We start from the raw sequence: 60948 nt of genomic DNA, 5'->3' as shown, positions 1-60948 counted from the left end.
TATTAGGTTACACACGCATACACCAAGTGTAAAAAAATAACCCTGCTGGCATTGCATAAATATGAGGGTAATAGTAAAATTTTGAAGTCTTGCACTTGACCTTTGACCCCTGACCTTTGACCCCATGAACCCTACATTCTCTAGATAATCACTTCCAGTCAGTACATGTATATACTATGTTCCATGAAGATACCTTGAACAATTTTCCAAGGTACGGAGAAAAAAAAGAAGTTTTAATATTTTTACTTGACCGTTTGAACTTTTGACCTTTGACCTTTGACCTCATGACCCAAACTTTCACCAGAGAATCTTAATTGGGTAATACATGTATACACTAAGTTTCAAGAAAATATCTTCAGGCATTCAATAGATATGGTGGAAATAGTGAAATTTTATGTATTTGACCCTGACCTTTTGACCTTTGACCTTTGACCTCATGACCCAAACTTTCACCAGAGAATCTTACTTGGGTAATACATGTATACACTAAGTTTCAAGAAAATCTCTTCAGGCATTCAATAGATATGTTGGAAATAGTGAAATTTTATGTATTTGACCCTGACCTTTTGACCTTTGACCTCATGACCCAAACTTTCACCAGAGAATCTTAATTGGGTAATACATGTATACACTAAGTTTCAAGAAAATATCTTCCGGCATTCAATAGATATGTTGGAAATAGTGAAATTTTATGTATTTGACCTTGACCTTTTGACCTTTGACCTTGAGCATGTGCACCCAAAAGTTGATAGGCACAACTTCACCACCTAATACACATACATGCCAAGTTTCATTAGGATACCTCTACAGGTTTCGATAGTTACCTTGTCCACAAAATTCATTACGGACGGACGGAAGGACGGACGGACAGATGGACGGACGGACAACCCGAAAACGTAATGCCTCCGGCACCACTTCGTGGCAGAGGCATAAAAAAAAAAAAAGGAAATGGAAGGGGACAGATGAGCCGAAGACCTGAGGACCTTTTTTTTTTTTTTTTTTTTTTTGCATGATACCCGGAAGTGGGTCCCCACACTTTTGAAAATGCTCCACTGGCCATGTATATTACCATACAACCAAGGACTTATTACAGGACCTACCAACATGTACCCCTAAAAAAAACGTCTTGGAATGGTCTTGCGAACCGAGGACGTCCTCGGTTCGCTAGGTGTCCTTGGTTTAAATGTAAAGTTTGTGTGTATGTCCTCGCTTTCCACCATGGGTAAGTGCACACACACACACACATATACTAGAGCATAAGGCCAAAAAAAAAAATTGGTTTGTTTGCCCTTCGCGACCGACCGAAAATCACGGAAATTTCGGGTCACATTTTTTTTTTTTTTGCCCTTTCAAGTTTATTTTTTTTTCCACAAATTTCATCTTCTATAAATTTGTTAATGGTTTTATACCCAAAATTATCCATTTTAAGCTAAAGAAAGAATGAAAAAAGTCTTTTTTTTGTTTTGTTTTTTTCATCTCATCGACCCATCGTAATTGTGTTCGGGCCACGCGGGGCCGCAGGCTAACTTAGCATGCATTGCATGCTAGCTACCTTTTTGGCTCACGTGCGTGCACGCATGCGCACAAAATCCAATCAATGCATGCATATATGAGCTTAGATAGTGCGCTAGCTAGCTACTGGCCGCGGCACAGCGCTCCAGCGCGACTGCCAATGGTTACTTTTGCAGCATCCGTTACCAGCTGTCATGGCACCAAAACTGTTTATAGTTCAGTTGCCAGCATCTCACTGGAAGGTACTTTTTTAGGAGCTGTTTGAAAAATTTAACAAGATGAACGTTATAAGTGTTTGTCAGTGAGTGTTTCTGTCTCGCCTACCGGGCCCTGGCAAGACGTAAATTTGAATGAATCCGTTGGAGTTTTGAGTGCATTGACATGGAAAAAAGGGTACCCTGTATTAAAAAAAAGAAAAACCCCAAAAAACAAAAACCAAAGAAAAAAAAAACAACAACAAAAAATGACCTACCGACCCTCTTGGGTTTTGACAATTAAGGGCAAACAAACAATTTATTTTTTTTTTTTTGGCCTAATGCTCACAGCCATAACACAGCCAATGGAACAGAGTGAAGATCAGACTCACACAAGACAGTAAAGGTTTTAAAGCCTGTATTCATAAATGGTATGTGTATTTCATTGTTGAGTGAATGAAGGACACATTGTGGATATGTGCGTGTGTGTGTGTAAAGAGAGAGAGAGAGATGATAAATGTACTGTACAGGGGAAACCTTATTATAAATGAGGACCTAAAAGAAAAAAACAACAACATACAATTGTATTATGTTCATGTTTTTCATTTGGGTTAGTGTACACAAACAAAGAAATGAGTTCGGACCTGCAAAAATCAACTGTTTATATTAGAGGGTTTTGCTATATTCAACCTATTTATAACAAGATCCCGCTGTATTTAGATATGGAGTCTGTAGCATAGATACTAGTAGGCACTGTCTGTACTATTGACACCCACCGAGGACTGTCCACAGACCTAGCAGTTCTTGTTACGCTGAAATTTATTTCCTTGTGAGTCTCATGGCAAAACTTGATTGTCTGTTCATTCCAAAGGTCATATCATCCTACAACAGTACACATGTTCATCATCTGGAGGTGGCTTAATTAAGATAGCGCTAACTCTGTGTAGGCAAGTGTAAAAAGTATGAGTCCCGTGAATGATGAATAACATGAGGCTTACTGTACATATCATTGATGTTAAAGGGTGTGTACAGTTCTGGTTGAGGCGAGGAGTTGGGTTTTAACATTTTACGAGATATTCAGAAATCACTCTGAGATGTCAAAGAGCATGCAATTCTAAGAGGTATCAAAAGTTTTTGATGAAAATCGGTTTTGAAATGGCTGATATCCAAAAACAAGGTGAAACAGAGATCCTAATAAAAGGCGTGGCTTGTCGCCTTTTCTTGTTACTTTTGTGGATATCTCGGCCAATTTTCATCAAATAAACTTTGAATCCTTCTTAAAATTACATGCTCATTTATATTTCATGAGAGGTTTCTCCTTATCTCACTTAGGAATGATATAAACCTGAATCCCCAACTCAACCAGTACTGTACAGTCCCTTTAACCACAAACTGACACAATAGGCTGGGCTCGTGGTAAACCTCATCTTGAGTAAATCGCTTTTTAAGTTTTAAGTATTTTTGGAATGCATATTCGAGTATTGGTTGAATTAAAAAGCACGTTTTTGGAATCTACAGAAACTATGCTGTTGAATGGTACATGTACATGTAAAATGTTTTACTGAGCTATCATAATCAATGTTGTCACACTCAGATTCCAAATTAAAGTGTCTGTTTGTGAAAACGTAAAGTCGTATTTCCTCTCCGGGAGCTACCACAAAATCACACATTAATTTGGAACCAGAGTTGATCATTGATTATGATTGCTCATTAAAACATGTAACATTCAAAACATAGGTTCTGTAGATTCCAATGTGCGTTTCAACAAATGACTACTCAATGTACCCAAATACGCATTCCAAAATACATAAAACTTTAAATGTGATTTATCCAAAATGAGGTTTATCGCGTGCGTGGGCTATTGTGTCAGTTCGTGGTAACATCAACGATATACATGTATGATACGTATCCCATCACTCCTATCATATTCATGTTTTCCTAGTAGATAAGAATATGTAACTCCTTCATGAAATATGAATTGAAGATACAATGTACACCACTCTTTACTCCAAGTTCCAATGTGCACGGATGCAAAACACAGTTAAAAATCACGCCTTGTAACTTTCATTAGTAAAAACCTATTTAATTCATGAAAATTTCTTTCAATTTTATCAATAAAACAGAAATAATGTAATTGAGAAAATCAAGAGAATAAATCATACCAAATGAAATCTCTAAACAAAATAAGCACAGTGTATTTCAAATTTAAGATTTCTCTAACTCGTATACCTTACATAGTAAAAAGTCGACCTGGTACCACTTACACTTACGTGTCTGAAAATGCCGGATTTGGTTGTAATACACCAACCACTAGAAATTTTACATACAATTACACTCATGTATGTGAGCTGTATGATCTGATTAGATGTAACATATACATAATTATGTTTAAATAAGGCACAATCACTACATATTTACAGTCATTTTGCAACATTACAGCCAAAGATCATGAACAGCTCACCCCATGTCAGACGCCTGTCAAAATCCATTTTTCCTTTCTTTTCCAACCAAACTATTACCACCCACTATTGCACCTTTCCGTAGCTTTCATTCTTCTCATTTCCCTACTTTTATTATTATTTTTTTTTTGCATGTAATTACTCCCATGCTGTATTTTTTTAAACCTGTAGATCACAGACACAGGTTTAAGATATTCTACATGTCTTGCTCACTCCCAGTACTTGACCAATGAACCTGTATGCAGACAGTTCTCGATGTGACAAAGTAAACTCAAATGACTGTTACAGTATTTCAAAGGCAAAGTGGACGTTCCAAATTTCTATGAATGACATATCAAGTGCACAATTACAAGCATAGAATAAAGTCATTTTTCACTACTAACAGACTGTCAAATTTGTCCCTTACATACCAATTATGATCTACAGTTTACTGAGGGAAAGGTTGCAAAACCTTGTGCCTTCGAGTGAGGTACCCTTGTTCCCCGTGGCTTTCGCTGATCAATATGTGAGCCGGCAGAATGCAATGTAAAGTTCATTGCCACCGCATGTGGGAAACACCTGCATGCATGCCACTGTACATGCGTGTAGACCTGCAGTGTGCTAGTAGAAACACATGTACAGTACCTACACTGGCATGTATATTAATGGAAAGATACGTTCTATGCACTTTGTGCATGTGGAAAGTATCATCCCCCCTAGAACTCCTCTGAAATTTTTCAAGTTCCAAACATGATTCTATACTTCAGAGTAATCTGTGTTTTCAGCTAATTCAAGAAGTATGTCACTGAACAGCAAAATATCTACTTTCAACCACAATATGTACTTTCAACAATATCTTAATCAATATCTTTAGCACTAAATCAATCACCTCTCAAACCTGACGTTTAACTTCCATTTATCTTTGAACTCTTTTGAACCAAGTTTACGCTATGTCCTTTAGAATCAAGACCCAGTATAAGTTTCTGTATGATGAGATAACATACGTGATATAAGTTTTGTTTAACCAAAGGATGCATTAGCACTAATCATCTATCTCTTCAGAGTACTGTCAAGCCAATCTACATGTAGCTAATACTTCATTATGTTCTGCGCGATAGATAATGGGATTACACAGATACAATTGTGCAAATGATTCGACCAGGTATGCAAAACCGAGTCTTTATGCCTAAAACTGAAAATAATAGCGGCTTGAATATATGTATACCTTAGTACCTGATAACACGTCGGTTGCGAGACATCGTCTATGTAGCTTTGATGTTGTAACTGCTATGCATACATGAACTATGGTTGACGAAAGCTGCCAGCATACAAACAAGCAAAAAAAAAAAAACCAATCTAAATCTGTTCAAGCTGCCACCATAATTGCTATGGTCAGTATTACAACTGTAATAGAATACATTACACACCTATGTGTCACCACTAAAGCCATTTTCTCCAGTCGGCCACGCACTTGCTCTGCCACACTAACAAATATGAACAAATGCTTGTCGCATTCATATACAAAAAATATATAAAGATAAAATGCTGTATGTATGTACAAGTACAATGGTAGAAGGCGAGATAACTTTGATTCTGCATATGTAAATGTTGATACACGCTACAAGCCTTTCTCTGTGTTCTACATTACCATCAGCGTCGCACTGGCAACTCTCTGCCAACATCAAAGCCGTCTTACATCAATGTGTAAACCTCATCACTCATCAGTCAATATCCTGTGACTGCAGTGGTACAATTTTCTTTGCGAGAGAATTTCTCTAGAATGATATAAAGCTTAGATTCAGAGCCATTTTTAACTGTTCTGAAACATTACTAATCTAAGAGGACTAAACTCTTTCAATGGAACTGGCCAGTTATTATACTTTATAGATAGGATGGCCACTAGTTCCTTTTAAAACACAAACCACATACTTAATGCCAAGAAAGCTAAGACATCCCAACCAATCTTACTTGCGATGTGACACATTTTCTATGAAATTTGGTAATTAATATACACATGGATAGCTGTTAAGTTACAACATAAACCCCAAAAGAGATGAACTTCACCTTGCGTCTGAGTGGATGTGATATATTTCATTATGTAATTACAATTCTTGAAACAAAACTTAGGCCATAATCATATTAAAAAAAGACATTGTTTTCTGCACAAAGACAGTAACTTTAAGCACTACGTATATGCATCCATGCTTTCATGTGAATTTGCTCATTGTGAATATAAGAACTCAAACAAAGCAGCAATTAATATATGTGAAAAAAACAAACAAACACACAATCTTTTATTTTGATTGTGAGCACACTCCCCATGGGAAAATCTAAAATTGTTCGCTTTATTTCCGTTCAACCTGAAATCTTATCGCACACATGTTCTCTGATGTCTCACCCACAGACATCAAAGTCAAAAGAGATACAAAGTAAATCAAACACAAAAGTGCAAAGACAAATGCATACAACAAAAGATGGATAGCAGAGAAACAATACCCCCTTTCCCTCGAATAACATAATACAGTGACAGGTTACAGCTAGCTACTTCATAAGTTGCTGACATGTTTATCTATCGGAGACACTTATCTCGAACAAAGGTGATATTACTGTGTACGCTGCTCTTCTGTCTCCTTGTTTGCCTATGACAAATTGAAAGGCCGCCAAAGAAGACACAGACAGTGAGTAGAGGCTTGCGTGGTGAGGATGTCTGGAGCATTCTCTGGGGTGGGAGGCGTGGCCTATTCTCTGACCGGCTTGGCGGCATCCTTGCACCAGAGCCTCAGTTCCAGCAGGGTCTTGTTGAGGGCGGTGGTCCACTCCACCCTGTCCTCTTTGGTGTCAGCCGAGAGGAGATGTCTGGAGGGGACAAGAAGATTACACTTGAGAGAACCTCTGCTCCTTTGCGCAGAATACTGTTTACGTGCAAATTTCCGCATTCTGGAAAATTGTTTGCATTTCGCATGACCAGAAGCTAGTGTGAAAATAAAAGCACATGATTACTTTTGCTTGTGATCTGTAACACTGTGTAATGTCTTAATTACATGAAATTAAAAGCAGCAGAACATTTTAGTTCACAGTCCTTGTACAGTAATAAGTCCTTTGGCCTTCTGTTCGAGACATGGGACATCATTTACAGCATTTGATATTAAGTTTCTTGAAGTGGCAGGCAAAAAACAAAAAACAAAAACATGATTCAATATTATTAGAAAATATGAAAGACAGGAGGTAATGGAGGATGCAGCCCTACTTACTTTGTGATGGTGTGTGAGTTGTTGTGTTTGGAGACCAGTGTGTCCCGGTCAGCGCGGCTGGCTGGACGGCTGGTCTGGAGCTCAAAGGTGTTTGGGCGGGCACAGTGGATGCGAGAGATGAGACGGACCTCCTGTGTGATGCACTCTTTTAGATTGACTGTGCCGATGGGAGGCTGTATGCCAAAGATATGGTAGAAAGATTAGAAAGATACAAGAAGTCTATACCATAAAGTCAATGTATACAACAGATGTGCAGAAGGTATATCAGGACAAATTCTGACAGATTTGAGTCCTATATCCATAATATCTGCCAAAATTGTTACTCAGAGTATGCATGTGACCATTATCATAGCTGTATAACATATCAAAGGGGACTATCGGCAAATATGTATTGCCCAAATACCCATGCCTTTGATGAAACAGTTATAACTAATTGCAGGCAAAAGGGAGAAAAATTTTTGTATTTTCGCGGGATCAAATATTCTGGAGGTTGAGGAAGAGGATGGAATGGGAAAACTGTGATACTCTACAAGACTCTTGCCATTTCCAGAGGTTCATATCGAACATTGGCAGACTTTTGTAAGCTTGGTGTCAGTACCTTTGGATAGTTCGATGGGGATGGGGGCAGTGGTGGCTGACTAAACGTAGGAACATTATTATGTTTGTTTGCTGTTGATGCCTGCTTTGGATAATGAATGAAATATTGACTGCTTATTTATGGTGACACAATACATACTGCTTTGCAAAGGCAGCCAGTGCTGTTTGAATAGTTCAACGTGGGGTGAGATATTGATCAGTTTCTTGAATGGAGAGACAATTCAGAACTTTCTAGAAATTCTGTCATTGTGGATGAAAGCAAACCAAAAACTGAGCACTACATGCTCCTTGAGCAAAGCCTACCTTGCGCTTCTCATCACCAGGGTATTTCCAGAAGGACAGGTTGCCTCCATGAAGCACACACCAGCGGCGGTGCCACATGCCCAGGCCGCTGCAGTCGTCAAACATGGTGAGGAAGCCCTCGGCGTGCGTCTGGCTGTCCGTGTGGCAAGACATCGTCAGGTGCACAGAGCCCTCTAGAGGCGACAAGAAGGGAACCTGCCACGGGGTGGAAGTACAAGGAACACATCATTGCAGGTGTGCGAACATTCACTCATCAAAATCAAGGAGGTTCCAAAAGCCGTCAAGGAGATACCAATGTTACATGCATCTCAGTTTGCAGTAATTATTCCCAAATCAGGGAGGCGGTAATATTCTTTGACATGAAGTTAAGAAATGATTCATATTGCAGGGAGCCTCCTGTACATTCAGGGAGACTTAAATAGCAGCTCTGCAATAGGAAGAGTAAATGAAGCAATGTTCCATATCTTGTGCAATTCATGTGAGCATCAGTACATAACAATTTTGGTATCAACTCACCGGCAACTTCACCTGTTGTTCATGTGATCACATCGCTGAGTATCATTTCCGAGTGATATATACCGACAGTTTGAAAGAACAAGGAGCTGCTTGCAACGTAGTATTCATCAAGCAATTGAAAAAATTGATGCCAGTGGCTCCTATAAAGCACATGTACATCATTATCTCTCCCCTTTCCCATGTATTTAGAAAGTAATGTAATACTTCCAAGCAGTGAATGGAAATCCTGAAGTGGTAAAATGGAACGATATCTGTTGATGGCTGAAGCCCATTTTATTACTAGCTGACAATTTTCTGTAGAACAGGAGTTGACCGCTATGGACAATGTGACCTACCTTGGACAGGGTGACCTTCTTGAGTTGGCAGCTGGCTAGAGAGAGACGCACGGAGCCCACCATGGCGAAGCTGTTCTGCCGGACAGAGCCCTGATGTGAGGGGGCTGGGGACTGGGGGTTGCGCCCGCCATGCTGCATGTCAGAAAAAAAATGTGATGAGTGTCAGGAAATACTGTTAGTAATGCCACAGGTTAATTAGCTCTTACCAAGGCCATACCTTCACTAAAACTTTGTGACCTGAAAAATACTCGAATCACATTTTACAGATTCAGCACAAATTTCATAATAGGAACATGTGGGATGGAAACTCTTCTCTACTCTATTTAACTTCTTTTACGATGATACATGTGGTGTGAATTTATGTTAGTTCTGTCGGGAATATTGTAGGTAAATCGTGTGAGTTTTGTAGAAATTTTAATTGAGTTTATAGTCAATGTTTTTTCTCAATTTTTGGATGAAAAAAAAAAAGTCCTTCACTGCGTGAACGCGTCCGGATAATATAGATTTCCGGATAAAAGGAGGCCGGATAATCGAGGTCGAACTGTATATATACTTTGAAGGCACAAATCCTATTTAGGTTTAAACATAGGTAACTTACACAAAGTAGGCAAGTTGAATCATATTTGTGGAAAAAATGTTAACAATTATAAATTCTTTATGAAAAAAAAAACATACTATATGTCACAAAGACATACTGGTTGACAACTCTGCTTATTTGATTTTTATCAGATAATGTAATACTTTCTATGAAATGTCAATTAAAAAAATACAGAATCATCTCAAGTGTTACGTGCACAAATGGCACAGCATGATAATTGGAAAGGTCGTAGAGCGAAGTCTGTGAAGATTATGTAAAAATCACTTTGTCTCTCATAATGAACCGTAATGAGGTCACATTTTAACCTACCCTCATTGTGGAACCTCCTGACTTTAATTTCTTTGGTGTCAGGCTCCAGCCGTGCTTTGAAGTTGCAGCCTTCTTGCTGTGAACCGCATCCAGGGTGGGGCATCTTCCCCTCATCTCATAAACCAGCACCTCAATGGTAAAATCACTGCCCAAGTCATTCCTGGAATCGTGGTAGAAAAAAATAAGTCACAAAACAAATAAGTCACCCAACACACACAAACACCGCTCATAAAAATAGACTATTGATTGATACAAGCTCATGATATTAACAGTTGTATTACTTTAATGCAGAATTGCTTTGTGGCAAGATACCTTACACCTTTGATTTTAAAATGACTGACTTTTGATAATCTGCAAAAGAACGATGTGATGCACTTAAGGTCGCCTCACAAAGTTGCCTCTCTGAGCTCAGTACACATGGTGGGTCAATATTGCTTGCACTACAAACCAAAGAAGAAAATTGTACCACAGATTTTCATCATAAGACAACAGCAGTATCCAAGATCATCCTCAAGCCCTGAATACAAGTGAGATGGACTTACAGGCAAACCATGTTGTTGAAGTGTATGCAGTCCCCGCTGACGTCGCGGGTGGAGAGAATCTGAGTGGCGATGACGTGCTCCTGGCATCGCACGATCACGAAGAAGCTGTGGTGGGCCTGGTCTATGTACGCAAAAAGGACAGACACAAACATTACAGCACGTCACTCCTGGAAATCTGGTCATCGATGGCATAGTTTTTACCTTTCACTGCCAATATATAATTAACGATCAAAGAAAATGGAAACAAAAGGAAACTCCTCATCACCCAAAATGGGGAAACAAGGTTATCGTTAATCCTAAAAAGACTGGGGGGGGGGGGGGCCTAAAAGGCCCCCCCTCGACATTTCGCGCGATTACTCTGCAACACGCAATGCTCTCGCCGCGATGCTCTATGACTTTTTTCTTTCAAGTTTCCCGCACATTTTGACACCAAATTTGTGACGCCCGGGGGTATGGTTCTGAAGTTACATAACATTTTGTACATGCATGTGAGGCCGAAAATGGCTCAAAAATGTGATTTTGTGTACAAAGTCAATGCAAATTGAGTTTTTTCACATGGTTCATATAAATATGCTTATTTTTGCTCTCAATGGCTAAAATTAATTTGTTTTAGGAGTATTATGCTTCAAAAAGTGTCTGCCACAAATTTTGTTAAGAAAACAACAAAAACAAAGGGTTGAAAAAACAAGGAAATACATAAGAAATTCATGAAACAATAAAATAAATAAGAAATTAATTTTGATACGGAATTTTTTTTCAAGTGCATTTGCTAAGAATGCCACAAAGAATAATTAGACCAAAAATGAGCACTTTTGGAGCTTTATTTACTGATTTAGATCAAAGAGTCTGATTTCTTGCATAAATTAGCATAATTAATCAAAATAAAATAAAAGAAGACTATTTTTGGAAAATTTAAATATACGATCTTGTAGATTACATCGCACACTACCATTGTGCAAATTTTCGCGGCGATCACGCGATCCATGGCCGAGATCTTAAGGGGGGGCCCTTTAGGCCCCCCCCCCAGTCTTTCGAGCTACCAAAATAGCCCAGTCTTTTTAGGGTTAAATCAAAGGCAAACTAGAAACATTTCAAAGAGTAACTGCAAATCATCTATGAAATGTATTGTAAGCAGGGAAGGAGGGGCATACAAGACATCAAGGCAATAGGAGAACAGATATGCACAGGGAAAATAAGTACCGAAATTATGTCTAAAGCACGGTGGGATTAAGCTGATAAGATGGTACCGAAATAAAACAGCATAACTTGACAAGACGTCGTGATTACTTTCAGAGGTTATCAATTTTCTGTGCAAAAAAATATGTATGTGCCATGCCAGCATCATATCCATCCCATGAGGAGGCACACTTTTCTAGCTTTCATTTTGGACATGCCTTGAAAAAAATTGAAATCACTTCTCATCATTATTTGCTCTTGTACAGAAGAATTACAATTTAGGAGTTAGAATTTACTCATCAAAGGGGGTATAACAATGTTTAAAAGAGATGTGAATTTGCAAGTTCGTGTACATTGAGACATCTGTTATAACAAGGAGACATGGTATCTCTTGCTGACACCTACCTCTGCCTGAGTCCAGGGCCATAAGATACTGGGTCTTCAGTGGCAGGCGGATGTCCCTGACGGTCACGGACCCTCGGCAGGGAACAATCTCTTCCCCGTCTTCCGTGACAATGGGCTTTGGCTTGGCGATGGGGTTCTTGAGGTACTGGATCTCCGACAGACAAGCCTGGCGACGCTGGGCTGCAGAGTGCAGCGAGCGATGAGGGACGACAGTTAGAAATAGAAAGTTACTTGAGGGCAAGGAGGAAATCCTATGAGGTTAGCATTACAAAATCATACAGAAATTGGAATAACATCCTTTTTATGGAGATAGAGGAAAGAGGTAGGGTGTATTTAGAGAGGAACATGATTTATTCATCAGGAGCATATTTGACGGCCGCAAGTTATGAATAAGCCAGAAAGTGCGGTAAAAAAATTGACTCACAGATATCAGTAGCTCAGAATGATATAACGTTCAACAGTCTATAAAACACACAGCCAATAAAACATCAATTGTTCAAGTACTGTAAAAGTGGAAATTTTTGCGGTGTTGAAATTTTTGCGCATTTCGCGCAACCAGAAACTAGAGCGAAAATAAAAGTGCAAAAATTTTTTTGCTTGCCATATGTTCCAGTAGTTGATGTCTTGGTTCCGCGGAATCAAAAACATGGGAAACTCATCTTACCCGGACGAGCGCGAAAAACGTACTAGTCGCGCGAATATATCCACTTTTACAGTATGTGAGTGTGTGTGTGGTGCCAGTGAGCATGCGTCTTACTTGCGACAACCAGGAGTCTCTCAGCCTCAATCTCCTCCTTGGTGCCCTGGTACTCCTCTGTAGCAGCAATCAGCTCCAGGGCCTGGCTGGTCTGATGGATGATGCTCTGTTGGGTGGATACTTCCTCCATTAGGGCCTAGACAAGAGATGAGGACCAAAAACAAACCATCACCAGTCATTGTGTGAGGTGCCTATACATTGCCAAATTCAATCATCAGATGCATTATTTGGGTCAATACCATGCAAAAATGTCTCAAAACTTTGCAGATTTCTGGTTAATGATGGAGTACCATTTTGTGACTTTGGAGGTTTATGAGTATTCAAGAGTGTCAAATGACTTTAACATTTTCCACATATGCACCTTAATGGTGTAGATGGACCTTATCACAGCCATGTGTCACTTCAAACTCATCACGGTGAGACTAGGAAAAAGAAGCTAGCACTGTACATGCAATGACCATTCCATTTTCATCCAAAACACTCCTGTTGTAATTGATTGGAGGTACAGAGAACATGTGATTTTCAAAAACCAAATTTTTGAAAAAGTGGAAGGTAAGGGGAAGTGAGAATGAAGAGCTCCACAAACCTGTATCTTGTCCCTGGGGTTAATTTTTCTGGCACTCCGTTTGCCATCCTTCCTCTGTCGATCCTTGGGACGCTGTCCACCATCCTTACTCCTTGAGGAAGATGATGGTGCGGAAGAGGTGGATGCAATGCTGGAGGCGGTGGACGGTTCCCTGACCACAGTCCTGGCCGCAGTCTCACGGGTCACCGTACGGTGGGTGACCGCTGCCGGGCTCTTGGTGACCTTCTGCTGGGAGCGGTAGCTCTCCAGGCTGTGTGGAGTCACGGTGGAAGAACAGGTAGAGCTGTCAGAAGAGCTCTTACGCCTGAGGCGGGGCGCTGGGACGGGCCCCTCACCATCCCCACTAGAGTTAGAGGTGTTGCTGGGTTTGGTAACACTTGCGTAGATTGGTTCCATCTGTAGAGAGATTTGCAGGGCACATATGTACATCAAAGAATAGCACAGGGACTGTGACACAGGGAAAACAGCAGGACTGATTTGTAATATACTGACATTAGCTGGATTGTAAATTGCCTGATTTCATGAAAGGATGTAGCAAGAGAAGTAAAATCAGTTTCAAATTTGTGTGAATGACGGATAATGGCACATCAGTAAATAATCTCTACTTGTGGAAATACATTTATGTGTCAGCCATCTGCTCTTGAGTCAACATGAGGAAAGAATCTATACTCCAATTCCTTGCATAAGCATGGGCAGGAAATAAAGACTTCTCCTAAAGCGATATATCAGAGTTCTCCACCTATCTAAGTGGGATTGTTGAAACTAAGTATGATACTTCATCTTTCACTCAAATGCATTGTATTCTCTTCATGAAACAGAGAAATCTGTCATCCACAGCATGGCCTGACAAGGGTTAGAATTAGGAATTGGTTGGGAAGTCTGTGATAGTGTTTCTACAATGACCTAAAGGGGTGCCCCAGTGGTACCTTGTCGATGTTATAGTCCCAGCCTGAGATGTCTGCCTGTGGGTTGGCTGTGGGGATGTCTCCCTCATCGGGGGACCGCTCGCTGTTGTCGCTCTGCTTGCTGGCTTGTTCAGCCTGCATGGCTTGCTCAGCCTCCACTATCAGCTCATCTATGTCACCAAGCACGTCGCTGATGTTCACCTCACTCTCATCCGCCCGCTGCTCCACATCCTGAAAAAGAGTGGAGGGTTCAAACTATGGTGAGAAGGTATCAACAAAAACCCTTCATACGACAGTCCCATTATATGAAGCTATCTTTGGTATCAGAAAACATGCACATTTAAAGTTAGGCTTAGATTTAAAAAAAAAACTTAAACCCAACAACAACATAGATAAAAAGGAATTTTTAATTAATTAAGACAATATTCTGTGGAATGCTTGCAGTACTAGTATCTTTCACTTGCTGTGATCAAAAAGGTCTTTTCTGAATTACCTTACGTAAGTTCATATTAGATTTGCAACTTGAATGAATGTGGCAAATGTTTACGACACCAGCAATTATTCTAACCACACTAAGCCCATGTGTGTTCAAGATGCAATGATGCTGTGGAAATGTCGGTTCTTAGCTGTACCACTAACATCCATTCCCAAAAAAAAAAAAAAAAAAGAGAAAAAAAGTACATATTTGTTTTAAATCATATGAGCATATTACAGAGCCTGCCAACTGCTAATTTTCATTACCCAGTAACACTCATGAAGTACCTACATGTTTACACACAATTCAGTGATACCTGTATGTGAATGCATTATGTTCACAATGTGCTCTTTCCCTGTAATAGATGTACACATAGTACGTGCCTTGTTTTCTTCACGCAAAGCATGTCATTTTTTTCTACCACACGTATCATGTCTTACTACTATCAATGGTAATCAATCAGTCTTATCACCATTCAAATGGCTTTGTTTTACATTCAGCAATCATACTTATCATCATGGCTCAAACTTCCTTACCAGGCGGTCTTCCTCTTGATTCGCAGGAATTGCCGATCGCTCTATCGTCATGGCAACGAAACCACTGTTCTCCTCAATGCTAGCCGTCTCTCTTGGGGCAGCAGTAGGGACTATCTCCTCCTCCTCCTCTTCTTCCTCATCTGCAGAATAGTTTACTTCACTTCCTGAAGAGCCACAAATTAGCATGTGACAGGAAAAAAACAAGACAACCAGATAAAAGCAAGAAATTGTACGGCATACACAAGTCTCAAACTTTGTGTCCATACTGACACAACGCTGTTTCATTCTATGTATGTGACTTTATTATGGTCTACTCTCAAGGTCTTGAGGTTCATTTCATGAAACATTTCATCATAATGCTGATAGTGTATCACTCATCTCTCAGATAAGGACAAAACAAACCACAGAAGCAGACACATTAACCCTAAAAGGGCCGTGGGGATTTCGACGTTTCGCGCTATAATTCTGTAACGCGAGAAGGCCTCGTTGCGAGGCTTCTTGACTTTGTTTGTTCAAGTCTCGCGCAACTTTTGAGACCAAATTTGCGACGTCCGCGCATACTTTTGTGAAGCCACGCCCATTTTTGTAACGGAATGTCGCCCCAAAACGGGCACAATTTTGTGATTTTGTGTGCATTTCCTATGGAAAACAGCACTTGCTCTGTCATGAAAGTCATAAAAACCTGATTATTTTTACAATTAATCACTTTCATTGATTAATTTTGTGCTAATTATGGTAGAAAGTTGGTCAGTGACAATTTCCAATAAAAAAACAAAGAAAAAGCAAAAGTTGAAAAACAAAGAAATACATAAGAAATTCTGAAAACAATAAAATACATAAGAATTGAAATGAGTTTTGAAAGTTTTTGTGATGTACAATTGTTGAATATGCCAAAACAGATTTACAGATCAAAATTTAGACTCTCAATGCTTTTAATTAGGCTAAAATATGATCTTGAGCTTAATTTGCATAATTAATTAATTAAAATTAATTATAAAAAAAAAATCAAAAAATCAAAAAAATCAAAAAATCAAAAAATCTAAAAATCTAATGACACAATATTGTAGATTATGACGTGGGTCTCACGCATGGCAAATTTCATCGCGATCCGATCACACCACCGATGGCCGAGATCTGGCCGAGATTGAACGTACTCAAACATTAAGTGGAATACAAAGGGCAATATTTCCTTCTAAAATGCATGATAGATATCTCCTAAAATGGGAAGGATTCAGAGCACACAAATAAAGCTAGTATTGATACAACCTATGTAACCTTAGACCATGGGACTTAAGTTCTTAAACACTTTTGTCAAAGGAGCAAATTTCTGTGAAAACAGAAATAAAACAGGTTAAGGAAACAAATCAATATTTTTCACATTTCCTATTTGTTATAAATTTGGTATGAAATATCTCTTTGCCATATATGTAGGCATAATACCACCAATCAAACATTAATATGAAGTAATTTCACTAACAGCTACAAGTGCATGAGTTGACGCCCGGATCCCTCCAATGCTGTTAGAACATCCAAGATGAAAGAATGGGAGACTGTTGCCATGCCAACCAGGCCACACACTCACCATCCTCCTCTGCCGTTCCCTCCTCCTCCATATCTTCCTCCTCTGTCTCCTGTCCTTGGTAATTCTCTTCTTCCTCCATCTCCTCCACATTGGGCTCTTCTTCAGGAGCTGGTTGTGGCTGGGTCTAATGTTGACGGCAGAAGACACAATCAATGCTCTTTTAATGACAATTTATTTTGAGAAAACCTTGTCAGAAATTGTTATGAATAAATTTGTTGACTGTTTAGATACCTATGTACTATACACCACCTTTTTTTTTTTTTTATTCTTACATTTTTCTTTAGTAGTACGCAACACAAAGTCTATTTGTTTTGTTTTCAAACAACTATGATTCACAGCAACTCATTGATAAATCAGTTGCAATGATTTTTCATTCATAAAAAAAAATTAATACAGAATTTCATTACTTTGAACTGAGATTCATACTTATCAGGAAACACTTGATCCAGGAAGCAAATAAATTGATAGCAGTAGGCATAATTTATTAGGACTTTAGATAGATTTCTCCCCCTCATCAATCAACATTATCATCATCAAAGTATTCTCATCCATGAGCATGCTTGTATTTAGAATTACGGTAAAAAACCTTTTTTGCATCTGTCAACAAACCATCAATAAAATCTTGCTGCTTGTGGGTAATCCCTCTGAACTGACACTGACTGTCAAAGAAGATAACAAGTACTCAGTGCACCGTATCCGGGCAATTACCCCCCGAGGGCAATTACCCCCCCGGCTAAATACTGATTAGTGGTAAGGTTAGAGTTAAGATTAGGGTTAGGGTTGGGTTTAGTGTTAGGAGTTTGGGTTATGGTTAGGATTAGTTTCAGGATTAGGATTAGGATTAGGGACAGGGGAAGGGTCCGGGGTAATTGCCCAGGGGGTAATTGCCCTAGACCCCTCAGTGCACATCAACACACGTCAAAGTGTAAGCATGTGGAACAAAGCGACCTCCCTACCTCCCTTATGCAAAATCATATGGGTCAAAGACTCACCTCTTTTGTCGGGCCCCTTGCATCTGCCTTAGGATTCTCCCATCGACCTCTTATGATGGCAAGTTCTTTCTGCCGCTCTTCCTGTCAGCGAGAAAACAAATTCAAATTTTTTCTAAAACTAGCCAAATACACACAGAGCTCTCCACATCTGCACAGAATGTTTCACTGCATGACTTATGAAAGAGAGAGAGAGAGAAAAAAAAAATACCTCAGATGATGGAAAAATACCATACCTTACTACAAACCAGCAAAAAGGGAGTAATTGGTAAGATCAACAACTTTAACTTCTATACTACAAGAGTTCTCTGCTGCTTTTTTGTAGCAAATCCTGATAATTTTGTAAATACGCATTCAGTGCTAAACATCTTTTTTTTTTTTTTTTTTAAATAAAACATTGATGAAAGAATCAAATGTCTGATTCATTTCTTAAGATCTGCCATCACATTGAAAAAAAAAAAGTTTCTCATACATTTTCCAGGCATGTATCACACTTTGACTTGTCATGTTTTGAAGTCTTGAATTTTCAGTACTATTATTGCTTTCATCATTTATATTTGCAAACTGGTAATCCAAACAAGAATGTATTTACTGGTCTAGGACAGGAAAGGGCACATGTACAACATTTCAGTTGATAACACATTGTAAGAATGACCAACAAAGCTGCTAACAGCTAATCAGAAAGTTTGGTATTTGTTACTGTCATTGATATGGCAGTTTTATGAAAAAGGTTAAAGGCCATGCTTACTCAGGAACAACTGTCTCACCTGAACTTTTTTGTTGATCTCATTCTTTTGCCAGCTGTCCTGATTCTCTCGCAGCCTGTCCTGGATACGCTGGGCAATGGCTCCAACCTTGGGCTGAGTCTTGACTGGACTGGCCTTCTGTCTGGACGATGCCCCGCCCCCACCACAGCCCTGCTGCAGCAGCACCATTGCGCGCACAAAGTTCTCTGAGGTGGCGCCCTTGCGCAGGGGAACGCCTCGCGGCTTGTCCGCCTGCTGCTTGACAGGGGAACTTTGGATCGTGGTCGATTGCCTTGGAATGGCTGATGCTTTCACTGCGGAATTCTCACGGAGAGATTGCTTGATGGGGGATGCTTTGATAGTGACCACCTTTTTGTGAGGCTCTTTTGCGAGAGACTGCTTTTTTGGTGACTGGATTTTAGGGGTAGCTGCAGTGCAGGCCTGCAGTGTGGGGCGTTTGATTGGCGAAGCACTGCTAATGTGAGTCTTGACTGGACTGCGGTGTGGAGCTGCTGTGGCCGATGTCTTCGCAGCTCTGGGTGCTGGTACGGGCTGCTCTGTGCTGGCGTCTGTTTCATCACCCGATGAGACGTCGGAGCGAGTCCCAACTGCAACGAAGAGGCGGCCAGAGAGGGGGGATTTAGGCTTCTTTATGGGACTCTGCTTGCGAGCTTCTATGGTGATGGTAGTGGTACTTGAGATAGATGGGACTTTTGATGAAATGGAACTAGAGGTGACAGACATGGGCTTAGTTGGGGAACGTACCGAGACGTGCCTATAGGGTTTGCTATGACCAGCTCCTGTGGAGGAATGGCGATGATATGGAATACTCTTGTAGGTGGCCTTACCTTTGCCGCTTGGTTCACGCTTTACGGTAGTCTCCACCGCCTCTTCATGCTTAACGCGTTTAGGGGGTGAGGGCTGGGTGGAGGCAGAGGTGCCTTCATGATTGGAGGAGAGGGGGGCAGAGCGTTTCGCTGGGACTGGAGTCTCCTCTTGGGTAGAGTCGGGCCTCTTTGGAGGCTGCCACTTTCTTGTGGCTGGCTTCTCCTGTTCATAACAATTCACATCAAAATGAGCATTAAAATGGGAATGTTTTGATAACAGATTCTTGACAATCACAGAGACTAAAACACACTTATGTAATGTCATGAAGTAATTCTTGCAATCCATAACACAGTGAGCCAGATGAGTTACAACTATATTTTATCTTTGAAATTATGCACTTCATAAGGGTTATTTATTCAGATATTTATGATTTGATTATGAAGGAATTAAACAAGATTGAATGGTAAATCAATAATCACTTAAATATTTCACCATTTCATGCTATCAAAAAACAAGAAATAAACAAACAAACAAACAAACAGAAAGAGCAGGAAGAAATGGAAGTAGAGCCCAAAGCTACAGGATGTAAAAACAAGGAAATGAATTCACAATTACGCTGTCATATGTCAAACCAGAAAAACAGAAAAACTAGAAAAGATCTTCTGCGCCAAACAGTCGTTCCTGCTGATTACACTGACCTTCTTGAACTCATGCCTGGGGTGGTGTGTGTCATCCTCCCAGCTGTTGATGGTGGCGGCGAGGGCGGCAAAGCGTGATCTGCTGGAGCTCAGGCTTGAGCTGGGAGCTTCTGCTGTGGTCTCCTCCCTGTTCTCCTCGTCCTCAAAGTCAGGCCGCTTTGGTGGGATCACGTTCTGGGGACTGTCGACCTCTGTTCCATCTGTGGGAACAAAAGGTAATGATGAGGATCAGGTGAAATATTTTTAAAGATGCTGTTGTCATGCAGATGTGCATGAGCAGCATTAACACACCAGATGATGGAAACAAAATCAAAATCAACTACTAGTACATAATGTTTTATGTTTCCCATCATAATAGGGATTGTTCCCAACTATCAGAAAGCCTGTCCTTTGGCGACCTCACAAAGGAACAGCTATTGCATGCAAACTGGATTCAACAAATTATTTAACTGCATTTGACATGAAGAGGTACTTTGAACAGTTTTAGCTCAATCCTTGAGAAAAAAAAAAAATGTCTTTACAATTGAAAACAGAAATGAATCAAACCAAGCATTTGGCTGGAATTGTTATCTAAAAGAATTTTGAAAAAAAAAAATGGATGCCCATACAAAATGGCCTTTTGTAAAATCACATCTTACAAAGAAGTGTTTTGGTGAGCAAAGATTGCATGAAAGGGCCGATAGGTAAAAATGAATGACAATAGTACGAATGTAGTTGCATACTTGTTGAATTCCACATCTTTCTTTGCTCAGCCAGACGCTGCATCCTCGATTTGACTGAAGGGATTGCTGGGGTGTCTGGTTTTACAGTGGGCTCAATTTGTCGCATCTTCTTGGGTGATACTGTTGGGGGCGGGGGAAGGAGAAAGGAGAGATGGAGGGGAAGTAGAAGTATTGAGGTTACATACATTCTAGAGTTACTGCTGTTAAAAAGGCATGGAAAGGTATATACTTGAACTAAAAGAACAGGAATACCTGGCAAGGTGTCACATGCTACAAGATTACATTCAACTGAAGATAAAGAAAATATGAAATTTTATACTTTTGCAGTCTTGTAAATTATTTCTTACATTATTGTTTGAGCTCGCACTCTTGTCATCAACTGCTCATCTACAGATGAAACTTGGAAGAAATCAGGCTTATAATTACATTCAGTGATGGTTCCTGTTGACTATCTAGCCTGAAACGAATGTAGACCTTTGTACATACACCCTTAGCACTGCAGAAATTCTCTTCAACATTACACAAGGAGATTGGAGTGTATGCCATACAAATGTATGTAGCAATGAGTATGGGAGCTCTTACCTGTAACAGAACTTCTGATGGGGATATCACGGTTGTGTTCTTGGTTGTCCCTCAATGGTGCACGAGCTGTGGCTGTAGTTGAAGTTGTCTTACGGGGCGACATGTTCGATTCTGCCATCTTACGTGCTAAAGTCTCTCGGCGAGCTCGAGCTCTCTCCAAGAGTTTCTGCAGTCATGGCAAATGAAGGCAAATCATACCTAAAGCATTGTGACATTACATAAGTTTAAACACTTTTATGCATTGTCTAGGTTCTATACACGTTGATAGCAATGCCACGAATGGAGTGATCATAGTCTAGTACTACTATGTTTCCCCACGACTAGATACAGACTGATCTTTCGGTCAATGCATGTTGATGCATGGCTTGAGCTTCACCAAAAGATCAGTCTGTATCTTGTCGCGGATATGTCTGCAGAGACTGCGTCTGGCTTCATGGAATATGTTAAAAAATAATTAAAAACTTCTCCGGACAGACAGATTTTTCTGTCTTAAAGGACAAGTTCACCTTCATTGACATAAGGATTGAGAGAATGTAGCAATATTAGTAGAACACACCATTGAAAGTTTGAGGAAAATCGGACAATCCGTTCAAAAGTTATGAAGTTTTGAAGTTTTTGTTCAGTTACAGCTGGATGAGAAGACTACTGCAGTGTATGATGTCACATGCGTACAACAATATAAGGAAAATATAAAGAGAATTTCATAAAATTTCATCTTTTGAAAAAAGTACACATTCCCTTGACTCGTTACTGACATAATGTTATGGGTAATATTATTCCCATCGCCTCTACAAAGAGGCAAATCAAGTGATCTTTTATTATACGAAAAAAGTGAAAATATGTTGAATTTTCTTTACATTTTCTTTATACTGTTGTACTCATATGACATCACGAGCCTTAGTAGTGTCCTCATCCAGCGGTTCCAACACAAAAATTTTAAAAATTCGTCACTTTTGCATCGATTGTCCAATTTTCCTCAAAACTTTCACTGATGTGTTCTACTAATATTGCTGCATTCTCTTAATCCTTATGTTTATGAAGGTGAACTTGTCCTTTAAATGCATGGCTACTGTAGCTGCATGCAGCCGGCTGCAGTCACATGCGTGTAGCTGTAGTATCAAGCTACTCAAGCCATTTGTCAGTCTGGGCTGAGAAACCTGCTCAAGAGGCCCTCGCCCTCAGACCAAGAAGCTAATGAGGGGGGCTGTTCACTTCTCATCCATCCTCACATCTGACATACAAATTGTCACAAATTAGAACAGTGATTTTTCGTTACACACACACACGTCCACTCTCCGGACCATGGTGAAAAGTAACTGAAGGAACGCCCGGGTTAGATGAAAAGAAGAAAAAATTCTGTCTGCACTTTTTTGACAAAGTCAACATGTGATCAAGTTAGTTAGACTTTCTAACGTTAGACAGAAAGGCACTAGTGTACTTTCTCACATGTATATCCTGTCTGTCAAGTGATCTCCAAACATGGAAGCACAAACTCACTCTAAATATCCAACAGCCTAAAAAATTTGCATCTGAGTGAGATTCAAGTCCAGTAGAAAAGGAATTTTTCACCGCTTTTGATATTTTTTACACTTGTCCGAATATGTCGATTGCAGCTAGTTTGCTCTGCGATAACTGCGTTGCACAGGAGCAGCTTGTATCGAGTCGCGGTAGTGACTGATTGAGGATTGGGGTTGTTAATTATATTATTGTGTGTGTGTGTGTGCACGCGCGTGTGTGTACATGTGTGAGGGTGTGCGTGTGTACATGAAAGAAGATTGTGAAAATTGTGGCTATAACTTTAAGACAAGGGTGAAAGAATTAAAGCCTTTAAAGAAAGGCCAGGAAAAGAAGGAAATGAAGGAAAAGATATTAAAAAACTGGAAAAAATGAAACAAAAGGTTTGCAAAATAGAGAGTTCACTAAAAGATAATGGAAGGAAAGAAAGAAGAGAAACTTGCATTAAAGGAAAGCAAGGGAGAGATGGATACATTATGTTAGATAAGAAAAGAGGATTTTAGCAAAGAGAAAAATATAGATTGAAAACAGAAATGCACTTGAGAGATGAATTAAAAGAGGATGAAAGCACATGAAAAGCACATTACAACTAGACCCGTTTAATTTCTAATGCGCACACCGCTGGGAACCGAGTTTACCCGCTTAGAGGCCAAGTTTACCCATAACTATGGTACAGGTTGAAAAGGAAATGAAGAAAAGGATTCATTATAACGACACTAAGAAAAAGATATTGGAGAGGATAGAAAGGAAAAACTCTTGTACTTGGGGGGAAAAACAACCCATTCAAAGGAAACAGAACAGTTAGGCAGAAAGTACAACATGTAAGTTACATTGTAGGATAGGAAAAAGATATGATTGATAGGAAGGAAAGGGAAATTTTGATATCAAGCTACACATTTGTAGATTCTACCTGAAAATGAAAGAAGAAAAGATAGAAAAGAAAGAGAAAGATAAAGTAGCGGCATATATATAACATTTACATCATAAAAAGCTTCTGTGTTTGTGGAAGAATCACAAGTATTATCATGCCATAAAACACCTGTTGTGTGTGTAATTTATAGTTAACAAATTTACAGCTATTTTTAGAAGCACTTCAAGGTCAAAGAGATAACATTTATGATCAAATTGACACTAAATCTGAAAGATGAGCAGAAATAGTTTAGCACCCTAATATGTCAAATATCACAGGGCTAGTGCTTTTCATCTTGAAAGCGTGGACATTTGAAATGTCCTCTAAACCCAATATGTGATATTACATGGGAATTTGGCCGTTAACGACCATTTTCGGTGGGGTAAATTTGCCATTGAACATTTCGGGAGCAAAATTTCTTTGGTAACCCAAGATAATATAGGTAAATGTCTATCAATATACAAAAATTGATGCTATTCCTAGGTGGGACAAAGGGTGATCTGTGACCTTGAATTTAGTATATTTTTCATTTTTGTCAACTTTGAGGGCGCTCTCCCCGTAAAAACGGTGATCATGAATGCGCCAATTTTTTTCAAAATTACTGAGCAAGTCAAAGCCTTCAACAGCATAATATTTTAGAACCTAAGGTGATGAAATGTGGAAGATATTAGCTTCTAAATATGCTTTCAAATTTTCAAAATTAACATTTACCACCATTTTTGGTGACCTCGTGCACGTTAACGAAAAGTCAATTTCACGTCACAGTCAGTTTTTCTTGCAAAGACTATAAAGTTCTCTCAATTTCCAGATAATGAACACTTTTGCATAAATATCCAAGCTAAAACAGTCAATCAAAAATGCCTAATTTTCTTTTAACTAATTTTTTGGAATGCGCTCCGGTTGCTATGTGAGGCTGTATCTTAGCAACCAATTGACCTTGGGGCAAAATATTTTGGGATTTTCCGTCAGACACTTTGGGGAACATTTGGTGCGATTTAAAAAAAAATCGGAGGGGGTCGGGTGACAACTTTTCTGAAAATTGGATGATTTGACGTAGATTGACCCAATAACAAATTTCAGCTTTGCAACGACATCATAGGCCTAGGCCTACTCCATAGCATAACAGAAAAAGCCGCTAGATGTCAGATGTCCCAACTTTCACACCAAAAATGATTGACCCTTTGGCTTTAATATGCACTGAATGTAAAGTATTCGTAGTCGTACCAATTGTATGTTAGACAGTGCTGAGAGAAAAATCTGTCTGTCCAGGGATATTTTCAAATCATTTTTAAAACTTTTAATAATGGTAATAATACGGCTCTCCTCCATATCAGTTCGGGAAACCCACTCACAAGGGGGGCCCCTCCTTGTAAGTAACCCGTCCCCCTTATAAGTAACCCCGTCCCCCTTGTATGTAACCCCCGGGGCACCCCTTATAAGGAGTCTCCACGCTTTTTTGCAATGTAACGCGAAAATGAAAGGACTGCGGCAATTCGCTTGATTATGTCCATAAAGCTTCACAAGTTTCCTAGTTACTCACGAAATTTGAGCAAAATCGGTTTGAGGCATCATATCTAAAATCATGGATTTAAATGCGATGTCAAACGACCCATGCGAATGCTGAAATGCGAGCGATTACTGGCGTGAGTGTCGCCAGGCGCGGTGGCGCGGCAATGCTTGAGTGCAGACATGGCGACTGAGTACGGAGGTCAGTCGCCACGTCTGCACTCAAACATTGCCGCGCCGCCGCGCCTGGCGACACTCACGCCAGTAATCGCTCGCATTTCAGCATTCGCACGGGTCGTTTGACATCGCATTTAAATCCATGAATTTAGATATGATGCCTCAAACCGATTTTGCTCAAATTTCGTGAGTAACTAGGAAACTTGTGAAGCTTTATGGACATAATCAAGCGAATTGCCGCAGTCCTTTCATTTTCGCATTGCATTGCAAAAAAGCGTGGAGACTCCTTATAAGGGGTGCCCCGGGGGTTACTTATAAGGGGGATGGGGTTACTTATAAGGGGGACGGGTTACTTATAAGGAGGGGCCCCCCTTGTGAGTGGGTTTCCCGAACTGATATGATTCCATGAACAAGATGAAGCCCGAGTGATGTAACGTTAAGCATAATTACGTCTCTCCACGCCCGTGCCCATCATTGTTTACAGCTAACGTAGTTAAAGAAGATAATTGTCGGGCAATTGAATAAACAGATAAAAATAAAGGCATACTCGTGAAATAAGCCCCACCACTGTGTGTCCGTACTAATACTACAGCGGCTCGCCTATTTATACTCGTGAATTCAGCCCCACCGTGTGGCGTTCATCGGTAGGTAAGCACGGCGGTGGGGCTTCCTTCCACAGTATAATACTCGTGAATGCGGCCCCACCAAATGGCGTTTACGCGAAATTGATACAGCGGTGGGGCCGATTTCCACAGCATAGCATCTTTCGTCCTCCCTTTCTTCTCGGAAGGACTCCCTAATGTCCCTCGACTAATTTAACGGCCAATTTAACCATAAATACAACCCTACCTAAACCCTACCCTTGCTTGCTAACGCACGGGTGCACGCGCACTGCGGTGGGGCCTATTTCACGATTTTGCCAAAATAAATAAGTTTTAGAATAGATAGATCTAAACAAACATGTTGCCCGTGATTCACTTAACATTCAATATAACACTTTATTAACAGTTAACGTTAACACATGACCAGCAGTGGAGTGCCAGCATGCAGTGGCCAGCAGTGTACTAAGCTAAGCAGTGAAGTGTTTTCATATCGATAGATCCCCTTACCATGCTTACTAGAATCCTGATTGAAAAGATTTCATTACCCCAGAATAACCAAAATTTTGAAAAGAATACTCACCTCAGTTAAAGGATCCATTCTGACTGGCCTCTTACGTATCGACACCCTCTGCTACAAACAATTTTATGAGCACAAACGTAACCCTAAAAAATGACAAGCACAGACTTCTGATCCGGATCCACCGCACTGCTACAACGTTGTTATTGTTCGGATTCTTTTGAATCTTATCAGGATATTGCATGTATGCACCACGCACGTTCGTTCGGACAGTAAACGTTCGTTCGTTGGGCAAATGCGATGGGCGATGATTTCAAATCTGCCGCTGACTTTCCCAGTCGGGAAAACAATGAGTAAGCATTTAATTCAATTTACAAAATAAAATTGTAATTTAGCTAACAAACAAAATAAAATTAACATTAAAATATTATATTTAGTAGATATAAGATTAAAATCATGATGAAAAAAAAATTCAAGACAACTAAATGAAACAATTTATTTGTAGATAGCGTCCGAGACTAGTTGTGTGCTGATAACATGTCTTCTCCATGTCAATGTATATCGCACCGCAACATTCAGAGGGCAGCGAGGCAGCGAAATCGCGCGGCCGAACTCTTTCCGTCACTTGGCGTCAGCGGGAAATTCTAAACTCTGCAAGGTTTGGAAACGCATTGTTTCTTCACTGTTACATCGCACAATCCTCATGTAGTCACTGACATTTACTTAAACATGAGTTTCTATTCAAGGCACACTATTCTAAGCTATGTTATCGTCCTGTTATTTGACGAAGAACAAGACGATGTGGTGTAGAATTATGTGTTACCAGTTACTAATGTATTGCTACTCCACAGTCCCATATATTTTTACATGTGCTGCTGTCACCCGATTGTATGCATACTGTATTCTGTAGAACATAGTGCCTAGACCCACCGAACTAAAACATAGTGGAATGCGTGTTCACCCAGGAAATGCGCAGCCACCAAAACTTGCTACCACCGCCATTTTGTTAGGTCAATTTTTCCTTAGTTATATGGAGTGCGGGCTGTGTCTCCGAAGCGTAAGCCATTGTCATCATGGTCATACCTCATATAAATTTACAAACGTGCATTGTTATGTCATAATCACTAGAAACTGTATGGTTGGGTGTTCATAATATCGGACACCTAACGTTTTTCTATCAATAGAAACGTGAAAAATCTCACAATTTGCCTGAAATTTTACTCACGTGTGGAGAAAATACTCCGGATTCACAAGCGCGCACTGAAAATGCGATCTGAGGTATGCGCTCTAGATGGCGGCTTCGAACGCGTGGGGTGTCATTTTTTCCGCACTCAGTTGCCGGGCTCATATCGACCGACCACCCCGCCCTCTATTGACAATACGTATAAAGCGTACTTAAACGCGTTTTTCGACAAGCTGCTGTTTTTTTTCTAGTCATAATTTTTCCCCCAATAATATTTGAATATATTTTGAATCCTTCGATATTACTTTTGAAGGACTGTTTGATGAATTTGACTTGATTTTTCATTAGGAAACTTTTCATCGTAATTGAAATAAATTAGATGAGTCGGTTTGTTTTTTCACATTCATTTCTCGTTTCTGCATCAACTCGTACGGTCGTAGCGGGCGACAAAATGTTTATGTCATGTGATATATGTGTAACGTGTGTGCGTGCACGATCGTACAAGCGGCGGTGACAATTTTGCGGTCAAAATCGTCAAATTTATTACGGAAAGATACTCTACATCTAACAACGAGTCAGCAAAGGTAGGCCTAGTTATATGTAGTTAGGCACCTACACGATAAACCTTAGGTCTATTCGTTTTTGCTAAATTTCGGTAATTTAGAGGGAATACTTAGTTGTTTTCGCCACATTTTACTCGGTAGCGTAGCCCAGTGAAGAATCGAACACCGTTGCGCGTAGTCCCATGCGTACATTTTCTTTCTGTACGCGCAATGCCATTATAATGCGCGGTCGGTCGTTATGGACCCGGCCGGTGGGTTGGACCCCTACCATACTAGCCACTGGACGGCGTACTCTTGCTTGCGCGCGTACCAGTGGCCCAGTCTGACCGCGCCTAAGCGTGCACTCCATGTAAGGAAAAATTGCCCTAAGAAGATGGCGACGCAACACGTTAATTTGGTTGCACGGTCTCGTGTATGTTGGGAATAGGGACACGCATTCCACTAGACCTATGTTTTAGTTCGGTGCCTAGACCCTGTCTATTGACCGATTCGGGTTCGTTGAGGGCAGCAGACATTTTATGGCACAGGGCGCAGCCATGAGCTCAAATTGCGGTGTCTCAGCTGACCCCCCCCTGCTCTCCCCCACCCCACAGGCAACATGTTTATCGCGCACTTGTAACAAAGGTTCGCGCACTAAGCAAGCATTCGCGCACTCCGGTCAGTACGAGACGCCCATTACCCCATTGGCTAAAGCAACCATGCTGCATGCATCAGTTTTTCATTCTGCGCGCGTGCTAATGTAGGGAGAGGGGTGGGGAGTGGGAAGGGGGGGTCGGCTGAGACACCGCGTAATGGCGCTGCCCATGCAAAAAATACACATAGCGCGTCACAGAATCGGTCAATAGGCATTTTTAGCTGTCAACCTTCAACTGACCTACGGCTTTTACGTCTGTATCTGTATCTGAAAATCTATGGTTTAGTCAGCAAAATGTCCAGGAAGACACATCCACGCTAACTTGTAGCATGTGTAGAGGAGCACTCTACGTGTGGACAGAGCGCGACTAGAGACTCTAGATCTATTGAATTGAAATTGCTTCAAAATTTGCTTGAACAGGGTCAGCTCAGGGCCAGGGACAATTATGATGGACATTGAACCACTGCGTTGGGGAGTTGGTTCCAGTCTTTAACAGTCGTTATGAAGAAGGAATCCCGGAAAACTGTAGCTCTGTGCCGTTGTTGGATAAATTTTTGATTGTTACCTCTCACTGGTGTAACGTGTGTTGGGTTGAACGTAACTTAGCCCGACCAGACGCTGTTAATACGCTACGCGAATACCGCTACGTATGTACAGCAGCGACTGGGCTGTGTATAGTTAAACGTAACTATACACAGCCCAGTCGCCGCTGTATTCGCGTAGCGTATTAACAGCGTCTGGTCGGGCTAGGTTGAACGTAATTAAAATTTATACAGGGCCAGGGACTGGACATTGACTAGATCTAGGCAACCTAGACCGTTTTTGTATGTGACTGGGTAGCTCAGTAGGGTATCTCACTGGAATATGCTACCAAAGTCAGCAGTGGAAGCAACTACTTAAATCATGACAATGTCAATTTTACAGATTCAAGTCAGAAGTTGATGCATGATCAGTGATGATGCATTCCTGTTAAGGAAGTAAATTTTAAAGTTAAATTGGCTTCTAACTAAATTTACAAAGTGGTCGGGGGGTGGGAGGGGGGGGGGGGGGGGGGGGCTGGTGCCAGCTCTCCCAATTCAATCTTTTGCTCAACCTACAAAATTCAGACGATGTATCCGTGTCAAGCAATTTGCAAACTGTGATACTGTATAGATATCCTAGATAGACAAGTGACTATTGACAAATAACAGTAAGTGCTTTAATCAGTTAAGAGCACAAACAACAATTCATGAACTCATTTTTTCCACGTTACTGTCATCCGAGTGGAACCACCTGAGTGACGCCACTATCAACTCGCCATCTATCGCCTCATTCAAAAAGGCCGCATCGATAGAACCTCTTAATTACCCCTGCACCCTCTCTCGTCCGATGCGTTACGCCATGCCCAGTAGTAGGGCCCTGCATCATACACATCCAGATCCAGATCCAGACAACAAGTTCCTAGGCTAGCATGGCTAGAGTAAAGTTATGTCAGTGCAGACAGTGGTCAGACCCCAAATGCAAGCCTGTAGATGTCTATAATTTACTAGACTCTGCAGAGAATTTAAAGAAGGTTCGATATTCTAGCTGTAGAAAATCTACTAGTTTCTAGAACTAGCAGGTAAAAGTTTTTGAATAAAATGTAGATCTGTACTCTTTGTGATTATAAATGTATTAGTTCAGTACAATTCCAAATTTGTATTAAGTAACATGCATTGTGAATTCATAGAGAAAAAGTTCAATTTTTATCAGAGACTCCAACCCCAAGCACCTTCTGATCTGGAGATTCTCCCGCCCGAAACCGCGAACCGCGAAGTTCCTATTAGGGTTCTAGATGTTCCCTGGTGCTATCTAAGGCTTATTTTTTCAACATACGATAGCAATAAGTAAGAAATCCTTTCCACCGGGAGACACAGAGCCAGGGCAGGAGAAATCAAATCTCAAGCGGGAGAACGGGAGATTTTGCAAAAATGGGCTTTCGGCAGGAGATCTCCCGTCGAAAACGGGAGAGTTGGAGTCTCTGTTTTATCCACTTTTTTTTTGAGAGCCCATTCCATCAATTGTTATTACCATATCCTATGACCCTGGACCCAACCCTCCCTGCTTGAGTTTTTACATTGGATTTTATTGTTGTTACTTTCATCTTTATAGGACCACAGAATCTTTATTTACATGATCAGGGGTCGCTTTCAGCAGCAGAAGGACTACCCGGCCCTGAACAACAAGTCAAAAGGATTTACAAGCCATGCAACAGTGGACCGAAGGCAAGATGATCCAAAAGACTAGACTGTGTGGAAATGACCAAAACAAGTTGAAATAGTGCTTATGAATGATATGTAAGTATTGTGCAAGCAGAGAAGCTTAAAGGTGTAGGGGGAAAAGGAAACTTACTCCATATAATTCACATAAAGGAGGAGAAGAAAGGGGACTTGCTGTAACTTATTTCTTTCTACACTGCAAAAGAAGTCGAGTCTTGCCCAACTCTAAGGACGATGGATCCCTCGGAGGTGGAGTTTTTAGCCGAGAAGGAGACTGTCACCGTTGTGCCCAATTTTTCACATGATGAAGTCTTCCTGATCGGGGGCAATGTGGGACCCTTCAACCCGAGTCTGCCAGTGGAGGTGCCCTTGTGGATGGCCATCAACCTGAAGCAAAGGCAAAAGTGCCACATCCAACCCCCAGCCTGGATGGACATTGGTGAGAGCATCCCTGAGCGAGTTGTTCTAAGTTGATATCTTTTTGTCCCCGCCGAACGAGTTCGAGCAGGGGACTATGAAACGGGCTCCGTACGTGTGTGTGTCCGTGTGTCCGTCCGTCCGTGTGTCCGTGTGTGCGTCCGTGTGTGATCAAAATGTTCAAAATGCTACATTTTCGCCATTTCTAACCCGATTTTGATTCTGTTTGCTTTATATGATAACACTACATGGGAGCTTTGAAACTTCTATACAGAATTTCAGTTGTGACCTTTGACCTTGACCTTTGACCTATATTGTACATTTTGCTTCAAAATGCTACTCCTTCGCCATTTCTAACCCGATTTTGATTCCGTTTGCTTTATATGATGGCACTAGGTGAGGGCTTCAAAATTTCTACACAGAATTTTGACCTTTGACTTCTTTGACCTTTGACCTTGATTTTTGACCTGTATTGTACATTGCCTACAAAATGCTACTCCTTCGCCATTTGTAACCCAATTACAATTCCGTTTGCTTTAAGTGATGGCACTAGGTGAGGGCTTCAAAACTTCTACACAGAATTTTGACCTTTGACTTCTTTGACCTTTGACCTTGATTTTTGACCTGTATTGTACATTTTCCTACCAAATGCTACTCCTTCGCCATTTATAACCCGATTTTGATTCCGTTTGCTTTATGTGATGGCACTAGGTGAGGGCTTCAAAACTTATACACAGAATTTTGACCTTTGACTTCTTTGACCTTTGACCTTGATTTTTTTACCTATATTGTACATTGGCTACAAAATGCTACTCCTTCGCCATTTCTAACCTGATTTCGATTCCATTTGCTTTATGTGATGGCACTAGGTGAGGGCTTCAAAACTTCTACATAGAATTTTGACCTTTGACTTCTTTGACCTTTGACCTTCATCTTTTTACCTATATTGTACATTTTGCTACTAAATGCTACTTCCGGCGGGGACATATATTACGCACCGCGTAATTTCTACTTTTCCTTGTTATCATTATTTTTCTGATTTGTATAAGTTGTGTTTTAAATCAGTACAATATCTTTTTAAAGTGTCATGTTCAGAATCTTTAGGTGATTTTCTAACCAACAGTTATGATAATTAGAGATATACCAGAAGAATGGCATTACCAGGAGACAAATATAAGTCAATTATTACCGCCATATGCAATGTATTTATTCATACTGCTGAAACATTGTGGGAATGATGATAGCTCATGCTGTATGCTGAACTGTGTGTTTAGACAATCATGTTAATCTACTCAAGGAATTTCTCAAGTACTTTGGGAGGTATTTGTTCAGTAGCACAAGAAATGATCACTTTGCTGCTACAGTGAAACCCCGTTATAACGAGTTCGGTTATAACGAGGAACCGCTTATAACGAGGACATTTTCGGCGCATCATGATAAAGAAAAACATAAGAAATTTGATCGGATATAACGAGGTACCATTTCTTGACTTGCCGCTTTTCAAACACGAGACAAATGAAACATTGAAAATCGAATTCACACTATCCATGTCTTTTTCCCGTTTTGCAGAGAACGGTTCCTTCCATGTTTTCTTCTAAACCACGCAAAAAAAAACCAACATATTGATACCATTCGATGTTCCTACTAAATTATTAAACATTATCACTCGATTTTCTTTTACGCGAGATCACACGCGTGCGTAATGTTTTGCAGACCACAGCGCAACAAGGGAAAAAAGATAACGCACTCAAAAACTTTTCATGTAGCGACAGTCGTGGCAAATATGGAAATTGGAATGCGTGTGCAACTCAACATTATATCCTTTCCATTTGTAGTCCCGACTTCCAGTTCTTTTGCTGGTTAGCAAATACGAGTGTATGATTATAGCCGAACTAATTAATGAAATCGCGATCTCGCCTGGTGACAGTAGCGTAAAAATAGTTGAATAACGCAATCCTGTCGCAATTTTTTAAGAATGGATGTATACAATGCGAAGGGATTTTCGGCAGATGATAAAGAACGCATCTTTAATCCTTTCGGGCAAAACGATAATACATTGTATGAGATTACAGCCGAAATGATTCATGAAATCATCGCATTCCCGCTGGGCACCAACAGCGTAAAATAACCTCGCAAGTTACGGTAAACGACGCACGAATGTTACTCTGAAATCATCGCGATCTCGCCGGATGATAGTAGCGTAAAAATAGTTGAATAACGCATGTTTAGCTACTTAATCGGTGTTCATAAGAAGAAACAAACGTATTTAATAATTTAAATAGATCTGGGTTTGTTCATTATCACAATTTTAACAACGCATTTCACAATGAAGATTTTTCTTTCTCTTTCAAAATGGTCTACGAGTAACAGATTTGGGTAAAAAGGATCACAACCTTCTAAATTCAATCCTGTCGCTTATTTTTCAAGCACTGATGTACAAAACGCGAAGAGATTTTCGGAAGAAAATGAACAACGCATCTTTAATCCCTTCGGGTGCAACAAACATACATTATATAAGATTACAGCCGAAATGATTCATGAAATCATCGCATTCCCGCTGGGCTGCAACAACGTAAAAATACCCCGCAAGTTACGCTAAACAACGCATGAATGTTACTCTGAAATCATCGCGATCTCGCCGGTTAACAGTAGCGAAAAAATAGTTGAATAACGCATGTTAAGCTACAGTCGGTGTTCAGAAAAAGAAACAAACGCATTTAACAATTTGAATAGATCTGGGTTTGTTCATTATCACAATTTTAACAACGCATTTCACAATGAAGATTTTCTTTCTTTCAGAATGGTCTATGAGGAACAGATCTGCGTAAAAAGGATCGCAACCTTCTAAATTCAATCCTGTCGCTTATTTTTCAAGAACGGATGTACAAAACGCAAAGAGATTTTCGGAAGAAAATAAACCGCATTTTAATCCTTTCGGGCGCAACGATCATACATTGTATAAGAATACAGCCGAAATGATTCATGAAATTATCGCATTCCCGCTTGACACCAACAGCGTAATAATACCTCGCAAGTTACGGTAAACAACGCATTTTATACAATTTTAATATAATATAGGCCTATTCTTCTCAAGAACATAACGTGCACTATTATGCGAAGAGATTTTCGGAAGAAAAATAAAGAATTATCCTTTTTCAACCCCGACATTTTCGCCTAATTCACAAATAATTTCCCTTTATTCTCTCGATAATAATGATCCATACTTGTGTAATAACAATGCAAAGGATGTTCTTAACTTTCATTGTTGGGTATATTATGACGTCGTGCTTATTTTTTTCTTTGTTTTTGATGCGTACGGTTATAACGAGGTACCGGTTATAACGAGGTAATATCGCCGGTCCCACGGACCTCGTTATAACGGGGTTTCACTGTATCAAAGAGAAACAGTACATGGCTCCCATGATGCATTTTCATCAGGAATTCCCTTGAATTTGTCTTGTGTAATTGGCAAGTCCATGTGTCATTATTACTGTATCTGAAAATCTGCAGAGAAGTTGGAGGAGGTGAAGAAGCAGGAGCAGGACTCGGCTGTCTTCCAGCCCATTGTCAATCCTCATTACATGGAGGTCACCAAACTACTTCTCAGCCAGTAAGTGCCTGTCAACCAGGGCCAAACAGACTGTACGCACAGTCTTGTTTCAAGTCTGATTGTGCCAGATGTCATGTTTTGATTTTTTTACAATTTTTTAAGAGTAACTGTATCACACTCTAAGCCGGCAAGGCAAGGACACTATTGTTGCTCCATTTATTTGAGTCCTGTTACCCATGCTTCCCCTTTTTTTCTCTTTCCACAGAAATCAAAGGGCAAAATCAAACCCCAACCCCACCTCCCACAAAAAAAGAAGAAGAAGAAACACACAGTGCAGTAACTAGTAAAGATGCCGAATGAAGAATGGGAAGATGAGGGATCCACCATTCTTATAATATTTGATAATTTGATTGTTTGAAGTGGTATGGCATATGACATGTAGTTCCTAAATTTTTGTTGTTGTTGTTGTTGTTTATTGACTGAGTGACTTTGTCCTTTGCTTCTGTTATGATGTAAGAGTGATATTCTGAGAACTTTAAAAATAGGGTATTTATTAATACAATTTAATGGAATATCATATAAAAACCTACAAGGCTTTAGGTTTGATAAGTTGTCACTCATCTGTCATATTGCAGTTAGCATCAGCCCAGCCTGTGCCAAATTTAGTGGAAATTCCTTTTCACTCTTCAGTTCGGATTTATTATGTTTTTTAGACCCCTTTCCTCTTCCATGAATGTATTATATTGCCTCCATTTGCCTTGTAGTATGTTATTGTACAACAAGCTTGTAACTGTTGCATTCTAACTACCAATGGAAGGGTAAATTGCACAATTGCCATTTTATGGTATGTCATTGAGGCATTTGAATGAGATTATATCCGAGACTGTCTCCTAATCTATGTTTATGATATACAGTGTATTAACTTACAAATGTAGTCAACTGCTCTAAGCCTAACATATCCACATTTATGTTTATTTGCTTGAATGCCCCAGTGCTACAGATGACATTCCCAATGCAGATGAAGTCTACACCCTAATCAAGGACATCTGGGACTTGCGCATGGCCAAGCTGCGACAGAGTATAGACAAATTTGTCAAGGACCAGGAGACACATGCTAGGGTGAGCATCACTGCCGCACAAGACATTGCACCTTTAATTGCAGGAAAACAATACTCGAGACACCATTTTTGGGGGATTGACCCCTCCATAGTTCATGTGGCAAACTTTCATTGGCATAGATGTGTCCTCTCTGTTGGGTTTGAATTGTAAATTCAACAATCACATAATGTGCTCTCCTACTCAAAAAAAAAAAAAATAATAATAATAAAAAAAATAAATAAATAAATAAATTATCAAAACACTATCCAAAATTTACCCAATCCATTGTCCAAAGTTTGGATTTCTTTTGTATTCAAATGCAACTCCAGCAATAAAGAGTGCAACCATCACATGGATGTGAATATAAAGTACAAAGGAGTATGATTATTATTATGATTGTTTGTTTAAACAAATTGTAATGATGCTAATCATTTTGCTGTAAAGATGTTTAGTTGCAAGTATTTTCCTTGTCTGCACACACCTGCCTTGATCTTACATAGTGTTGATATGACATATTTAGTGCATAAGAATGAGGCTCTGTAATAAAGCTCTTTTAGTCGGGTACCTAAGGGGGGGTCACCGTGCACCCCCCCCCAGGACTCCTCGAAACTTACATTTTCAGGATCCTCATGACATACCAAAACATAATCAAGATGTTAACAGGAACGAAAAGTGGCTGTTCTAGGTGAAATTTAATGTATTCTATTGTTTTTCATAATTTCTTATGTATTTCTTTGTTTTTCAACTTTTTCAACTTTTGTTTTTTCTTTGTTTTTCTATTGGAAATTGTCACTGATCACTTTTCTACCATAATTAGCACAAAACTAATCAATGAAAGTGATTAATTGTAAAAATAATCAGGTTTTCATGACTTTCATGACAGAGCACCGTTTTCCATAGGAAATGTACACAAAAGCACAAAATTGTGCCCGTTTTGGGACGACATTCCGTTACAAAAATGGGCGTGACTTCGCAAAAGTATGCGGGGAAGTTGCAAATTTGGTCTCAAAAGTTGCGTGAGACTTGAACAAAACAAAGTCAAGTAAGTTTTGAGGAGTCCTGGGGGTGCATGGTGACCCCCCCCCCCCCCCCCCTTAGGTACCCTACTATGTAGGCCCTACATGTAAGCACATATATATTACATACATACATAAGGACGGGAGGGGGGGATCCGCCACCCCCCCCCCCCTCAAAGTTTCGCGCTATAAATCTGTCGCGAGGCTTCTTGACTTTGTTTGGTCAAGTCTCGCACAACTTTTGAGACCAAATTTGCAACATCCGCGTATACTTTTGCGAAGTCACACCCATTATTGTAACGGTATGTTTCCCCAAAACGGGCAAAATTTTGTGATTTTGTGTACATTTCCTATGGAAAACAGGTGCTCTGTCATGAAGGTCATGACAACCTGATTATTTTTACAATTAATCACTTTCATTGATTAGTTTTGTGCTAATTATGGTAGAAAAGTGGTCAGTGACAATTTCCAATAGAAAAACAAAGAAAAAACAAAAGTTGAAAAAGTTGAAAAACAAAGAAATACATAAGAAATTATGAAAAACAATAGAATACATTAAATTTCACCCAGAACAGCCACTTTTCGTTCCTGTTAACATCTTGATTATGTTTTGGTATGTCATGAGGATCCTGAAAATGTAGTTTCGAGGAGTCCTGGGGGGGGGGGTGCACGGTGACCCCCCCTTAGGTACCCAAGTATTTCCTCAAGGCTTTCCAAAACTCTACATGTGTGAAGTGCAGAGTACAACAAGCGCTATCAGCATCTTTCATGCATTTCATACTTCCCAGTGCCATAAGAAAGAAAGTACCATGACCTCAAAGATGTGACATTTTATGAATGGTGACAGGCAGGTCTGATTTTTCTATTTGCTCTGAACAGCTTGACAACCTGTCGCTGATGGAGATCAACACAGTACGGCCGTTCCTCACAGAAGCCCTGGACCACATGCACACACTGCGGATGAACCTCCTCACTGCTGGACCTGGCCCCACCCAAGAATGAGAGACCTCATCTAGACAAGCTGACACTGTAAACAAGACTGTCATAGAAATGCTGGAATGACTCTGTGCTGGCGCTGCCCCATGTGCCTTCTTTATTGAGAGTAGCCATTGTGTTATCCTGGTGGTAACTGTGCTTTGGTTTGACCAACAGATCACCAGTTTTCAGCCAAGAAGACGGCGTCTGTGTGATTCCTGTCAGCAGTTTGGACTTGCATAATGGCTAACCTGACTCGAGCACAGCATTTTGTTAATGGCTCTTTTTTTGTGAATCAAATTCACCTCATGAACGTTATTATGTGAGTGGTGTCATCATGGTGTTGTAATTAGAGTATCATCGCTTCGTTCAATTCTTATCGGCCAAAATACTGCTGTCTCAAATGTGAGGAGGACCTGGGTATAACAAGAGAATCACAGCTATCTATTTTCCTCTCCGTTATGTGTATGTACTTCATAAAGAAGTAGTATTCTATAGTGATCTTGTAAGTTTCTGAGCATGTGCCTTAGTTTGCAAAATACAGCTGTGAGAGTGTCAAATTTTCATTACAGGCAACTCCCGTTGTAACACAGTCCTTGGGACTGCAGGTTTCTTTTGTTATGTCGAAATTTCATTATTGCTGAGTACATTATTGCTAAGTATATATATATATTGAAAATGATTTCAGGAACTGAATTTTTACTTTGCGTTTTTACATTGTAACAAGAGTTTTGGTATAACCATGCTCGTTAGAACAGGAGTGCACTGTACTACAGTCAACCTTGCCTCAGTCGAATCCACTTGGACTGAAGAAATAGCTTTGACTTAGTGAAGATTCGAATTATGAGGGGTTCAAATCAATAGAATATAAAGACAAGAGGACCTGAAAAGATCTTTGACTGAGGCGAATATTTGACTTATGCGACGTCAACTTAAGCAAGGCTGACTTATTTCTCACCACCACCACCCACCGTTTGAGTCCTGATTTTTATTTTAAAAAAAGTTTTTTTTTTAACATGGCCGCTGAGGAAGCAATGAAATGGGTATAAGCAAGCAACTACAGGACCGACTGAAGGACTAGGCAACAAGAATGTAGCACCTTGCCAAGGAGCACTTCCACGACCACTTACAGACTCAACCTTGGACCACGTGATTGGGAATCCGTAGTCTTGTCTAATTTACAAGAGCGGTGGGCAGTGAAAGATAGTACAGGCGAACCCTGTTACAGTGAGACACACTGGACCATGAGAATTTTCTCGTTAAAGCAAAATTTCATTCAAACGGATGCCAAGGTGTTGCTACATGAAATACATGCACATACATGCAGGATTACAGACAACTGTTATGCACTGTGCTTCACCTGCAGGTTAGAGAGTCATCCTGTTAGCATGTTTGTGTGAAAACAAAGTATTTTGAAAACTTAATGTCATAAACATAATGTATTTTTAAACATGTGAACTCACAGTGAAACCATTTATTTACTTGGCATAAATATCCGGTCTATTTATTGGTCCACGTGTGTAAAAATTGTGTGGAGAAAGGGGGGGGGGGGATGCGGAGTGTTCTATTGTTTCCAATTACATGCTCTCGCAATTCTATGGATTTATACCATCTACAAGATTGGAAGGGTCTGCTTATCATAGTCAAAGTAGTCGCTCACACCTGGTCCTACAATCATGTGCATAGATTGGTAGGTAGTACACTGTGTACATGGCATGCTACCCGACTTGAAACTTATGTACATTGTACAGCTTGTGCAACTTTTCTGCTTCAAAGGTAATGAAACAAAGTGAACACCCTGTGTGTGTGCTTATTATGTGTATAAGTTTTGCATGTGGTCCCATCCCTGAATGGTGCATTGGGAAGTTGAGCATTCCCCCCCTCCTCCTTTTTTTTCAATCTCACAACAGACGAGGCAAGTTTGGAAATTCATGAGTTTTATCCGTAAATTCTCCCCTACGAACAAATTCCTGTTAAGTCTTTCTGAAAGTAACTCACTATATTGAATCAGTTGTGCCATAGATGTGTGTATCGAAAAATCGTATTACTGTGAAAATCTTCACGCAATAAGGAAAATATTGTTGTGTTGGTGTTCGTTATAACAGGGTTTGCATGTACTTATTGAATTCCATATCTTAGAGAACTATGGGTCCATGATGCTTTACAACCTTGGACCATGGACATCTGACTACTTCCTTTAACCTGTTGAAGACGAGCTGATTTTGTCATAGCATGTATTTCCCATAGACACTGCCCGAGTATACTTGGGACTTGGGTAGTCTTTAATGGGTTCAGCTGCTGTCATTATGAGAACGATCATTGTGGAAATTTTCATAGCTGAAACCAATAAAATCTTGTCAAACAAGAACAGAGATTGAAAAAAAACCCTGCCATGTTGTTCCCATTATGTCAAGCATTCATCACTCACAAAACAGACTAGAGTGGAAACTTAGTATAACGAGATCTGTGGGACCAACGCAATTTGTTCTTTAAATCAGATATTTTGATATACAGTGTATAGCAGTAGTCAATAAACAATACAAAACAAAGGAAATGAATTCATTAGGACCGGAGAAATTCATTTGCTACATCAGTTATTTTGTCATAGCAGATCTCTTTATATTGAGTTTCCACTGTATGTGTACTTCCTTTCATATTACACCATTTTAGGGAGGGGCTCAGTCAGACAGAGGTACAGACAGACACACAGCTTATAAATGCAACACTGACATAGCGATACATTACCTGTAACTCCATCCAAATAATCTACAGCCATTGTTTACATAGTCCACCTCACAGACAGCCACCTGCTACAAGACAAATACAGTGTACCTATCAACATGTATGGATGTTACATGAAAATTAATTCCCCACTGTGTGTATTGATTTGAGATCTATTTGTGCATACATTGATATTGCCCACACATCCCTGCACTTTCTTGGGTCCAAAAATAGATGTGCCTATCATGAAGTTCACTACAGACCTGGGGGATGTTTCATAAAGTTGTTCTTAAAGTTACGAACGACTTACGAATGACTGGTGATCAGTTCTGATGTGCTTTACTTATCAGAATTTCAATAATTCAGCATAAGAACTGATCACAAGTCATTCTTAAGTCGTTTGTAACTTACTAAGAACAGCTTTATGAAACACCCCCCTGGGCCCCATTTCATAAACTTGTTATCAGCAATAAGTTACGATAGTTGTTATAAGCTACTGAAATCCTTGCACCTGATTGGCTCACAGCAAATTTGTGATAGAAATGTGACAGTTGTTACTGATAGCAGGTTTTATGAGATGGGACCCTCATGTTGCTGCAGTTGAATAATGTTACTGAACTGTGACTGAATGGCTTTGTCGGTAATTATACGGGATGCCCTCACCATCAATCCATCCTGACCACAAGATTAATTTTTTTATTTTGTGAGTGTGTGTGTGTGTGTGTGTGTGTGTGTGTGTAGGAGTGCCACACTAACTGTAAGTTCCTTTTGCCTTTTACATGGTCCCTAACTTAAAGTTAGAGACCTATGTGGTGCTGTTATTATCAAAGTTATCTAATCTTAACTGTTGACATAAGCCTTGGTTTAGTGAAATTATTTTGACATCTATCACAACCTTCATGTATCAGGATTGCAAAGCTCTCAATATTATGCCTGAAAATGATTTTGTCGTCAAGAGATTTACTTCAAAGTGTAATACAATGAAACAAAAATTTGACAACTGAAAGATAATGAGCAATTGTGAATTGTGATCAGATACTGTCAAATGACCAAAGCAGAGTGGCAAACAACTTGTGTGAATACTACATGATAAGCACAAGTAATTGAATGTGCCATGTATATTTCACGAGGATAATAAATCACAATTTGGGACCTGAATTACAATTTTGCTGTACTGTTAACTATTTTCATGATCGAGAACCATAAGGATGGAATACCGAGCAAGTCCATATTCTTCTTTTTCAGAAGGAAAGGTATTGATTCCCCTTGTACCTTGGAGACAATACTACACAGCTAATTTGTGTTTACCGGAGGTAATTTCACAAGTTAGGAATATTAGTCAACCTGTGAAATTCATTAAAATCAATAACACTGCAAAATATATACACTACATGTGCAGTAGTTTGTGGCAGATGCTTTATTGTCAAATCTGCAAGACATGGACCCTCATAGATGACCCAATCTGTTTACTACTGAACGCCATATTGTTAAAAAAAAAAAAAAAAAAATCAAGAAATTAATAAGTCAATGTGACAATACAGCACTCATAATGCACCTCATGTTGTCTTCTGCCACCAGTGAAATTTATGTTGGTTGATTGTTGTAAAATTAATGTTGGATGATTGTTGTGTAATTAATGTTGGATGATTGTTGTGATGTCACGTTTATTCTTTGGAACTATGACCTACTGTCCACACTCAACTCCCACTTTCAACTAATCAAATGACAACACTTGACAACTTGGTCTTACGAGTGATTGCAATTTTTATTCCTCAAGAGCTCATCTCTGGAATAAAAACGAATGAAGTTACACAAAGAAAGAAAGAATTTCTTACAAGCTACAATGCACTCAAAGCTCTCATTCTGAGAGAAAAAAAGACAAACAAAACTAGATTAAAAAAAAAGAAAGAAAAAACATCACAGTTTTCTTCTAAGTTTGTCAAAGAACACAAAGATTGGAATAAATAACATTCTGCATCCAAAGAGCACCTCTGGATGACCTGTGTGGGAATTCTGTGCAGTTTCCTACTGGTGCACAACAAATGCATTAAGTTAAAACACTGAAAAGATTCTGACATAACTTTACAAATGAATGGAAATGTACATACCAAACACAGACCACTTGTGTTCATTTTATCGACATCATCGTCGTCATCATTTATCATAACCATCATCACTGGCATCATTTCAAAAAATCACACTGATATCACAATAGAAACATCTCTTCTAAAATGTGTTATTTACAATCATGATCACCACTTGATTTCTCTGCTTGAATGATGTCAAATTTACACCTGCAGATTGTTTTTTTAAGCCTCAAAAGAAAGTGCACAATAAGTACAGATAATTCCATCTCGACTGCCTCATTTCCCTGCAACCCCGACCCTCCAAACCCTCTACCCCCAGATAAACAGAATGATAAACCAGCAAGGATACACAAACTTGAGCATGATACCACAAGCAATGGCTTGATATTGTGGACCTGTGATATACACACAGAGGGAAAATGATTATTCTTCGTACATTTCCTTTCAGCAGGCCAATTCCTTTTAAATTCATCAAAAATTAAGTCAAAGATCATGACAGAAATTGATTACTGACATTTCTCATGACTGCTTGTATTCAAAGAAGTTCGTAGGTATTGAGAGCTAAAGTTCATGTGCTTTCATTGTGTAATGTGACAAAGGCTTCCAGAAGGCAGCAAGAAAGAAAGGTTCGACTTCTATGCTGCGCAATTGTATACGATAGATTAACGTGCTACGTCATACTGTTCAATAAAAAGTACCAAAACTTCTGCACAACTGAAACCCCGTGTGGTTGAGAAATTTTCTCGAACATAAGCTTAAATAAAGTGTAGTACCCTGTTAAAAGAAGAGCTGATGCTTCAACCTGATTGATAAAGATATGTTACTCTCAAGAGATGCAGCGTAAGAGGGGACGAAGGTAAGGGGATGGGGGGGGGGGGTGTGAAGGACAAACACAAATGATGTCATCTCCCTCAAAAGTACAACACCACTCAAACTATCTTAACACCAAAATCAATACTGACAAAATATTCTTACTGGAATACACACAGTCAATTATTGTCCCATCCTGTGCCTCTAATGGTACTCAAAAAAAAAAGGAAAAAAAAAACAACACTTTATTGAGACATTGTGGAAATGTTAATGCTCAAACATAGAGTTGGTCCTTGGTAAAATGCTGCTTTTGGTCCTCGTAAATCAGACATGTGAATGCTGCCCTATCACACAGCTCACCCCACAGCCTTGTTATTCTTCACATGGCAACAACACCCCCTCTCAGTATGAATGATAGATGTGTCATGAATGGTGTAAACTTTGCATACAACTTTGAATGATTATCATCTTGTATGATAGCAAGATGGTTCATAACTGGCCATGAAATATGTTTCCTTTGATGACTGATTCTAAACTTTGAGAACCTATCTGTACCATTTTGTGTTTCAAATATTTTACTCATCACGAACCACAGGATAAAAACAAACACTTGAACCAGTATCTGTTGTTGTTTTTTTTTTTCTCTCACGGAAACAAAAAGAGATATTTGTGTATTGCTGTGTACCAGAATGTTAGATTTATATTTTGCAGGAACAAGGAGGGTAGGGGATGAATTCAGAGCACAGTGGACCACACAAACATAAGAACAAATCATTCGTGCACTTCTGAAACAAGGTGGGAAGCAGAGCCGTACCCAAAAGACTGACATGAAATTTTAACTTAAAAGGAAAAAAAAAATAGTATTAAAAAACACCCACCCATTTTACAAACTTTAGATATTTATGTTACAGTGTTTATACAAATCAAGTAATAAAGTTGTAAAATCGAACGTGTCGTGTATGCACATGTCACATTTAAGGTCTAATAAATATGTCCATTTTTTTCCTTTTTTTTTCTTTCTTGTAAAACTAGAAAAGCCAAACCCTTTGATATTCAAGGTAACATAAGACTACAACACAAGATATATTGCCACACACAGTAACAAAATTAAATTTCACAACTCTTTCAATAAGCATGATTGTGACAATCTTACTTGTTTTTGAGAAGTTTTGTCTAAGAGGTTGATAAATTAAGGAACATCTTATGCATGAATCATCTCTCCTCTCCTGAAGCCGGCGGAGAGATTAAGCGAAAAACGAGAGAGCTCACACGAGACAATGATTGCACTTCATATTAAAGGGTGTAGAAAAATACAATATACAACAGCGACAGCGCAATATCAGTCAACTTTGACAAGGAACATACACTTATCAGCATTCCGTGGCAATATCAGTGGTTTCATGAATAAGCCCTGCATTCATCTAAAAAATGCACCAAAAACAATTCCCTCCTAGCCCCCCCCCCCCCCCAAAAAAAAAAGAGGAGACAAAAATAGTAGTAATCTTTCCAAGTTGCCATCTCCATGAACTGATCAAATGAATATCATCTCTTGTACGAAAATATCTTCTTGGTGTTTCTGATCACTGGTACAGTGGGTTGGAGTGTTACATTGGTGTGTGATAATACCTGTCAATATTGTCTGCGTTACAAGCATACCTTCAATTCTTCATCACAGTGCACCTATAAATCAACACAATTCTGCTGAAATATACATTTGTAAGCATGCCTTGATAGGCATCCAACCCCCCCCCCCCCCCCCCCCCCCCAATTTGCTCTGAAATGGAGCCGCTTCCTGCCCTCATGTTCCTCAAAACTGGTGAAAGCATTATTGGAGAGGAACAACACTTTCAACATCACTTTTAACATCATTATCTGGTGAAAATCAGCCACCAAACATGTGCCTTGGAACCTACAAATAAAAACACTAAAGAGCTGCTAGACACTCACAACAGATATTCACAAACAAACATCCCGTCAGAGAGAATAAGTCATAAATTAATTTAAATACAAATAAATAAATTTTTCGTTTGTATTCAAGTATTGACATCCCTGCCGAGATGACACTTTACAAGATCAAGACAGCATTTTTGTTTCTCATTAATATTGACTTAAAAAGCATAAAGAACATCTTTTTTTCTTTTCTTCAATGCACAAAGCTTTATTCTAACCAATGTTTGCAACATCAAGCGCTTCTCACTACTTGGTGAATTTGAACAGCATGTTACAAAATGATTTGAGATTTTAAGAACATAAGAAGTCTTTCCCCCATTGGCCATATTGACTACATCTTTCTGAAATTAAAATCAATGTGCACAGGTGATGCTATTTTCAAAGCAAGCCAGAGCATCACACAGCATAGCATAGCTGACTGTGAATCCTCTTCATTCTACTTCCCATCCAAACCAAACTACACACCACATCCCGCTGTAATGTCATGGACACAGATCCAGCCAACAAACGGACAAATTCTCTCAATTTCTACTTTGATCAAGACTGTGGCTCTGTACAAAACAGAGTTGAAAAAAAAATAGTTTACAAATGACTGACTGCTATCTGAACAGAACTACACTACTCCAATTCATCATTTCATCATGTTTTCATATTTCAGTGAAGTTGTAATCCATCACGCTATATTCTGCTTCTCTCTTTCTAATTACACACATGTGTGCAATCCTGCACCATCCCTAACTTCCACGATTTCGACAACAGTAAAAAGAACTCCCCTTATTGTGTCATTTTCCACTGGTCAACCAGATGACCCAATTCACAAATTATGCACGTGCTGAAATGAAGAGCAAGAATAACTTTCTTGAAATCAAATTTTGACACCATTCCATGGCAAAGTTTACTTACCATCAAAATTGTCCCCCCTCCCCTCCCCCCCCCCCCAAAAAAAAAAAAGGGAAAAGGGAGAAAAATGATTAAAATCTGTAACTTAAATGATCCAAGTATTTAGAATGATACCATATCCAGGAATCCTGTCCCTCTCATAAATAGAAGCTGACTAAACTTAGAGTTACTAACAAACTTTCAAAGAAATTTGTTCATCAGGAGAACACACCAGCTGCAAATTAAATCAAACATATATCAAAGCAACACGACAAATACCTAGAATGGTTGAAAAATGAAATGCACAGGGAGTGAATGCAATCTTTCCATACACGTTCTTGGTCCACGGCTTGATTCTCTGAGTCATAATCGATCCTCCATAACACCCATCACAAGGTGGGCTAACTTGTCCAACCTGAAACACTCAACACCACCTCAAATGTCTCATATCCAAAAGAAATTGAACATCAATCGCCTCTCTATTTCATCTTCTACTGTCCCTTACTCCAGCTATCAATCTAATATCCAAGGACCCCCCCCCCCCTTTAATAACTGAAGGCTTGTTTTGCATAAGCTTCTAGCCAGCTAGATATCAAGTCATATCTCTTCTACATTCTGTTCACGGTACCAGGTATGTGTCGTGTCTTTACTCAGTAGGTCTAACGACACATTCTCTTTTCGATTCATCTCTTTGCAGTCAACACACCACAATACGACACAAGTGCCACGGCATACAATGACCCCCTCGATTGCACTTGAAAAAAAAAATCAAATGCTAGTCTTCAAAATGCACAGTTCTTACTGGCTAGGAGCCTAATTGCATTTCAGTTGTTTGTGAAATATTTATTTCCTTTTATTTTTTGTAATTTTTTTCTTACACTGAACATTGAAAGTTTGTGAAAAAAAAAAATAATGGAACAGGACTTCAAATATTTGAATTCTTTCTCTGTATCTTAAAATTTTACAAAGTCAAGAATCAACGCTGACTGGTTTTTACACCAATTACATTACCTCTCAGTGCACTGCCTCTTACTTGGTAGAATTGGGGTTAGTTGATAATTTAAAACCCTCTTGTCACCTCTATCTCTTTGTACACACTGCCTCCATTTCTTTTCCATGTTACATCACATGACCCATACGGACTACCATCATCCACAGTTTCCACTGTTACTGGAACGGCAAACTAGATCTTCACTTGCGTCGTCAGAGCTCGTTCTGCCGATGGGTGCGAAGACTTCCCTTCGATGCCTCACTGGGCCACTTGCAGCATCTCTTGCTCGAGTCCCTTACTTTGGACTTTCTTGCTTCCGTGGATGTGCTGCAGCACTTCTCTACAGCTTTTAGCAACATGCATTTTTTTCTTTTAAGGCATCATCGCCACGGTGATGCATCCAAGCTGCCTCACGAATGTGTATTTGAATAGACTTCATCTCCTTCGGATGTGATGGGGACGACCCTGCAAGACCACGCATGTGATCACTGCCACGGAATGACAAAGTAACTCAATCACCTTCTCTAACTTTTCATCCAGTCCATTAACTCCTTGTTTAACATCAGCACATTATTGCAGCATCTATCCCGAATAACACAGAATGATTTAGTTCTATGACATCACCTCCTCGTTCAACATCATTCTAACACTGCATTGATGGATGAACTAGGAAAAAAAAAATGTGTATACCTACTAGCAGCACAGAAAGAAAACAACAACAACGAAGATGATGCACCATGGGAAAATGAGACGGTTTGTGAATTGAAGGGGAAAAACAATTGTGATGAATTTGCACGAGGTATTCTACGCTCCCACTGAGTGGAGCCCCCTGTCACTTGAGTCAAAACAGTTTCTGGCGAAGCCAACGGCGGCACCGTGGGGGGGGCGATACTCGGTCGACCCCCAACAACTGCGTATCTTTGTCCTCGCTTTTTGTCGGTGCCGCGCACACAAGAGGGAGGGTCACTCCTCACGGTCGGTCAGTGCGTAGCTTTGTCAAGGTCCATTGTTCGCTGCCTGAGGAGGTGCATTTCTCGCATGTAGTTTTCGTATTCCAGCTGCATCTCATACATCCTCTCTGTCAGCTCCTGACCACATGATAGGTGAGAGAGATACAAAGGGGGAAAATTAATTTTCTCTTCAAAAAGTCCCATGACGTGAGTTGATGCTGCAATGTTGCTATTATGATAACATGATTTTTGAAAATTCAAGTGATCAAGTAGGGATGGCATAAAGATATTACATGTGACACACTGAATATCAACATCATTTGTGTAGCTATGCCATCATTTGTGTAGCTATGCCATCTTTACACACCCAAGGAAAACAATGAAAACATCATTTACTTTGCTTTTCTCTGAAACTTTATCACTGAACAGAAGTCCTCTGTAATTGTTTCTAACCTCCTTAGGAAAAAGGAAAGCAAGCAGACGACAGCATGACATTTAGTTTTGCAAAGTTGACTGACATAGTAATCTTCACAACACTTTGCCAACAATACTATCAATGTGAATAATGTCACAGTAGTCTCTTAACTCTAATTACCTAATGCTTCCAAAACATGAACTTCACTATAATGCACATACAGATCAAAGTTACAATTTTTTATACCACTGACCCTGAATTTTATTTCTTTTCAATTAATCATCTAAAGACTAGTATTTTGTTTCTTTTTTTAAACTCATTATATGACAGTTAACATCTATTTCGAGGAGTCACATTTATGAATATTGAACTTTGACCCTAAAGTTTGATCAGCCTGAAAGGTGCAGCGACCTCTTGATTCTACTTACATTCTTCCTCCTCGCCAGCTGCTCAGCACTCCCATTCAGCTCCACATTGTGGTGTCTCAGGCCTGCTAGGTGATCCATTAACATTGACCTCTCTGACCTTTGATCTGCAAGATAGATGGATGGATGGACAGATGAATAAATGAATGGACGGATGGATGGATGGATGGACGGACAAGCATATAGATAAGACAGAAGGACAGAAATACAGGTGGACAGGCAGAATATGAAAGATAGGTGGATAGAAAGATGAACAGTGATGACAGTGAAAAGATGTGTAGAGAGATAGATTCCAGAGAGAGATGGAGAGAAATTATGCATGAGGGAGCTCAGAACAAAGGGGTACTTCTCACATCTGTTTCCAACATCAGTTTCTAAAGAAGGCTACATATCAACAGAAAGTGTAAACAGCTTGCTCAAATTGGGTGATTACAGTGGCTACCAAACATGTTGAATAGTGTGGATCAGACAATACTTCACCAAACTGCCAGCATTTGCTGCTGACCTCCGTCTGCTTAGAGTTACTGACAAGATATGAATATTTTAGGTCATGCATCACAAGAACCGTTTCTTTCTTTCTTTGCACAATATTGTTTGTTTGGTTTTTTTTTTGTGAGCAATTTTCTGGTCAGCACCTTGGTCTAAAACCACTACTGTTTGTTGATACCTGACACATATTCATACAGCATAATGGCATCTTTCATATGATTGTACAATGAAAGCAATACCTCGCACTGTTTTTTTCAGAGATGCTATGAGATCTGTGAAAGCGTGGTCAGACTGGGAAAAGATCGAGAAGTTTAAGATCGCGAAGTCTTCGGAATCTTTTGTCATGTGGTCACACTGGCAGCCAAACTTGGATCGAGAAGTTTGGGTCATTGGTATGCACGAGTAAAGAAAGAAGAAAGAGTGCGCCATCCGATGGCTAGTGATTGTGACGTGACAATGCACATCTGTACATGACAATGGCCTCGCACTTCAGAGACACCGGCCGCAAACAGATCGAGAAGTTTGTCGGGGGTGAGGGAAATATCCCTAGAAGTTTTCAGGAGAAGTTTTTTGAGAAGTTTCACAGGAAGTTTGCAATCTTAATCCTCTTGATCTTACGCCAGTCTGACCGTGCCTTGAATCTATCTATCTATTCCTGTACATACCTAATAAATATCTGTGATAAGACTCTGACACTGCCTCCCAGCCAGGCCAGCTGTATACTCTGCTGTGAAGTTTGTGTCGGCTGTGTTGTGACGCGGACGTTGATGAGGATTGCGAGGAAATCGACGATGACGACGACGACGATGATGATGACGATGACGATGACGAAGGCTGGTGATGATGGTGATGGTGGTGATGGTGATGATGATGCCTGTTGGAGCCTGATGTTGCCGTGGGAACTGAGAGAGCGTCTCGCTTTGACGTCTCATTGTGCGATGCATTCAGCATAGCCCCTATAATTTCACAAGAGACATACAGAGATATTTAAGGGTCTAAAACACGACAAACAAAGAAATCACAATCCTTGTTAGCTGCAAGGTAAAACTCATCATTTATATGTTTTTTACATCATGATTACTTCACTCTGGCTAATGGAATATTAAAGACAGGTTTTCAGAACTCATTTTGTACAGTCTCTTCCCGTCTGGCACTGACAACATTTCTGCAAAGAATATTTTTCTCGTCAGACAGCACTTGGTGTCTTTATGACAAAAACATGGTACACACCAACTGTAGGCTGTCTGACAACTAACTTATTCTAAGAGGGTTAGAAAGAACAACATTGCACATATCTATTTATATCTCATTAGGCATTTTATAGAGATCATTGTACATTGGCATGAAAAGAAAAAAGTTTCAACAGTCTTTCTGTTGCTTTTTTCCCCTTCCACTAATCTGTGAACATATTCCATGTATGAACACTCCTCTGGTATCAACTGCTGACCTTTTGCATTTGGTCACTCTATCAATGAATGGGAAAAGACCAAAGCTAGGCAGATGAAATAGATTTGTGGCCATTCAAATCTCAAAGAAGGTGATAATTTGCTGTAAACTCACATAATAGTGAGGAAACAGCCATCCTCTATGGAACACATGTATACATCATTCTCTTCTTGATCGGCAAAAACATATTCTCGAAAATTTTTGACCCACCCTTTTTCTGGTTGAGTTTTTCCTGGGTGGACCGCAAGACTGACTGGTGGAACTCCTGAGCAAAACCCTCGGCCACCGCTGACGAGTTGTGTCGAGAGGTGTTGAGGAATGACGAGATGGTGAATGGTGAGGGCTGCTTGAGCACCGTCTCCGATGCCGACGAGGAGAGCCCACCGTCCGGTCGCCGCCGACAACCCAGCTCGCCGTTCATCACCTCCTGCTTGATCTCCTTCTTGGGGTGGATGACCGGCAGTTCGTTGGCCTTGCCGCTGCCGCTGCTGCCCGTAGAGGGCGCCGATGCAGTCTTGAGGAGCTGCTGGCCATTGGAGGAGGCAGAGGTCGAGAGGTCAAGGCTGGGGGAATGTGAATTGCTGTGGTTGGTCACGACCAGGGAGGAGTTGAGAGGTACTGGCGATGTGGGAGGCTTGTCAATCTGCAGGTGGTCGAGGGGAGTCTGCAGGCTGGGGTGAGAGTTGATGTAGGGGGCCCCCTCCTTGCCCTCTTTTAGCCTCTTCTGCAGCACTGCATCTATTGCTGGGGGAGATGATAAAGAAAGATAATATTTTTTTTTTTATATCCAAGTGATGTTTTATTTGGTACTCAACATATAACATTCTTGAAGTAATCACAGCTGAGAGATACATGACAAAGAATAGATTTTGTTCAGCTTCTTTATTATACATGCACATTTTTCTCTTGAGGTATGTTGTCTGCGTGGGTTTATAATGGAAAGGAATGTTAACAGCTGACATAACCGGAAGGTTGCTAACGAGATGTCGAGTGGTAAGCGCATACATACAATCTAAAATTATTGAAATCTAGGCCTATGCCGTATCGACAAAAACACAAAAACAACATGAAACATGAAAAATGAAAATGCCATGGCGAAACATTTAGTGGAAAAAACAAACTAAAGCTCGATAATACTGCTGAGTGGTTCCCATTTCCGGTTATGCACATTAATCTTTCCTTGTCTCTTTGCAATATAACACTCTTCACGATATGATTTTGTTAACATAGCCTTAAAAAAGGACAAACAGGGAATAGTGTTGTTACATCTGCTTGCATAAATACACCTTTTTCCTATAAGTAAAATATGGTTTACCAATATTTTGTTTGTATCATTCTCTATAATTCCAGTTAATACCGTCTTCACATTAAGGAATGACAAATCTATAATAGTAAGAAAAGATGTTATTTCCCTCCAAAGTGTTTGTGACACCTTACAGTTCCACATAATGTGTTCAATCGTTTCATTCTCAATGCATCCAAATGAAGATAAAGGGGAATACACTAACTTCATTTTAAACAGCTTATAATTTAATGGTAATATGTTATTAAGTATCTTGAACTGAAATTCTCTACTTCTTGCATCTATTGACGCTTGCACTATGAGTTTACGTGCTTTATATATATCCTGCTCTGTCATATCAAAATTCGACTGCATTGTAAAAGCGCTAACAGACATTTCATATTTAAATTGAGTATATGAATATAAGAACGACCCAAGTCCATGGAAGACCATTTCGAGTAAAGTAAAAAAAAACTTTATATCTTTTTTATTTGTCCAATAATATTCTATTTAACTGTGATGGGAAGGCAACATTGTATATACAAATTAAAACATATATTATTATGACATTTAACATTTACATCAATTGTGGAGAGGCCATTTTGTGTGGTGGACTTGGGTCGTTCTTTGATTCATATACATGATATTCTGCTATAGAGATAAGAGAAGGATGAGAGAGGGCGTTATTATATGAATGTAAGAATGACCCAAGTCCTTCATTCTTACATTAATATAAGATTTAACTCATTCATTTCATCACTTCCGGGGGTAATTAGGATTTATCATTTATACCCAAGATGAGTCCTTGCATAAGCTACAATTTCCCATGTCAAACTGAATTTGGCCAAAAATTGGACTTGGGTCGTTCTTATATTCAGGTCTTCAATTCTACTAATACATCATTAAAATGTCTGCTCTTTAATCGGGCACTCAGATGTAAGCGTTCCGGAAGGACGACAATGTCTTTGAGGACTTGTTGAAATTCTGTGCTAACTGATAGAACCTGATAATATTATTTCTGTTGCACAACAACAATGATGGCAATAGGGATGAATGCTATGACAATGAATGTTGGGACAAGAATATCAATACCAATGACGAAATCATAAATCTACCAAGCATGTTGTCACTGCGCAATGAAACTTGGGGAAGTGTGATGAAAGATGCAAAGACAGTTGCTGATTTTACGAAGGCCAGAAGAAATAGCCACTAAATATTTACCTGGGCTGTGTGCGTCGGCACTGTTAGGCAGCGGAGTGTCGGTATCCTTGTGGTCCCGTTTGAACTTGCGTAACCGATCGGCCTCCACGGCTCGCTTTGCAGATGTGATAGCTACAGAAATGCAAAGACACAAAAGTGAAAAGGGAGGTGGCATGAAAAAGGAGGGCGAGCTGGTTGACATTAAAATAGAATTCATATTCCATTCAGGTAAGTACCACGTGCTATGGTTACCAAAAGAAAATGTTTGTGTTTGCTATGTACCATGCACTTCTCTCCAGCGAAAACCATGCATCTGCAACAGTTTAGACAAAAACTTTGGCATGCATTCTTCTTTCGTAAATCTTGGCTCCTTGCAAATTTTGCATAAGCTTCATGCACATGAACATGATTTTTATCTCCGTTTACAGCAAAGTTATCATGCCCTCCCCCCTCCCCACCCCCATTGTCTCCAGAATCCATGCAAGCAGACACTGAGCAGTGAGTGTGTAGGTATGGTATACCTTGCTTCTTCTCACTGCTGAGCGTATCCAGTCCAAAGGTGCGGAGGAAGCGGCACTTGTGTGGGTAGTTCGGCTCGTTTTGGAAGTCCTCCTGAGAGAGGGGTGCAGCTGGTGGTAGCAGGGGGACCTGGGGTGTCACCTTGGCCACTTTGGGCTGAGGGGCGGCGTTGTCCTCGCCGTAGATCCGCCGCCTCTTTCTCCGCTGTTCCCGCCTCACCTCTGTGTGTGTGTGGTTGGGGGGAGGAATGTGATAGGTTAAGTAAAGGCAACTTTTTATCATGTCTGTGTGTACATCATAAAGCAGAAATAAAAAATGAGACAAATTTAAGGATTTCTGTCAATGTTTGACAGGCGAGGCAGGAAGTGTATTCTTCCACATGATTTGAAAAAGTCATCTCAAGCCCTTTTACTTTTGCCCAAGGCAGGTCTATGCCTTCTAGCACAAAGTTTGAAAGTTTGAAATTTGAATTGAAAGGTAATAATTTCCTGATCCTGTTATTAAGACATGTCAAGGCAACCATCATTCACCATGCCTTTTGGAGGAGCTAGGTCCAGTGTTCTTTCAATGCTCTTGAAAAATTCAAATTCAAGTGAAATTCCTCTGACATATTCTTTATAACATTCCACTTCTCCAGTGACATCACAGCTTGTTCCCATTTACAGAGGTTATGACATGCAATTATCCAAAACTGTAAAAACTGCATAACTTATCCATGGATTGCTTGATATTCTGCAAGCTGTCATATAGTGTTCACTAATATTTCTGCATTTACTGAATCCACAAATTCAATTTGGGAAACATCACTTTGCACCACAGCAAAGAACTTCCAGCACAATGAACTCACCTCTCCTGTGTTTGTGTGAGATCAGGCCCAGTGTGGTCATGAAAGTTCCTTTCTTCTCGCTGGATTCCGCTTTGAGGCGGGAGCGCCTGGCGATGCGAATCATCCGTTGCCGGTAGCGTTCCCGCTTGTCCTCCACCTCCTCCTCGCTATCTGACTCACTCTCGCTGGAGGCGTAAACACCCGTACGCCGCTCCTCATTCTTGCGTTTCTCTTCCAGATCTAGCTTACTGATCACCGGTTCAGAGCTGGGGCGGGGTAGGTGGGCCGGTAGGCCTTCCCTGATGTGCTGGTTGCGGTAGAACTCGTGAAAATGGCGATTGAACTCTGTGTGGTGGCTCAAATCGTAGGGCCCCAGCTGACTAGCATTCTTCAGCACAGACTGGGCGTGTCTTGCTGAGTCCTTGCTCTCAGACAGCTGCTGCTGCTGCTGTGCTGCGAGCTGGCTCTGCACCTTACTGCTGCTACCACTGCTGCCGCTCTGTGCATGTGCCCGTCGCATGGGGTCTGCCGCTCGCTCAACATGTTTGTCGTTATGCAACGTTCTGGAGGGGAGTAAGCGGTCGTATTCAACCGTCCGGTGATTGTTATAGGCATTGTGCTTGGAGTGGGCATCATGGCTAGAGCTGTGGAGTGAGGTGAGGGGCGGAGGGTGGTGACCCCCACCAATGATGTGGTCCTCTCTATGACTCTCTCTGTGACCATCTCTGTGACTCTCTCTGTGACTCTCTCTGTGACCCTCTCGGTGACTCTCCCGATGACTCTCCCGGTGACTCTCCCGGTGACTCTCCCGATGACTCTCTCGGTGACTCTCTCGGTGACTCTCTCGGTGGCGCTCTCTATGCTCAGATTCATGCCTATATCACGAGCAAAGACAGTATGACTTGATGAAGTTTTATCTCTGGGTTGCAGTCAACAAATATCATACTTCATTCTGGCTAATGATGGGAAGTAAAACCATTTCTAAACTATCCTGTCTTATTGCACACAAACTCAGTCTTCTAGTAGCTCGAACACATTCCTCCCACATCATAACATTAATGGCACAAAAGGCATGTAATGTTGTCTGTCTGAAGTCAGCCTAACGAGTGTGACCATTCACATGAGATGAGAGAACTTTCAACCTGAGGTGCTCAAAAATGGGGCTAGTAGTTTCATACTGACGACAAAAAAAAAACCCCAAAACAAAACCAAAACCTGCTGTGCTGCATAACTCTTAACAGTTGTTCATTTTTTGATTTGTTCATTTCATTATCAGTGTTTCATGATCTATCAACTCCTTTATTTTCTGCATCTCTCTTTCATTAAAGTCAAACAGGAGGAGTAGTTCTGCTTCTCTTCATGTCATGCTGATGAATACTGATGGTCAACACCAGCATCTTCCACATCGTCTCTAAGTGAGTTTTACCTCTCGGCTATCCTCCGGTCCTGCTGCAGTAGGAGCTCCCTGTCATGGTGGGCCTTGCGGTCACGGTCCGACAAGTAGCGCACTGACTCGTGAGAAGCTGCATCCTGTTCGGGAGGAATATGCAGAGGATTTATCTTCTTGTTCACAAAAAAACACACAGTCTCATCTATTTCATCAAAGAGTCAGCAAGTTGATGTGTAAGATCGGCCTAAAAGAACTTTCAGGTCACAAACAGAATCCTGGCCAAAGGCTACTCCCTCATCTGAGCCCATCCCTCTACGTGTTATCCCAACCATCCTGCCCACTTTTGAGTTTCTAAACTTATCCTCAACCCCTTCTCTCTACCCCTTTTGAAAAAAAAAAAGTCAAAGTGAAAACATGGCCAATTTCCACAAGGACAAAAACAAAATCTTTTTTACAGAGATTATGGCAACAGATTACTGGCATACTGTACATATTAACAAATGAAAAACTATCAAATGTGTCCAAGTAACAAAGATATGCATTAGTAATCAAAATATAATTTTGCCAGTCAAAGGACCATTCGGGAATTTGGAACCAACATTCATGTGGGTAAGGATATTCTATTTTTAACAGTCGAAAATCTTTGTGACTTAGGGTGATTGTTCTTTCAGAATAAACTAAAGCTGTTCTCTTTTCTTCTGGCTTGGTTCTAAAGGTATAACAGGTTTTGATGTGGACTGGATTGCCCTGGAAACTCACCCTAAGCTGAGAGTGGACGTAACCTGTGGGAGATTCCTGGTTGTGATCTTCTCGACTGCTGCGGGGCGTGTGCCGGTGCTTTTCTACCCACCGGTCCTCTCGGTCCGCCTTCTTGAGGAGGGGGACGGGCCCCGGCTCCTGAGGAGAGGGCTTGCTGGACCCGATGGATGAATGGGACTGTGGCCTTCTTGATAGGGAGGAATCTAATAATGGGGAAAATTATGAAGCACAATAGTATCAATTTCCAAGACATATCAACAGTTTTACTGTCCAAACATCTGCTCAATCAGCCTAATAGAACTCTCAGGTCGTGAACAGAATCCCTCTTCCTCCGACAAAGAGCTACTCCATCACCCAAGCAGATCTCTATAAATGTTATCCCAATGATGGTGTCAACTTTCGGGTTTCTTAGCTCATCCTCACCCTCCTTCTCTTTACCCCTACCCATCTCATCTCTCAAAATCTTATCCCCTCTCACACACTTTTTAAATCCCTCAAATTCCATTCCCAATCTTTGCCTGTAAAAAACATCTGTCTCTCCATCTCTCTTCTCTTCCACACTACCTCCTCTCAAAACTAGACTGAATAAAACTATCCCCACCCAAACCCTAACCCCTCTTGAAGTTCCTTCCCAAACAATCTCCCTCCCGAAGCAAGATGCTTCATGGTCTGTGACCAGATTACATCACTGGTCATGTGATTGCGCCTTTCATAACGGAGAGAGGATGAAACAGGAAGTTGATACCAGGCAAGAAAGTGTATTCACCTCTCGCTGGGCTGCTGGAATACCGCCTCTCGTCGCTGCGCCCTCTATCGTGGATGGAGGATGACGACTCGCGCTCGCTGCGGCTCCTCTCACGGTTCTGCTCCAGTCTCAGCTCCTCTGCCCGCCGGTCACGCTCTCTCTCCCTCTGCTGTTCCTGCAGCACCTTTTCTCTGTTTCCGGTAAAGAAGACGGATATCAAGCTTAAACTACAACAGAGTAATGAAGAAATGGCCACTTTGGATTCTGAATTTAAAAAAAAAAAAATCTTGAACAAGATAAAGAAAATAAATATTAGTATATTAAGTATATTTCTCAACATTTCTATAATATCTGTGATTCAAAAAACATATCTTCTGTCTTCAAACACTGATAAATACGTATTCTGATTTTTTGTTTTTTGTTCTTAATGCATGACATAATTCCTCCTTTTTTACATCACTATCTTGTTCTGAAGATGTAAACAGCATCTACATATTCATCCCAGGTACACTATCAAAATCACCACGGTGACCGCATCTTTCTCTCACCTCTCTGCTGCACTGTGGGGGTTCCCCAGTCCTCCGAAGGCCATGGTGCCGGGAGAGATATGTGGTACCTGCATGGCAGCCAGGTCCCCTGGGTAGCGCAGGCTGGTGAAGAGAGGGTTGATGGCCGGGTGAGGGAAGAGGGGAGCATGTGGCGACCCAAGGGGTAGAAACGGTGGTCTGAGACCAGGGTAGGCAGCATACCGCTCAAAGTGCTCCTCGGGCCTGCAAGAGTGGACACAGAGAAATGAGAAATTAATTTAGAGTGGCACAAATATACAGATGAAGTAATAGTGAACCAAAGCATTATAAATTTTAGAAAAAAGCTCTGTAACATGTTGTCCTTCTCTAGCTTTTTAGGAAGGATGAAGAGGAGAAACCTTCTAACCACAAGACATAAGACATGATCACTGGAGTAGATACTCAGTGATGAGAGCATTTGTTCACGATCACTCTTGTGCTCTTGGCTTCAAATGACATAATGACATACAAGGACTCCATTTGAATGCACAAGCCGATGTTACAAAACTTCAAACATTTCACAAGATGAACAGAGAATCCCAAGAACCCAAAGCTCAGCACAGAGGTATCCTAGTTTTGTGATTCGTCATAGCAATGCACCCCTGGAATGTTACAATGACCTCGCCATTACTGACATCTGTCTGAAACTCTCACACTTGTGACACGGACCCCCTCCCCCTCCATCCCACCAACCACAGAAAATTGAGACAAGCCCTCCCCCCTGCAAATTCTTGACAACCATGTTGTCATATTATGTGGCCAATTTCCTTACTTGCCAGGTAAAGATACTACGGGGGAAACTGACAAAAACAAATAAACAGCAACTCAACCCTCAGAAAGAAGAGGCAGGGAAAAGTGTGATACTTCTCAAATCACAAAGCCACAGACAGGTTACAGTGATTCATAGCTTTTCAAGCCCAGTTTTCTTGTCTTTCCCTTATCTTTTTCTCGCTGACTTCCAGACAAAACACTTTTCAAACACTATTTGATGAGATGACAACCAACATGCTCACAACTTGCCAAACCACCTTCAGAGTTATAGGCTCTGGCTTGCAGTGTTAGCAATCCCCTACAAACATTCCCATCTATCATGAAAATGTCACCTTCTATACTGAAAGAGCTACACGGATGGCATGTGCAGGGTTCTGGATCAGACTCAAATTGGTTTGGTGGTGAGTAATGAGAACACAAGCTGCTTTTTGTTTCAACAACTGAGGAAGCCAAAAGTGTCTTGAAGTCATCAGAGGTGAACATACACGACTATTCACAGCAAAACAAAATGGTGAGTATGAACTCTGTACTGCTGGAAATGTCTATGGAGTACAATTTGATTCTTTCTACATGAGCTAAAGGTGATTTGTCAATTATTGCTGCAATGTGCGTTTGTGTGTGTGTGTGGGGGGGGGGGGGAGAGGAAGACAAAATAGAGGTTCAAGTTATGGTTGACGTTCCTCCTGAAAATGTTTTCTGCCGATGTAATCATGGTTGCTACGGAGCTCTCAACCTGTGCAGTCAGTCACCCCGGCGGCTGGAGGTTTGCACCCTTCTTGGGGCAGGGCTAGCCTCGATGACGATAGACCCGTCAACGGGACGTATCGCCTCTGCTTCCTGCGCTATCCACTCTGCCGCTTCGGGCGAGGATAACGCTCAAATTGGAAATTTGTCAACATGAGCAACACAACTTGTTTTGCTTGGTTAATGTTAGAAGAAAACACAAGCAGTTTCTATCCAGACTTTGAATTAACACATGATGTGACTCGATTTGGCCTCTTTCACTCTGAATCAAAAACCACAGAGAGAAATAATACTGAGTTACAACTGAGGTGCTCACAGGTTGCACACACTGTGCTCATCTTTTTCAATGACTTAAGAATAAATCACCTGATACAGGGCATTTAACTAGGTTACAGACATGATAAATGGCATATGGTATTGTGAAACTGCCCATCTGGTTTTCAATCAATAATGGGGTGTGGAGTGAACGATGATATTGTTCCAGTTTCATTGTTGTAAATA

General features: G+C 40.4%; 3 protein-coding genes across 4 annotated transcripts in view; 1 reads left to right on the top strand and 2 right to left on the bottom strand.

Annotated features, from left to right (window-relative positions):
• Window positions 1-3761: 3761 nt before the first annotated feature.
• Window positions 3762-26986, bottom strand: LOC140232680 (anillin-like). Of its 2 annotated transcripts, XM_072312791.1 has the most exons (19): window positions 26873-26986; window positions 21583-21748; window positions 21001-21120; window positions 20279-20478; window positions 19601-19802; window positions 18774-19360; window positions 18010-18090; window positions 17018-17141; window positions 15436-15599; window positions 14446-14655; window positions 13520-13915; window positions 12934-13069; window positions 12177-12356; window positions 10596-10716; window positions 10054-10213; window positions 9147-9278; window positions 8296-8490; window positions 7396-7568; window positions 3762-7000 (listed from the first exon to the last, which is right to left on the bottom strand). In XM_072312791.1, exons 1-19 carry the CDS (start codon window positions 26888-26890, stop codon window positions 6883-6885), a joined length of 3483 nt encoding a protein of 1160 aa, XP_072168892.1. In that variant the 5' UTR covers window positions 26891-26986; the 3' UTR covers window positions 3762-6882. The 2 variants fall into 2 exon arrangements, with proteins under 2 accessions (XP_072168892.1, XP_072168890.1); XM_072312789.1 differs by having other exon boundaries at window positions 18774-19802.
• Window positions 26987-27396: 410 nt separating this feature from the next.
• On the top strand, window positions 27397-40860 carry LOC140232516 (DNA replication complex GINS protein PSF2-like). Its single transcript, XM_072312611.1, has 5 exons — window positions 27397-27467; window positions 31320-31865; window positions 35354-35453; window positions 36386-36512; window positions 38387-40860. The coding sequence occupies exons 2-5, from the start codon at window positions 31661-31663 to the stop codon at window positions 38507-38509; spliced, it is 555 nt and encodes a 184-aa protein (XP_072168712.1). The 5' UTR covers window positions 27397-27467; window positions 31320-31660; the 3' UTR covers window positions 38510-40860.
• A 7615-nt stretch (window positions 40861-48475) lies between these two features.
• LOC140233551 (uncharacterized) overlaps window positions 48476-60948 on the bottom strand; it is a 228468-nt gene continuing 215995 nt past the window's right edge. The window contains exons 7-17 of the mRNA XM_072313674.1: window positions 58915-59136; window positions 58388-58557; window positions 57622-57824; window positions 56899-57002; window positions 55494-56347; window positions 54649-54867; window positions 54149-54259; window positions 51856-52389; window positions 50865-51155; window positions 49714-49817; window positions 48476-49008 (exon numbers count right to left, since the gene is read on the bottom strand). Coding sequence (XP_072169775.1) covers window positions 48901-49008; window positions 49714-49817; window positions 50865-51155; window positions 51856-52389; window positions 54149-54259; window positions 54649-54867; window positions 55494-56347; window positions 56899-57002; window positions 57622-57824; window positions 58388-58557; window positions 58915-59136 — 2920 coding nt within the window. The 3' untranslated portion in view covers window positions 48476-48900. The remainder of the gene's footprint in view (window positions 49009-49713; window positions 49818-50864; window positions 51156-51855; window positions 52390-54148; window positions 54260-54648; window positions 54868-55493; window positions 56348-56898; window positions 57003-57621; window positions 57825-58387; window positions 58558-58914; window positions 59137-60948) is intronic.

This window comes from Diadema setosum, chromosome 9, assembly GCF_964275005.1.
Source record: "Diadema setosum chromosome 9, eeDiaSeto1, whole genome shotgun sequence".
NCBI classification, from domain to species: Eukaryota; Metazoa; Echinodermata; class Echinoidea; order Diadematoida; family Diadematidae; genus Diadema; species Diadema setosum.
Note: the sequence above shows the minus strand (reverse complement) of the source record. Positions and strands in the feature narration are given on the sequence as shown.

What these genes read in the sequence shown, in the direction of transcription:
- LOC140232680 (XM_072312789.1), bottom strand. An exon ending in AAAGATGTGGAATTCAACAA is followed by an intron (nt 20,479 to 21,000) that starts GTATGCAACTAC and finishes TTGTTCCCACAG; the next exon opens with ATGGAACAGAGGTCGACAGT. An exon ending in CTGGTGATGAGAAGCGCAAG is followed by an intron (nt 7,569 to 8,295) that starts GTAGGCTTTGCT and finishes TTTGGCATACAG; the next exon opens with CCTCCCATCGGCACAGTCAA.
- LOC140232516 (XM_072312611.1), top strand. Translation starts at nt 31,661, where the DNA reads ATGGATCCCTCGGAGGTGGAGTTTTTAGCCGAGAAGGAGACTGTCACC. An exon ending in CCCAGCCTGGATGGACATTG is followed by an intron (nt 31,866 to 35,353) that starts GTGAGAGCATCC and finishes GAAAATCTGCAG; the next exon opens with AGAAGTTGGAGGAGGTGAAG. An exon ending in ACCAGGAGACACATGCTAGG is followed by an intron (nt 36,513 to 38,386) that starts GTGAGCATCACT and finishes TGCTCTGAACAG; the next exon opens with CTTGACAACCTGTCGCTGAT.